This window comes from Apodemus sylvaticus, chromosome 12, assembly GCF_947179515.1.
Source record: "Apodemus sylvaticus chromosome 12, mApoSyl1.1, whole genome shotgun sequence".
NCBI lineage: Eukaryota > Metazoa > Chordata > Mammalia > Rodentia > Muridae > Apodemus > Apodemus sylvaticus.
This window is the reverse complement of record NC_067483.1, coordinates 60,931,468-61,003,556: the sequence shown is the minus strand read 5'-3', so window position 1 is coordinate 61,003,556 and position 72,089 is coordinate 60,931,468. Positions and strand designations below refer to the sequence as shown.

At 47.3% G+C, this 72,089-nt stretch overlaps 1 protein-coding gene across 2 annotated transcripts; it reads right to left on the bottom strand.

The window, feature by feature from the left end:
• Positions 1–30,326: 30,326 nt before the first annotated feature.
• Rgs8 (regulator of G protein signaling 8) lies at positions 30,327–57,196 on the bottom strand. Of its 2 annotated transcripts, none has more exons than XM_052200663.1 (5): positions 57,162–57,196; positions 52,531–52,632; positions 51,595–51,659; positions 32,203–32,369; positions 30,327–30,509 (listed from the first exon to the last, which is right to left on the bottom strand). In XM_052200663.1, exons 1-5 carry the CDS (start codon positions 57,179–57,181, stop codon positions 30,327–30,329), a joined length of 537 nt encoding a protein of 178 aa, XP_052056623.1. In that variant the 5' UTR covers positions 57,182–57,196. The 2 variants fall into 2 exon arrangements, with proteins under 2 accessions (XP_052056623.1, XP_052056622.1); XM_052200662.1 differs by lacking the exon at positions 57,162–57,196 and adding an exon at positions 55,141–55,166.
• Positions 57,197–72,089: the final 14,893 nt, after the last annotated feature.

The window sequence follows — 72,089 nt, the reverse complement described above, 5'->3', positions numbered from 1 at the left end:
CTCTTTACTTGTGGCAGACCCATATTTTATCTTCAGTTTCAGTGATAATAGCCCAGCTTAGGCCTTTTTGAATGTGAGGTCTATTTTTCCACCATCTTCTAGGTCCACCTGGAGAGTTTTTGTACCACTATGTTTCTTCTGTCTTTCGGTTTTTGAGTTTAGAAATATAAAATTCTTCAAAATTAAGCTCATCAAAAATATGTTATGAACTATTTTGATGGAGAATATAAATGGAATCCAATTGAAGTCTATGAAATCTGAAGTCCTCAAACCACTCTAAATCCAATCTTTTTTGACACTTGTGTTTTCAGATAAAACTGCTTGAAGACATTTTTGGAAAGGACTATCAATCAAAACACAATCAAAACAATTAAAACACAGGCACATGAAGCTTCATCGATGAATACATTGATAACAGTATCAGGACTGCTGATAAGGTATTTGTAATAATAAAAACCAGTTCCATGTTTTGGTTTACAAATGCATGAGACAGTCTCATCCCAGGAGATTCAAAAGTGCAGCCCCTAAACTCCACAAACCCTTACTGTGATCACGTGACAGCACTGCCGCCTCCCCCCCCCACACACACACACATCATCCCTCACCACCATCTGACCAGAAACCTATTGATTCCATCAAACTCAGCTGGGTGCCCCAAGGGCTCCGTGCACCAGATTACTAATTCTTAAAAACAAAAAGCAAACAACAAGTATCATGCACCCACCCCTACCTACACTCACCGGGAGTATTCCAGGGTAATACTGGGGAAATCCCACAGAAGTTGAAAGAAGATATAGGTAGATCTCAGATGCTGAGACTGTGTGTGTGTTGGGGGGGGGGGCTTAGCCTCTCTGTCACCTCTCTCCACCGCAGACAGGATACTCACTGTGACCTTCAGAACACAAATGCTACCTGGTTGGAAAGGACAGCAGGATGTCCCTGCTGCCACCACCCACAGCCCAGCCAGCCTGGCTGTGACGTTACACCCTGTCTAGGACCCTCACTTTGCTCCTAGGATAGAGCAGCCCATAACATAGTCACCTCACAGCAGGGTCTTACCCACTAGTCAGGAACCCCTCTCCTTTTAAAGTATGTGAAGTAAGGAATCTCCTCTGTGGGCTATTGAATCTCCTTCCCCAGCTTCTCCCGATGCAGGCAGCCTGAGTTACTAAAGGATAGCTCACCTGAAGTCCACTGCCATGCTTCTCTGTAGAGCATGGAAAGAACTTGACAACAAGGAAGAAGAAAAGTCGACACGGAAGCTTAAGAAGTCACCAGGCAGTTGTGGCACATACATTTAATCCCAGCACTTGGGAGGCAGAGGCAGGCAGATTTCTGAGTTCGAGGCCAGCCTGGTCTACAGAGTGAGTTCCAGGACAGCCAGGGGTATACAGAGAAACCCTGCCTCAGAAAAAGAAAAAAGGCAAAAACAAACATAAAAACAAAAACAAAAAAATTCCAAAACTTAAGTCTCATTTCGAGGGCCAGCAATGGGGTAAAGGAATTTGCCACTTAAGCCTGACAGCCTGAGTTGAACCCAGTGTGAAAGGAGAGAACTGACTCCCAGAAATTGTTGCATGACTCCCGCACATACACCACAGCACTGCCCACACTCACAAACACATCCTGAGCACACACAATAATGCTGAGAAGTGGGGGAAAAAATAGAGCAGCAGACATTATCAAAGAGATAAAGCAGAAAATATCAGTCTGAAGTGCAAATAAATCACCAGACAAGGCCTATCAGATGCACATACTGAATGCAGAAATCCAATGTCATTGCACAGTATAGAGTCCTGGGATCCAGAGGGGATCCTGAAGGTTTAGAAGCCAGTAGAGACATGGAAGGTGGGGAAACAGACCCCAGAGAAGGCTGGGAGTCGGCATGGCATCAAGAATAATATTGAAAGCAGATGACAAGGCAGAGTAACATTCCAAACTCCCAGTGAGGATTATAAACCAACCACGGCAAGAACAAGCAGAGGATGAAGAGGTTTTTGGTTTGTTGGTTGGTTGGTTGGTTGGCAGGGTGCGGGTGTTTGTTGTCATTGTTATTTCTGTTTATCAGAGTTTTAACAAGCTGTGATGTAGCTGCACTGGTGGTGTCTCTTGTGCATGAAGCTCTGGGTTAGATCACCAACCCCATATAAACCTGGCCTCAGGATGCTCACCTCTCAGAGCTGGAGACATGGCTTAGCGGCTAAGAACACTGACTGCTCTTCTAAAGGTCCTGAGTTCAAATCCCAGCAACACATGGTGGCTCGCAACCATCCATAATGATCTGATGTCCTCTTCTGGTGTGTCTAAATACAGCTACAGTGTACTTACATATAAATAAATCTATAAATATATCAAATAAATCTATAAATATATCTATATTAATTAATTAATTAATAAGGATGCTCACCTCTCAGTATTGGAGAGCTGGAGGCAGAAGGACCGGAAGTTCCTTGGCTACTCAGTGAAGCGCATGAGATTCCGCCTCAAAAAAACAAAAAGAATCTCAGAAGCAATTATCTCTCATGCATCCATGCATCCCTTCTCAGAAACTACCCTGGAAATCATGCGCTCTGGTGAAATACGGCAACAAAACAAGGCGCAGAGTGAGATGCAATCAGAGACGGGAGAGATAAGATTTCTCAGGAACTCGGCAAAGGAAACCAGGCAGCTGACCAAAAGACCGGCCAACTCTGTATATGGGGTCAGAGGACCCAAGAGTGATGTCTAATCTGGAAAACACACTCAACGGGCTGGCAGCTATCAGCGGGGCAAAAGCTCTGAGCGGTGTTTCAGAGCTCTGGAGACATGGGAGAGAGTTTGACTGTTACTAGACTAACAAAAGTCCCCAAAAGAGGCAAAAAGAGCTCCAGGAAAGACAAGAAAAATTCTATTAAGTGTAAGAATTAATGTGTAATTAGAGTGTACCACTCTGCTCAGTAGCAAACAGTATTTATGTAACCATTGCTTCAGAAAACTATAGTTAAGAAAATGGGCTGCCAAAGGCAGAGGCATCAGGACTGTGTTGTATCAAATGCAATTTATTAGTTAGGACTGAGGTGTGTTTTGAGAAGCAACAAAACAATATCCCCACAGCCCAAGGTAGGAGAAGGGGGACTCTCCAATGAGCAAGACAGAGTAGTGTAGAACCAACTGAAATACACTCGGGCTTCTCGTCAGACATCAGTTGAGAAATCATCGGCATAACCAAGCTTGGTGGTGCACACCTGTGATCCCAGGTCTTAAGAGGCCAAGACAGAAAATTATGAGTTTGCAGCCAGCCTAGGCTACGTAGTGGGTTCCAGCTAATTGTCGGCTATAGATGGAGGGCTTGTCTCCAAGAAAGAAAGAGACACCAAATAAGGTAGTGAACACAGTTAGTCCTGGTACTCGGGGAGGAAGAGAGAGGGGCGGGGACAAAGAGAGATGTGGAGAAAGAGATGCCAGGTGTCATAGTGCACTTGAGAGTTAGGGGGAGGGTGACGTGCACAGACAAAGTGACTGGGACAGAGAGACAGACAGAAGAAAAGAAAAGGTAGAGAAGGAAGAGTCCGGTCTTGGTCATCTGTGTCCAGAACACTTTGTCCTATAGAGCTTCGAGTGTGTCCTAAGGCCAGCTGGTGGGTGAGAAAGTGCTCACAGTCAGGATGACAGTAGCTAGGTCCGACTGGATCCCTAGAAGTCGTTAAAACTAGAGCTTCATTAGCCAAGCGTAGGAGGGGCAGGGGCCCAGAAAAGCAGACTGGAATGTGTGAGTGTAAAATTCTCGTTCCTGGAAATGGACCTCAGTAACCGATGTTAACAGCTGATGAAGCAACAGGGAGCTGCCCCTCCTGCGAACTGGGCACACACTGGAGGGCAAGAGAGATGGTGTGGTGGGCAAAACACTTGCCATTCTAGCATAAGGCCTGAGTTCAGAACCCTAGCACCCACACAAAAAGCCAGGCAGTCGGTGCCTGTGACTCAATTCTGAGGGACAGAGAGGAGAAATCTGGGGGCTCAAAGGAAAAATCAACCACAAACAGCAAGGACCAGATTCAATGACAGACACTATCTCAGAAACATAAGGAGAAAGCAGTGGGGGAAGGTGCCTTAAAGCCAATACAGATTTACACAGGAGCATGCAAACACACACATACACACAGATATACACACATACACACAGATATACACACACACACAGATATACACACACATATACACACATACACACACAGATATACACACATGCACACACAAATACACATACACACATATACACACAGATATACACACATACACACACATATACACAGACATACACATATACACATAGACACACTCACACATACACACACACAGTGGGGGAATCACAGATGATTTGCTTGACTTAGATGTGAAAGGGATTTTCTCTGGAGAAAGGTTAAAACAGAAGGGAAGGGTGAGATAGAGTTTGTTGTATTCTGTTTTATTAACACATCTATAATTTAAAACCAGTTGCTTAGCAACTTTTCTATTAAAAATAAATTAAATATTTTTAAAAGAATACTCTTGTTATGTACACACACAAACACAATCAATGAGCAAAAAGGACCACCTGGACATAGGCAAGTTCAGAGGCAGAGACAACAGCCAGTTCTGCTAGGAAAGAGGCACCAAGGGGTCCATGGTTCCTTCTCCCTCATTCTCCAGACCACAGCTGCACACAAACACACACACACACACACACACACACACACACACACGCGCGCGCGCGCGCGCGCGCGCGCACGCACACACTCGCATGTGCACATACAGACCTGTAGCTCTCTTGAAGCACAGTCTGCAGGACAAGGCGGGAACTCACCAGCCATGGACAGAGGAGTGGCATAGATGGTCCCGTGTCCAGAAGGCCTATCTTGAGTCCCAGCTGTATCAGCCACTAGACAATTCTGGAGAAGTTATGAACTTACCTTGGTCTCCTCAGATGTTCCTGCCTTGCAGGGTCATTGAGAGACTGAACGAGTTGGTGTGTAAAAGGCTCAAAACCATGGGTAAGTGTTATAGTCTTTCCACAGACACTAAACGACCCTAGGCACCGGATAAGCACTGGGAATAAGAATGGCTAAGCAGGCCCTGCCCTAGAGAAAGGAATAGAAGATGCGCCAATTAATAAGCATGCATTTATTAGATTCATTGTACTATACCAACAGTAATGAACAAGTGAATGGATGCAAACTGGGGGCGGGGCGCTGTTTCTTAAAAGAGGATCTGAGAACTTAGAAAGATGCTGCCCAAGATGGGTAGCATTTACACACGTGAATGCCAACCTTGGTTTGGCACAGTGGCACTTACCTGTCACCCTAGCCCTGAAGATGCTAAGGCCAGAAGTTCACGAGTTTCCACCCACAGTTTGGATTGTGTCTCTAGGAATGTCCCTAGTCCCCTCTCGCCATCCACATGTTGTCACAGAAGGGGCCATCACTGATGGTGTGTCCCCCTTCTCCTTGACCGAGTGAGCCATCCACAGGAAGCCGTGCCCCTCAGATGAGTAGTCTCAGTCGCCTGAGCCCGAGAGAATGGTCTTCCTCCCAATGTCTTTGTATTAAGACTGACAAGTAACATGGGTGCTATTGGCTAATTTTTATCATATGAATGAAAATAGAGAGATGAGCCCATGAGTGGACAGTGTGTACAGAGAACCCTGCTGAGAAGAAGCAGGGCTCTGGATTCGCTAGGCCTCTCATCTATTTCTAACCCAGCTGGGCTGCTTCTCTGTCCAGTGTCCATGATGTATGGCATTCTAGCCAAAATCCCCTTCTGCCAATGCTAATTTGACTTGGATCTATGTCCATATCAAAATTTCCCTAATAATACCCAACATCTCCATTTAAACCCCCCATTTAAAGCATCAGGAGAAAAGATCTGTTCATGTTCCCGAGTATGGCGAGACATTTGGTAAGACTGAGCCTGGAAAAACCCAAAGGAGTCCCTAGGGTTGCATCAAAATATAATCTGGCTGTGGACCTGGGGTAGAGCAGTGTCATCTGTTCCGGCGATGAATGGGACTGTGGGACATTGGGAGAATGATAGCAGTGGCTGAGGTCCTAGGTTTCAGTCAGGTCGGTGAGGGCATCCAGAGCTGAAGTTCATTCCAGTTTGCAGTGCAGAGCCTGCAGCAAGAAGAAAGGATGAGGCCGCTTAGGAGGACCTGTAGTCATGGCAACAAGTAGGTCCTTCTTTGCCACTGAGGCAAAGGAGATGTAGACATGGGAGAAACTAGACAAGGCACAAGACCAGTCGAACAACGGGTAGCATCTGCTACCCGCTGATTTTTGTAATTTTCTGTGTATTTTATATTAGGCAGCAGCATCTTGAGTGAGGGAAGGTAAGATTTGCTTTTCAGGGACCTAGATATGTAGGTGAATCCCAGAATTATGGAGTCTTTCCTCACCACTCCTATAGGTGGGCATGGCTCGGAAGCCTCTGCGCCTTTCAAAACTACAACTCCACTTCTCCAGCAGACAGTAACAGGGACCATCGCTGGATTGGGAACTTGAGAAGGTTCTGCAGATGAGGAGAACCTTGCCAGATAAGCAGCATTTAGACACATGAAGACCAACCTTTGCTGGACATGATGGCCATGTCTGTCATCCAGACACCCAAGAGGCTAAAGCAAGAGTATCGTGAGTTGCAGGCCAGCCTGGGCTATATAAAGAGACTCTGTCTCAAAATATAAACTTAAACAAAGAGCAGGTTTTCCAACGCCCAGTAGCTAGACACAACTCTTCAGTGCAGCTCTGCCTCTCAGTCCTAACTCAGCAGGTAGACAAGCATTGTGGTTTAATTGAATCAGAGTTCACGAATTTGGAATAAGTAAAGGCGAGGGATGAGAAACAGATGTGTGGTATATGGACAGGGGTTGGGGGTAGAAAAGCTATTCGTGCAGCAGGCAGGGTGGACAGCTGGCTCAGCAGTTACAAGTGCTGACTGCTCTTCCACAGGATCTGAGTTCTTTTCCCAGCACCCTTATCAAGTGGCTTCCAGTTGCGCATAACTCCAGCTCCAAAGGATCCAATACCCATATCTGGTCTCCAAGACCATCTGTGAATCTCTCTCTCTCTCTCTCTCTCTCTCTCTCTCTCTCACACACACACACACACACACACACACACACACACAAATAGAAATAGAAACAAATCTTTGAAAGGTAGAAGAAACCATGAAATACATGTTGAGGAAGAAATCAAAGCCAGAACTTTAATGCACAGCTACTGTGTGTGGAATTCCCTGAAGACAGGGCGATGCCTTCATCTTAGCTTTTCTGGTGATAGGCTCAGGGCTTGAGGCAAAGTAGGAGTGTGAATGTGTCCAGTGAATAAAAGAGTACTCTAAACTATTACATTAAGTGGTGAAGAATCCACTGCTGAGTTCCCTTAAATAGAACATTCCTTAATCCATTAATTTAGGACTCAATGCATAGAAATTATATTCGCCAAAGAACTTTTAAAATGAAGTTGTCTTCCTTGCTTTTCCTACTGCTGTTATGGAATGCTCTGACAACATTGACTTAAGGGAGGAAGGGTTTGTTTGGGTTCGTCGTCCATCATGGTGGGGAAGTCATGCTGGCAGGTCTTTGCAACCGCTGGCCGCACTGCAGAAGGAGAGAGCAATGGACGCCCATGCTCATGTAGGTTCCTTTGTATGCAGTTCACAGCCCAAGCCTAGGGAATGCTACCACCCCACGTAGTCAGTCTTTCTACCTCAATTAGCCCCAAAACAATAATCCCTTACAGGCTTGGCCAGAGGGTGGATAATCCCTTACAAGTGTGTGTGGATGCTTGTCTCTTGACGATTCTAGGTCTTGTCAAGGTGACGATGTTAAGCACCATAGAAGCTCACTGATATGCTACATCCTTTGGTAGTAAACCTAGCTCTGACCCTAGCATGGTGGTTAAGGGGAACACTTCTTTCTGGTTCTTCTGTTTCCGTATTAAAGGACTGCCCTAAAGTAACACCTGAACTTTTCCCTAATTTAGTCAGCCCTATCCATGCCCAGGAAGCCACACTCCTTAGTGTCCTATAAGGTTAGTGGAACTTCAGGGGAAGCCTGCAATTTGAGCATCTCATTCAATTCAGGAGAATTAGCAGATCCATTAGGCATTATTTAACTCTGAGCCAAGCCTTCTGCAAAGCTTCTATTAGTAATCAGCTGACATTTTCATCACCATCTGTCTGATTCCAGTGTCAAAGGTTTAAAAGTCACAGGGTATCGGGTGTTGGTCCTTGGCTCCTTCAGACACCAACTCTTATTGGCCTGAAATTTTCTTACAATGAAATGGCTATGATGACAGTATCTGCCACATAGACACACAAAAGATACTGTGTTAGAGTCCCACCATGTGCAGGTTGACCTGCATCTTGACCTCCGTCTCTGATGTCCTCTTCTTTCAGCACATCTGCAGGAAGACAGGCTCTGTATCTAGCCTAATGCATGAGTCTTCCAAAAACATTTAAAAGGTGGAAATAATTATAGCAATTCTCAGTAACTTGTTTATATCTGTGAATATTTTAAAACAGATTTATTAAAGGACAACAAAAATACAATAATTTGTAAATCAGTAAAGTAGATATTTGATAGATTATGACTTAAGTAAATGGCAAGGAAATCAGAATAATCAAAACAGTGAATATGTACAGTATTCCAAAGGTTTTCTCTCCCTCTCTCCCCCACCTCCACCCCCTGCCTACCCACATCGTTTTATAAGTTAAGGTTTTACTGCTGTGAACATACACCATGACCAAAGCAACTCTTATAAGGACAACATTTAATTGGGGCTGGCTTACAGGTTCAGAGGTTTAGTCCATTATCCTCAAGGTAGGAACATGGCAGCATTCAGCCAGGGATGGTACAGGAGGAGCTTCATCTAAATGCTGCTAGCAGAACACTGACTTCCAGTTAGCTAGAACAAGGATATTAAATACCACACCCACAGTGACACACCTACTCCAACCTAATTGTGCCATTTCCTGGGCCAAGCATATACAAACCATCATAGCGAGGGATGATATCACATTACGGAAGAGGAGAAGAATACTAGAAGGACCAAGGCCATTGTGCTGGTCAGCAAGTAACATGTGACCTTGAACAGGCCATGTGAACTTTGTGTGGTTCAATTTTCCTTATAAGCAAAATAGAAACTTTGTAGAGTAGCCCACACACTCAGTTACAGTAGAGCTGATGCAGGTGATACAGTTCTATGGAATGTGTAGTATCTGGAAGTAGCTAACGGATGTTTGGTAATAGTAACCTGCTTTCTTCCTACTTAAGATTTTGCTTCTCCTTTCATTTGAGCAAACAGCTGAGGATGTGCCTTATTCGGTCAAGAAAGTGCTAGAAACAAGCACCATGCAGAACTTCCTGGCTTTAGCCTTCCCAGACCCTATGGTTTCAAAGGGTTCCATTTTTTTCAGAATGCAAACTGAGGCTGGGAGACAAGGAAGCCCTCCCAACAGATTCCCTAACAATCCTGTGTCCACAGTCTTCGCCCCCACCCAGCTCATCCCTCTGGGACCCGAGCTGCTCAGGGATTCGCTGAACTTGCCTTCTGTCACCTGAACTTGCCTTCTGTCAATCAGTCAGTCCTTTTTCTCAGTTTCCTCACTGATACCCTCTGCTCTGGGTCAGGCACTAACTTTTCTGGTTATTAGTAAGAGAGAGTTTACCTGACTAGCATTTCACCTCAGCAGAATCACACAGACTCTGGTCTTCTGGGTCTTCCCTTTCTTTCACTCAGAGAGAGTTTTAGACTCATGTGTGTTGAGCCGTCTGTCGGTCACGCATTCCTGTCTGCTGTACCGCCATATTCTGTGCATGAATAATTTGCCTACTGCTGTCTTGCTTATTGCATTGTTTTGAGTTTTACTTATGGTGAATAAAGCTAATGTAAACATTTTCATATGCCTCTTTTTAACATTAATTAAAGATAGCTTGTAAAACAACAGGTTTCACTGGGACAGTGCACACATATACACATGCTCATATTTGCCTAATCCCCTACTCTCCCTCCTCCCTGGCAGCCATAATTCCCCTTCTGTTTTCATGTCACATATATATGCTTATATTTATATCTACTTAAATCTGTATTCTACCTGTGAGAGAAAACATGCAATGTTTCACTTCCTCTCCCACACTGCTCTTTGCTGCCCCCTGCTCCCCCAGACTTTCCTTTTCTAATCACCGTCTACCTTATGTTATATACGCGTTTAAATATAGATTCTACATATGAGAGAAAAGATGATATTTGTCTTTTTTAAATCTGGCTTATTTCGCTTAACACGGTGATTATATTATACAATTATACGATTCTATTCTTTTTGATGCTAAATAAAAGCTCTGTATACACTTTACATTTTCTCTCCCCATTCCTTGGTTGTGTGCATCCAGTATAGTTCTATATGTGGGCTGCTATGAGGAATAGAGCAGTAGACACTGCATAGACTTTTGATAGACATATTTTTTCCAAGTAACTGGGCGGTAATGTAAGTATACATTTAGCATTCTGTGAAATGCCCAAGTCTCTTTCTGAAGTGCTTTGGCCGGCTTTGCCTTCACACCACCACTGTGTAAGAATTTTACGTGGCCACACTCTTGCCGTCCCTTTGTGTAGTCTGGTGAATTTGCAGAGCAATCTCACTGAGGGACTTGGATGATTTTTCCAAAAATCCTCCAGTCCCTAAGAGAGCTTCCTGGAGCTCCAGTGGGGTTGGCTCATCTTAGGGGTATCATTTGTACTTCATAAATATGGCTGTTTATGGGCAGAAGAGACTCGTCATGGCGCTAGGCTGATAGTAATGATGGTTTGCAGGCTTGCAGAACAGAGTAACCACAGCCCATTTGGACAGTGCTCCCTGGCAAAGAGGAACAGTAATACATCATTTGCGAACTTGGAAAAGAGGTTTGTAAAGCTATACATAAAAATCACATAGCCATTGACATCTGTGGAAATCTGGCTGTATCCCTGTGGCTTTAGTGCTATAGTTTAAAATAATTTGGAGGAAGAAAAAAGAACTATGAGAAAAGGGGGGGTTAGCCAAAGATAGAAAAAAATGTATTTGGAGCTTGCTGTAGTTAGAATCAATGTCCTCAGAAGGGCTGTGTGTCAAAGGCTTGGTCCCTGAATGCTCCTTTTGGAGGTTTGGGGGTCACTAATAATGTGTCCTGAGTGGAACCTGGCCTCTCAGTCTCTTCTCTTCCTTTTCTTTTCTGGTTTGTGATGTAAGTGGGGTTTCCCCCTACTCTCCTGCTGTGAGGGGTTGTCCTCAACCAAGGCCCAAAGACTGAGACCAGCTGGTCGTGAACATGACTATCTAAGGTCATAAGGCAAAATAAACCTCTCTCTCTCTCTCTCTCTCTCTCTCTCTCACACACACACACACACACACACACACACATGCATATTAGAAAAAAAGTTGACTAATACAGGGACCCTCGGAACTGGCAAGGACACAGACTGTTTCCAGTTCCAGCATCAATATCTACAAAACAAAGAGGTGGTAAACTATTTGATCTGCACTTCCCTGATGAGTATGAACTAATTTTTCAATGTGGTTTATTGGCCACTTAGATGCATGATTTTATAAAGGGTCTCTGTTTATATCTTTTGGTCAAGGTTATAAGTTGTTTTTTTGATCGGTTTTTCTGTTGGGTTGTAAGAGTTCTAGATACAAGCATGTTGGCAAATGTTGTGTGCTGAAAAAAATAATTCCCTGACTAGGCTATCCTATCTATTTCGATGTGGTCACTGGGCAAGCAGAGGTTTTAAATTTTGATGTAGTCTACGACTCTTTCCTCTTCTCCCTGCTGCTTTTATGTCCTAAGACTCTTTGTCCATCCCTAAACTATGCAAGTATTTTCTCCTGCATCCTTCTGTAAGCGGTATGGAAACTGATGCCTTTTAAACTGGGCTCTTTGAATCCTAGAAGGGCCTAGGAGGAAAGGTAAGGTCTGCCAAAAGGAACCCTTGACTTCAGCCTCCTCCCCTCTTCCCCTCCTCCCCTCCTCCCCTCTTCCCCCCTTCCTCCTCTCCCCCCTCCCCTCCTTCCCTCCTCCCCTCCTCCCCCTCCTCTCCCCCTCCCCTCCTCCCCTCCTCTCCCCCTCCCCTCCTTCCCTCCTCCCCTCCTCCCCTCCTGCCCTCCTCCCCTCCTCCCCTCCTCCCCTCCTCCCCTCCTCCTCTCCTCCCCTCCTCCCCCCTCCCCTCCTCCCCTCCTCCCCTCCTCCCCTCCTCCCCTCTTTTCTACCTCTAACTCAGCTGACACTGCCTCTTCTGCCTTCTATGTATTGAGGATGTAACTAAAATTTCACTGAACCGGAAGATTTCCACTCTCCTCTTAGCCATTCCACTGAGCTGTCCAGTCATCAAAGACAGGCATGGGTCATATTGTTTTCCTTTACATCATCATCAATGTGCATTGTCTAGGAGAAAACACTGTAAAAAAATTAGTTGAAAAACCAAACCAAATATGGACTGAGAAGAGGGGCTGTTTTCAAGTCTTCTACGTGTTATATAAGATGCCAGCCTGAGCATCCCTTCTGGGTTGGCCCCATGAAGGGAGACAGGCCCCAAGTCAGATGAGCTCAGAGACCTTCACTCATGCTCCATGGGCAGCAGGAATGAAAACCCTCACTTCTACTTACATAACCTTTCTATTTATAATCTACTTTCATATATTGCATCTTTTAAAAAGGAGCTTCAATAGTAAAAGACCTTTCCCTACTCACAAAGACAAGCAAAAATACCCACAAGAATTTCAAATATATGGAACAATAGGGAAAGGTGGTGGTGTCAGGTCACAGTTTCAACTGAAAAAGAATTCTACCACGCAAAGGGATGACGGGCCTGTGCCCGAGGGCCTCCCTTTAGCCAAATCCCAACCCATGCACGAGAGCTCTCAGTCTCATCTCTTCTGGGTTAAACACCAATCAGATAACGTCCCCTTTTCCCAGGACAGCAGTGTGGCCGTTCACTAAGGGCAGGAATATTACACGTAAGTCTCATAGTCACTGCCTATTCAGAATTCACAGACACCACCCCCACCTCTGAGTGAGACAGGCAAGCGTGACCCTAGACAGGACGTGGCACTTCCTGTCTGTGGCGGTCTGCAACTCCTACTTCCATCAGTCACCCCACCCCCACTCCTGGTTTCTTCACCCACATTTTCACTGTTTGTCTCTATTTAACTACAGCTGACCTAAGCTGAGCTGTCATGATTATGTTTCTTGCCTGGAAAATGAGTATTTGGAGACATTCAATGGTTGAATAATGAGTTGTGCTTAGGTATACAGAAACATATCCCTGTGCCTAGCACATAGTATGTGCTCAGTGTCTATCTCTATGAGGAAATAACCAGCCCTGTTCCCTCAGGCTTCTTGTCTGACTGCAGGTTTTTATTTCTGGGCTGGAGAGATGGCTCAGCAGTTATTAGCACTGACTGCTCTTCCAAAGGTCCCGAGTTCAAATCCCAGCAACCACATGGTGGCTCACAGCCATCCGTAATGAGATCTGATGCCCTCTTCTGGTGTGTCTGAAGACAGCTACCGTGCACTTACATATAATAAATAATAAATAAATCTTTAAAAAAAGAAGAAGAAAAAGATAGCATGAAAGATTTTATTCCTGCTGCCAATGGACCTGATCTCAGTCTTGCTACTGGGCCAGACCAAGTTCTTTCTTTAGTAAAAAGCAGGTAATTTTCTGAAGCCACTACTAACAGCTTGTTTCTGGTATTTGGGGCAAGGTCTCACTGATAAGGCAGGATGGCCTGGAACTTGTTATGTTACCTAGGCTGTCCTTGAACTCAAAACCCTTGTGCCCATCTCCCAAGTTCCAGGCCTACAGGTGGGCTCTGTGCCTAGACTAAAGCCTATCTTAGTGAGGATTTCATTGCTGTGAAGAGACACCATGACCATGGCAACTTTTACAAAGGAAAACATTTCATCTGGAGCTGGCTCATAGTTTTCAGAGGTTTAGTCCACTACCATCATGAAGCATGACGGCACACAGCCAGACATGGTGCAGGAGAAGGAACTGAAAGTTCTGCATCTCAGATTCTCAGATAGCGGGAAGAGACTGCCACCATGGAGTGTAGCCTGAGCGTCTGAAAACTCAAAACCCACCCCCAGTGACACACCCACTCCAACAAGGCCACACCTCCTCCAACAAGGCACACCCACTCCAACAAGGCCACACCTCCTCCAACAAGGCACACCCACTCCAACAAGGCCACACCTCCTAATAGCGCCACTCCCTATCAATCTATGGGGGCGTTTTCGTCCAAACTACCACAGAGCCTAAAACTTTTATTTTATTTTATTTTTTGTTTTTTGGATTTGGTTTTTTCGAGACAGGGTTTCTCTGTATAGCCCTGGCTGTCCTGGAACTCACTCTCTAGACCAGGCTGGCCTCGAACTCAGAAATCTGCCTGCCTCTACCTCCCAGAGTGCTGGGATTACAGGCGTGCGCCACCACTGCCCGGCTGCCTAACACTTTTTAAAAGCCCCTCCTTCCACTTCATGACCATTTGTGTTCCCAAAGCTGCTCTCTACTGAACTCCTTTTTCTTCTTTAGCCTGAAACTAAAACAGGAATCTGTTTTTGATGTCTCTTCCCCTTCATTCCGTCTAACACTCGGTGGGAATCAGCAGGCCCAGTATGGTCCTGTCTGAATTGTGCACAGCTCAGGGTGGCATGGATGGGTTCTAGGGACTTCCTCCACCCACCCAAGGCAGAGCCTCGCCCTTCATATCTTTTATCCCTTTGTGACTGGCTGAAACCATGACACCAAAATAATTTTCTTTTTGTCCCCATACGTTGTTTCTTAAAGTATTTTAGTCACTGTGACAAAAGAACTCACCAGTACCCCAGGCTTTTCCACTCAAGTCTAAAGCTTTTTTCTGTTAGGCCATAGGTAGCACTCAGATGCAACCTCAGGACACCTCTTCTGTCACCCTCCTAGACAGTAGAGATCACAGCAGCTGAGCTCCCTTCTGCACAGGGACATCATGGTCCCTGTGAGTGGACCTCCAAAAGTCAAGGATCTCCATGGTCAAGAACTATGTTTTCTTCCCATTTCCTGGCTGAATGCAGGGAAAAATAGAAAACAAATTTCTATAGGGACATGCCTATAGAATGCATCTGAACACATCTGTCAGCTGCCATTACACTCTAATTCTCTGATGCAGGATAAGGAAGCTTTGGTCTCAGGAGGCAGAAGGGGAACACAAGACAAAGGAAATGGAAGGGAGTGAGTGACTTGGGAGTCTGCCAGGAATAATGGAAGAACTAAGTTACATAGAGATATTGACAAGTATCAGGATTCCAGGAGGTTCTGAAAGGGTTCTAAGTTCTTGGGCCCAGGAACAAGGAATTGAACAGAGATGGGTGGATAGCCATATAAATAGGCATAGTTTATTTTTTAAAAAATGTACATTTCAAAGAGTGAAAGGAAGCCAGAAAGGTTAGTGGCTCTAACATCCCCTGCTGCATGCAGGGTAAGGTAGTTATATGACTAGCTGAGTCATTTTAAAAGCACAACACTTTCCTGTGTGTGCTCTGTGCCATGAAGTTCTAGGGACCACGGCATGAGCCACAGAGCTCATTAGCATCTTAAATCTCCACCCACGAGCATACATTTTAATATTATAATGAGTTCAGTCACCCTCAGATTCTCTGGCCTGTCTCTGCACTTGTGCTGGTGGCTTCCTCCATCAGCTTGGCCTTTAGGCCAAGGGATTCCTGTCTTTCACCTTTGCCAACTAACTTTGGTTCGTTTTGTTTTGTTTGACGATGATTTATAAGGCGTTGTACAAGGCCATTCACCCTTCACTTTCCAACCTCCTCTCCTTGGTGGAGACTAAGATAAAGTTCCTACTTACCAGGAGAGCTATTTCTTGAACTCTTGGTGAATGGTGGACCTCAGGAGGATGGGATGTACTTTCTCTTGTGCAAAGCAATCCTGCAGTCCCTACAACTGTATCTGTTAATAGACCACAGTAAATACACAAAATCGAGTGACTTTTTAAAACCTTGGCTTATTTTATACTATTCTTATTTTTGACCCATACTTGAGTCTTCTTATTTCTTCTTTCTCTTGCCCACATGTTTAACGATGTAGGAAAGAAGCTGGAACCTATACCCAAGAATTAGAACATGGGTGTGAATTCCATTCTCCTGTGCTCCTTGCCTGCCCTCTCCTGTTTCCCATCACCAGGTCAAACCCATCCCCTACCATTTTCTTGCAATCTTTAGGTTAACTGCACACAGATCAAGACCTTAAAATATATCGTTGCTGGGCATATAACTTTTAATTCCATCACTCCAGAGGTAGGTGGATCTCTGTAAGTTTGCAGCCAATGTGGTCTATATAGTGAGTTCTAGGCCACATTGTGACACTCTGTCTCAAAGCAAACAAATCAAATATATATTTATGTGTGTATAGTTTCATTGTGTTTAAATTTTAAGAAAGAAATCAAAGCATTCTATGGCTTTCCAAATCCAAAGTCCCAAAATCCACATTAATCCAAACAAAAACATGGTCAGGTGTATCACCCACAGTCCCGCACTCCTGGTACCAACTTCTGTCTTAGTTAGGGTTTTACTTCAGTGAGCAGACACCATGAACAAGACAACTCTTATACGGGCAACATTTAATTGGAGCTGGCTTCAGATTACAGGTCCAGAGGTTCAATCTATTGTCATCAAGGCAGGAGTATGACAGCTTCTAGGCAGGCATGGTGCAGGAGGAGCTGAGAGTTCTATAGCCTTATCTGAAGACCACTAGGAGAAGGCTGGCTTTCATGTAATTAGGAGGAAGGTCTCATTGTCCACCCCCACACTTCCTCCAACAAGGCCACACCTCCTAATAGTGCTACTCCCTGGGCCAAGCATATTCAAACCAACATACACACATATCTAGAAATGTTTAGAGTATCGCTATTATACTTTTTTTTTTACAGCTGCATGATATTCCTCTAAAGGTATCACTTGTTCTGATAAGCAGTCTGTTTAAAATGTCCAGGCCTTTATTACCAACAGTACTGCTGATGTTTGGTGGCAAGCATATACTGGAGCACTTCTGGAATTACCAGGTCCATTTAGCAAATGAGGAAATGGAGTCTCAGAAAGATTCCAGAAAGCTCTCAGTAAGACACAGCAAGCAAGCAGCCAGAATCAGGACGGCCATGCAGAATAGAATCAGGAAGGCCATGCAGAATAGAATCAGGAAGGCCATGCAGAATAGAAACAGGATGGCCATGCAGAATAGAGCTGAGAACAAGTAGAGGGCGGGGCTTGGGCGCAACAAGAAGACCTTATTATCCAGCACAGTCTTATCTTGAAAAGAATTCCTATTTGCTGGCATCGATGAGCTCGTTGTACGTGTGCTTAATGCGCCTTGCTCTGTACTGGTCTGGAAGCCCCGCCTTGGTCCAGATGAAGAGCCCTGTGGCCCTTTAATCTGCAGGGCAGAGCTCTGCACTGCAAAGCAACCCTTTCTGAGTTTCACAAGCAATCAACTCTCAGGGTACTGCCTCCTTCCCTCAGAGCACATGAGAAGCTCCCATGCGTTGCTGGCAGGTGCCCCTCCCCCAGGGTAGGCTGATCCAGAGTCAGAGCCTCCCTAGCTGCTCCTGCTTTGGTTACACCCACACCCAACCAATGCACAGGCTAATCAGGGTGAGGCCACCCACAGAGCCGTTTAACTGCCCAGGAGTGAGTGCAAGACCATGCCCTGGGCGCATGCAACAGGAAGGGAAAACAAGACCACAGCTGCCCTGTGATGTCAGGGATGGGGCAGATGGGCATTCAAATAAAAATTAGAATCACCAGGCAAATGTGCCCTAGGCAGAGCAGCTGTTGCTGCCGCTGTGGCCTGACAGACTTCCTGCAGAGTCTATGCAGGCCCTGAGACTCAGGCAGGAGCCTCACAGTTTCCCTAGGCCACTGATAAGTGCTTGTAGGCTAGATCTTCCAGGGGAGTTTCCTAAGGCAGAGTTTTCAACCTTCCTAAAGCTGAAAACCCCTTTAATGCAGTTCCTCACGGCTCCTGGTGACCTCCAACCAGACAATTATTTTCGTTGCTACTTTTATAACTGTAATCTTGCTACTGTTATGAATGGTGATGTAAATATGTTTTGACCTAGAGGTTTGTCAGAGGGCTCACAGCCCACAGGTTGAAGAACCACTGTGCTGAAGGTTCAAATTGGGATTGGAGGGAAGAGGGCAGGGGTCAGTTTGGAAAACCTAGTGCTGAAAGCCCACAGGTGGAGAGAGAGATCTCATCTTTGTGCAGGAAAGGCTGCCCTGGGTTACTTATCATAATCATACTAGGATGGGGATCACGTGACTTCTCAGGGACCTGGGCAGCAGGACTGCCAGCCAAGAGGTATCAGCTTCGACTCATGCCCTCTGAGACTTCAGACTCCAGGTGAAGAAGGAGCTACACAGCTGAAGAGTTCTGTAAGAGCTTAGTGCCCTCACCCAGGAGGTGCTCTAGAGAGGCCTGGGCCTTTTCCTCAGGAAGGCAAAGCACAGGCAGCTCCTGGGCTGAGAGCCAGGGCACCACAGAGACAGACAAAGTCTGCCACCCCAGCTGCTACCATCAGCAAACTCGGTTAACCCTTCAGAGCCAGGGAATCATCACACACTGCAGTGAAGATGTGACTCACAGCATCCCTACATGAGGAACTGAATGTGCGCCCCTTCCCCGCTCTCATTGACTGCTCTATGGGATTTATAGCGAGTGCTACTTCTGTGCTTCTAATCTAGTCCTTCCTTCTCTGGATGGATGGCCAATGTATATGAAATTTCTTCTATAGCTTTAGAGAACACTCCACACTCTTCCAACCGCCCCCAACTTATGCTCACCAGCAGGCACCTGAAGGTCCTTGGCTTTGCTAACCACCTATAGATAGGCTGTTTTGTCCTATAAATGGGAAGGGATGGCAATCTAATGGTCTGAGGTCCCTTCAAAGAGGCCAAGTTTCTTTGGCTTCTGTCCAGTCTGGGATGCTTCGTTCTGGCCCTGGACCCTGAAGAGAACAGGGGCAAGTGCCAGGGAGACAAAAAGGCCCTCAGGGACGGACAGCTGTCAAGATGCTGACTGGGGGTGGGGTGGGAGGGGAGCGGTGCGAGGACTTTAGAGGAGGTGAGCAGGGAACATACCAAAATCAGCACACTGGGCTCACCTCGAGAAGCTAAGGCACTGAACATGACAGCAGGCACTGAACACGTTGTGGTGCTTCTCCTGTTTCCTTTATTTTAGAATCCAGGCTTCCAGCTCCCACTCAAAAGAGGGATTAGCCCAAGCCAGGAAGCAAGTGGCCAACAGCTGCTCCCTCAACAAAGCGAGCCTGTCTCTGTCGCTGCAGATGCTGTCCCTCTGTGTGAGGACAGCTTCTGCCCGCCTGAGTCAATCCCTCTGCAGAGCTGCCTGCTGAAAAGGCCATTTACCAGGGTCCGACGGGTGTCCTGTACCCCCACACACTCCCCTGTTCTTTCAGGTTGCTTTAGCTCAGCCATGGCATCCCTGAGTCAGGCGTGCAAGGCTATTATTCCCTCCTGATTGTTTCAGGGTTGGGTCCTCTCTGAGCCTGCCCCTCTTCCTTTTTCACCCGGGCCAAGGCCACAGAGAAAGCAGATGGGCTGCTGAGTAATTGCCCGAGGTCACCTCCCCAGGGGTCATTCCCCCACCTCACAGAAAGAGTTTCCCATGATCCACGTGGACCAGGATGTGATCATGATACACGAGCTCCCGGAAGCCTAGCTGGATACCCACATCCCAGCCCCTCACCCCACTTCCATGCCATCTCCTGGGAGACTCTGTCAATCGTCACTCCTTGAGGAGCTGCTGGATTTCAATGATCCTTGCACTGTAGCTGCAACTGGCCTAACAATACCCTCACTGGGAAAACCCCAACACGTTCATTTTTAGAACATGCGATGGAAGTCATTTCCCTTCGCATCCCAGCAAGCCTACACATCGCTATTGTGACTTGGAAGCGACTCCATTCCCATTCATTCCTGAGCAGTTCACACCGGGTGCTCAGAGTGTGAACATCCATCCACCTGTGCTTTCCCCAGAGCCTACAAGTCAAGAGTCTAGCTCTCCCACCCAGATACAGTAGGTAAGAGCATGCTGTCAGTGCCTGATCAGACCTGATACAAGGAGGTTGTTTTGAGTCTGTTTTGTTTTGTTTGTTTAACTCTGCCAACTCAAACATCCAGTTAATCTGTTTGCATTAGGGGTGGCAATTTGAGGAGCTAAGTGACAAGGAGCTAGTCCTGGCATATCTAACTTGCATTTAGCACAGCACCCTCTTAGGTGAGAAGCCTTGTTTAGAAGCTAACAGAGGTCCTGTTTTTCTGCAAGCGTAGTTTACATTCACCCACCTCAGCTGATTGCCAACTGATCACAGATAATGTTAAGGGACTGAATATTAAGATGGCCTCACACCAAGGCCAGGATTTCCAACGCTTAGAGCTACATTTTTTTAAGCACCTCTCCAGTACCCAGTCCTACTCCATGTGGTTTCAATAAATTACCCACAATCCTTGTGGCTACTCTGCCAGGAAATGTACTGACTGGGCCTCTTTTGCTAATAAGAAAAACAAGGCCAGGAGAGGGCCTTCTCCAGGGTCCTAGACAACATCAGTGTCCAGGTTCCTGCCTCTGGATAAGAATCCTCTGTGCTCTCCCATCACTGACCTCTGGGACAAGCCAGCCCCCGTTCATGCCCACGATGCTAGTGTTAGTGCCTGCGGGATGGAGATGCATTGATGTCTGGAACACTGGGGATGTGCCTTCCCTTGGCAGATGAGAGAGATGGAGCCACATGTCCTCAGTCTGGGGCTATGACCCGGCAACCCTAAAAAGAACAGTGTGCCCTTCATGTGCTGTGGAGGACAGACTGAAAGACCAGGGAAGACAGCGCAAAGGTCAGGACGGACACAAATCAAACTCGGTGACTGCATCTGTACTCATTGCCAGGGAACAGCCTGGTGTATAACTGGCCCATCTAACCCCAGGCAGGCTTTGCAGGGTACCTTTCAACCATGTTTGTTTTCTATCAGGAGACCAGACTTCTGAGCGAGCAAAGGTCAGAAATGTCCCCCATCTCTACTCTAGTCAGTGTACACTTGTTGGTCCCACCCCGTGAACAATTTAGTTCTAGTACTCCAAGTTCCTTCCGGTACCAGCCCCACCCACTTCATCCCCTGGGAACCTCCTGTCCACGGCACCATAGACATTGGGCTATTGACTCTGGATTTAGAGTGCCAGGATTCTAAACTCCACTTCTCCCAGCCTCGCCCCGTGTGACCTTGGGGATATCATATAACCCATCTGTGCTCCCGTGTCCTCTTGTGTTCTTGGTGATAACAACAGCATCTACTTTATAATGGGCTGGATTGCTTTCTCCTAAATTTACAATGTTGATACCTAACCCTTAGTACCTCAGAAGTTGGGGGCAGGATTTTAAAGAGGATGACACTGAGTTGTGTGAGAAGAACACATCTGTCCTTAGGAGACGGGAAGAGACTCTAGGAGTCCCTTGGGCTTTCTACATCACAAGCATCAGCACCTACCAAACGAACATAAGTGGCTCCATACTTCAAGCAGGAAAAATAGAATCCAGCGCTTGGAAGACAAGAGGCCTTCAGAGGGTGCTGTGCAGAGTCAGCACTGAGTCTCTGGCCTGTCTAGATGTGATTCCCCTGCGTTTCCCCCATCAGCTATCGCTGCAGAGAGCCATCCCCTGCAGATGCTCACACGGCTGGCATCAGTGCCTGAGGGAGCACTAGAGACATAACTTGCTGAAGCCTGCAGTTCAGGGATCTACCTCTCCTCAGCAGCAAGCAACGAGCCACCACCAAGTCCAGGGGAGATGGTTCGGTGGGAACCAGCCCAGAAGGGCCTTGATCTTGGACGTTTAGCTCCAGAGTCATGGGAGAATAGAGGTCTGTTGTCTTGGTCGTGCGTGTGGAACCGGTTTCCTCCTTCCACCTTTACGTGGGTTCTGGGGATAGAACTCGGGCCGCCTGGCTTGCACGCCAGTCACCTTTACTCCCTGTGCTCTCTCACTGGTCACGGTTCTCTCTCATAGTCATGCAAGGAACAAATGAGTTACCTAAGGAGGAGAGTACTGGCTTGTTTGGACAGTCCTAGCAAAAACTAATGCACCATCTCACAGGACTGCCGCAGGGATCCGGCTACATGAAGGACCTCAGCTGCTCAGCTAAGCTTCCTGACTCCAACTGTTTAATTTCTAACTGCTCGTAAGTGCACAGCTGCCCACATTCACCTGACAGGTGCCAATGCTTGTTAACCAAGAAAAAGTCATTGTAAGAGCCAAGGAAGTTCACAAGGTTCCAGGTTTTAGAGTTCTTACCTCCACCCCTAAATTATATTAGTGTCTCAGCTGTAAACTGTGCCTCCCCCAAAGCACTTATGGGTTCAACATTCTTTCAGTAAATATTTAGGGAGCAGAGCAAGGAACGAGGAAGACACAGTTTCTTCCCTCGGGAATTTACTGTACCAAAGAAGAGAAGGCATACTCATTTTATGATAGCATTGGCTTTCTGTGGTTTTCTTTTATTACTATTTATTTCTGCAGCATCGTGGGCACATCTGCCATGACGTGCCTTTGGAAGCCAAAGGACAACTTTGTGGAAGTGGTTTCCTCCTTCCATCTTTACCTGGGTTCTGGGGATAGAACTCGGGTCACCTGGCTTGCACGCCAGTCGCCTTCACCTCCTCCACTCTCTCGCTGGTCCACGGTTCATCGTTCACAGTCATGCAAGAAGCAAATGAGTTACAAAAGGAGAAACATTTCAGAGAAAACTCCACTTAATACACACTGTATTTGCACTCATGGGTGCAGCAAGCCTCAGATACAAAAGCCAGTTCCACACCAAGTAACCATTAAAGGAAGGAATGGGAAGCCAGGCAGAGGACCGTGTGGCCCAGTCCAAAGAGCAGAAGACCACAGGTAGGGGAGTTTGTGAAGCTTTATACAGGAATTTGTTGGTAACCAGAAGTCCTATCACACCCCAGAAGGAATCAAAGGAAGAGGAGGGAGAGAAATCTGTGCTAACTACTTGTTGATCGTAGCAAACCCAAGTACTGGATGGGTTAAGATTTCAGTTTTACAGAGGGGAATTCCCCAGGCTCATTTACCTTACAAGAGTTAAAACTGGAATCCCAACCCAGATGTTTTTAGTGTCAGATTCTAAACCCTTTAGAATCAGTAGCTGTGACCCTATCCAAAACAGCTGTTTGTGGAGGCCCTGTGGCCTTTCCTATCTAGCTACTGTGACCTGGGCCACGGGGTGAGGTTGGACTGGTGGGATTTGTATCCTTTTATAAAAAAGACTAAGAGTTCCTTGATTTCATTCTATCATTACGGCTCAGAAGTATGACCTAGAGTTTAGGCAGACAGGAGGTGTAGGACAACAGAAATACAGGTCTATTGTCCATAAGCAGTCCTGTCTATGGTGTTTTGTTATAGCAGCTCTATGGTAAAGACAGGCCCAGGCTAACAACTTCCTACAGGAGCCTTTGCCTCTGGCAATGACTCTTACTTAGTAGATGTAGGACTTATTTTTTTTCCCTTAGACACCATGAATTAGGAAACTCTGGGTATAGCCCCCAAGTCTCTTACATCTGCCAGAGCTTCTCTCGGAGTTCAGGAGAGCACTCAGACACAAAAGCCAGTCACACACTGTCTTAGTCAGGGTTTCTATTCCTGCACAAACATCATGACCAAGAAGCAAGTTGGACAGGAAAGGGTTTATTTAGCATTTCCACATTGCTGTTCATCACCAAGGGAAGTCAGAACTGGAACTCAAGCAGGTCAGGGAGCAGGAGCTGATGCAGAGGCCATGGAGGGATGTTACTTACTGGCTTGCTCAGCCTGCTCTCTTATAGAACCCAAGAATACCATCCCAGAGGTGGTACCACCCACAAGGGGCCCTCCCGCCCTTGATCACGAATTGAGAAAATGCCCCACTGATGGATCTCATGGAGGCACTTCCCCACCTGAAGCTCCTTTCTCTGTGATAACTCCAGCTTGTGTCAAGTTGGCACACAAAAGCAGCCAGCTTCACACCACATAACCATTAAGGGAAGAAGTGGAAAGCCAGGCAGAGGGTTCGTGACCCCATCCGAAGAGCAGAAGGCAGGGGAGATTGTGAAGCTCTACAGAAACGTTGTTGGGAACTGGGAGCCCTAGCACACCCCATCCCTGGAAGGAAGAAATGGAAGAGGAGGAAGAGAAGAAGAATGTGCCTGACTCTCGCCTCATCCCTGGAGGGAACTGGTCCCACAGTCCATTGGAGAGCTTGGCATATACCGGATTCCTGCAGCCCAGAGATGGGGGTCTGACTTCAGCTCAGAGAAAACAGTGATACATTAGGCTGGTTAAGGAGCCCTGGCTGACACACAAAGCCCACTTTCTGCTTTATCAGGCCTCAGTATCCCCCATGGATCAGTTGTGAGCATCCTAAGTGAAGGGTAGCACAGGGTCCCCCTGTGACCCGTGGCAATGCAGACTTCAGGGGTCACCACACCACAGGGCATAGTCTGTGGAAAAGCAGGCACAGCCAGAATGGAGGTCACTCTCATTGAGGGTGTTACAGGGGTGATTCCTGAGATACCGGGTCACCAGTAAACGAGAAGTGTACCAGAGTCCACTCAAGTTTGGAGCTCACAGCCCAGGCTGGATAGCACCCACACCAGGCATGATCACTGGGTCCTTTGACTCTCTTTTCTGCCCTCTCCACTCTCTCCTGGTCATAGGAGATGGCCTCTGTTGGTAATAAAAGAAGCAGCAGAAAGGCAAAGCTGGAAAAAGAGAAAGCCAGCACATGTATCCTCCAGGGAGGGCTGTAGCCTGCAGTCCTCCTGCCGGGCCACCATTCCCAGTCTGCAAAACTGGGATTTGAGGGTTATCATTTGCATACTAACCCTTTCTACATATAACCCAAAGGTTTTACCTTGGAAGAAAACTCAGCTTTCCCCTAAATCCAGACCTTCTCTGGTTTGATTTTAATTTAATTCCAATTTATTTGGATTATAAAGGTTCAGTGTCCCTCCATCTTTTCACCCCACCTGAAGGATAAGCCTTCAGCAGCAGAGTCAGTCGCTCTCTCTCCTCTCCTTCTGTCCCCTCAGCAGGACCTGAGCACCAGGCACAAAGATTTGATGACTAATGCCGCACCTTTCAGGGGCAGCCATTGCACAAAGCAATCGACAGCGATCAGCAATGTGAACCCACTGCGTCTCAGATGGCCCCAGCTGAACAAACTTCCAAGCCGTCGCCAGCCTTTTCTCTCCCAGCATTTTCAAGCCGTAGGTGGCACAAATAAAAATACCACCTGGCATTTGTATGGCACTTCACAATGCCACTCTTATAACCACCCCCTACGCTCAGCCCCAGACCATTCTCAATCAACCCGTGTCTATCCACACCCCTACTCTTCCTGGTGGCCAGCCCCGTGCCAGACACTGCAGGGCCGGGCCACACGCTCCCCCCCACCCCCGCCCCCGGGGAGTCCACGTGTTGTGTGAAGAGTTTCCTCATAGAGAGTCAGACAGCCAGAAATGTGGGCAGAGAGCGAAGGGCAGCTTGTTCAGGCTTTGTTTATTATATTCTCACAGCCTGTGTATAGTAAAGGTGAATGTATTTCACTTCACATGGTAATGAAAGAACTCAATGAGGACTCGGTCAGCCAAGCGGTTTATACGGCAGATGAGTTGCTATAACTGTTGTGCTCCGTGAGTGACCAGCTAAGGCTACTGTGGTCGGGGCGCGTGTGGGGCCTACTCGCCTTGTCCTAACCTGGCAGAGGGGAAGGTGCAGAGGGATTAAGTTCATGGACAGTTTATTGAGAGGACCCTGAAACCCACGCCTGGCAAGGCCCGTAGTCCCATTCTGACGTATCCCACTGTGTCCCATAGCATCCTGTAGAGTCCTTGAGAAGCCACGGGGACAGGAAGCCATCTCTCCTCTTGGCTTCTCCCTCCTTGTCCTGTGCCAAGTGACATGGTGGCACAGATGCCCAGTGCCAGGAGTATCGTCCCACCTCCTCTCCTGTTTTAACTGGAAGGGGATGGATCTCAGGAAAGCTGACACTTGACAGAATGAAGGCAAGGGTAGAAAGTCACAGTTTCTCTGCTGGGTCCATGGAGTTCTGGGGTTCTTGCTAGAAGACCATCCTGCCTATGACTGTGTCCCCCTTCACCTTTCTCTCTGGGACACGATGCAACCACCTTGCTGGCAGTTGGGGGGCTCTCCTGCCTTTCCCCTTCCTCCTCCAGCTTCCCCCACCTTGCCCACCCTCCCTCTGGTCTCATGCCTTCCCCTCCCAGCAGAGAGAGCTTCTCTATTGCCCAGGGCGTGTGGACCTGTCCAGGACAAGCGCCCGGGCAGAGCATTCACAGCTTTGGTTTCTCAGAGCAGCAAGTTCTGGGGAAAGCACCAGAAAATAGAGCCAGCTTGCAGCTTCCTTGCTGCCTATCCAACACAGAGCCAAAGAAAATAGTGAGGACTTGAAGCAGGGGTCCATGTCGCACTGTAGTCTTGGAAAAGCCTCCCAGATTTGATCTAGGAAGGGGCACGCTCCACAGAGAAATTTGGAAGCTTGTTGTATCACGATCGTCACTTCAGAGACACTCTTCACTCCCTAGCCGTGTTCCAGCCACCCTACTTCGTGACCTTGGGTACAGAGGCATAGCCTGACACACAATGGCCAAACACAAAGGTATATGAAGACAGACGGAGACAGTGTCCATGATGCAGGCTGGGAGGAAGCACTGTGGTAAAGGTTGGGGAAGCACGGCAGAACAGTTCTCAGTCAAAGTGCCCCTGATGTTCCCCAGTCTTGGCGTACCTACTGCCAACTACTGCATTTAGCCTGAACCCAAACATGACCTCGCAGGAGCCAGTCAGAGAGAGAGGCACGAAGCAACCACCGTGCGCGTGTCCGCTGCAGAGTGGGCAGGGCATCCTGGCTACTGTGTTTTGGCATCCAGGTGGGCTGCTGGGCCCTGTTTTACTCGGTTCCATTCCTCCTTGTTGCTTAGGCTGCTGCTTCCTGTCCACATCTGCACATTGAAGCCACTAGTGGGACATTAAATACTACTGCCACCTGTCTCCCTCCGAGTCTCTCCGATTTTGCTACTGTATGGTAGAAACTGGACAGCTGAGTTTTGTTGTTGTTGTTGTTAATGATGATGACGGTGCTCCCTGGTAAGCCTAGTGAGCAGCGAGGTTGAGAATCACTGTCTTGGGCCATCTTTGTCCAGTGCCTGCAGGTCATTACATCTCCAGGAAGCTTCTTTCTTTTGTTCAATGTTGCTTTATGAGTCCCTTGCCTAGGTCTCTAGAGTCAGCACCTCCTCCGGCTGTGGAAGCTGGGAATTAGCATTTGTGAGAGGCTCATGCTTAATAATAAATACTACTTCAGGGTATCACTCCCCCTTCAACCCAATGCTCCAGTGGCCAGTGACTGAGATCTAGTTAGTCCACAAGAGCAACAGCAAACCACACACCAGACCCAAAGCAAGTCAGCGCTCCAGTGGGACCAATAGGCCTCTCAATGATGGAAAGCCACAGCACTGTGTCCTGCTGCCCGGGCTGGCCTGAGTCATCAGCACACTTGCAAAGGAAGACATCAAATGGAAATGATGGCATCTGTGATGACAACTGATGAGGCAGATGAGGCTCATAGAGGAAGAAATGAGGGGAGGGGACTGGGAAATGTGGAAGCTCGGAGATGAGGTATGCTTGGATATTGCTCTAGATGTTGTAAACATGTCTCTGTTTCATCACAGGCCAAAATCTGGGCTAGCATGACCAAAGTGCCTAAGAGGAGGTATCAGGGCTAGAAGCTCTGTGCCTTCTAGAAGCAGGAGAGATGGGAGATGTGAAAAGCTACTCACATACGAAGATCATGTCTGCAGTGTACTGCCCAAGACTCACGACTCACAACCAAACAGACACACACACACACACACACACACACACAATGCTCCATAGGAGAGCCATACATAGTTATTTGCTCCTTGACACAGACACCAGCTCACGTGTCCTTGTCTAGCTACAAAATTCAGGATACTCAAGACTTGGTCCTTCATACCACCTATGTGGAAAGGAATCACCAGGGTGCATGGCATCACCATCTGCAGCCTTCATCCAACCAATAGCTTGCAAGAACTCTAGGCCCCAAACGAGGGTGCCACACCACACACGGGGAGCCATTTTGCATCAGGATGGGGCCAGTGGTGAGAAGGCCTATCTACCACGATTCCATCACGGCAGGTCCAGTGTGTGTATATGCACCTCATTTTGGACAGTAGCATTGGCAGAAGATGCACATCTCATATGTAAACAATGTTTAAAATACCCTGTGAGCGAATTTAATTGTTACATTAATTCTGGCAGCTTTAGCTAAGAATATTTGTATATCAGGGTGGGGAAATCTATGTGCTCCAACTAGGAACATCATTTGAAGCTTCAGAGTTCTTATTAAATGTGACTGCTACAGATCCCTTCAGTGTGAGGCCTAGAAAGTAGATGTTCTCTCTCTTTGGGGTTCACCCCTAGACACTAACGCCCACTCACAGATGACAGCGTACCACTTGGAGGACAGTTGGCACTAACATGGTAGGACTCAAGGGCCTTCTTGGTCTTATCTGGCTACAACCAAGGAAGGAACAGATTCTCCAAGACCAGAATATAAACCCTAGGATAACTCAGAAGGGCTAGTACCCCACAAAAAGGAGTGTCATCCCAGCCTTCTACTACCTGCTTTCTAGGGCAACCTGCCCACAGACTATTTCATTCACTCAAGCCGGAAAGTTTATGGCTCTTCAATGAACCCAAGTTGACTGGTTGTGAATTACCACAGCAATGCCTTCATCACATCCTGAATTCACCCAGAGACCAGCAGCTTCAAGTTTAGTCTTCCATCTTCTGCTCTCTATGCTGAAGATTCATCTCCCTGTCCCTGCAGGAGATGGCAGGGCCAACTTTCTCCTGGGTAACTTCAGAGACTCCATGATGTTCATGCCTCCTCCAAGAAAGAGTATCCTGGTGCATTTCCAGGGCACCACAACATTGCAGGAGAGCTTCTGCAGTCACTGGTAGTCACAGTGATCTTCCCAGGTCAGTCCCAAAGGCTAGAGACCAAGAAGGCAGCTATTTCTCAACAGCCAATAGTGGACCCTTTCTGAGAAAGCATGTCCAGGAGACAAGCTACAATGAGAGTTTCAGGCTAGGTTCCCAGTCTCCCCCATCAGAGTTACATGGCGGCCCCCATGGAAGGAGGTGGTGAAGAGACAGGGGAAGCAACAGGCACTAGGAAAGCTGTCATGCTATGGGAATTTACCTCCCTTTGCCAAGCCGTCTTTCATCCTAAGATATCAGTGCTATGTGATGCCTGGGAGGTTGAGGATATGGACTACATTAGACAACAGAGAGGTCACATGGAGCCTCACTGCACAAAAGTCTACTGATGCTACAGCCCCTGGTCACTCAGCTTCTAGAAAAGTTCTTAACAGAACTGAAGAAGATTCACGAACTGTTATCTTTCAAAAGGACATCTCCACTCAGAAGTCATGGAAGAGAGCTCCCAAGATCCTTTCTGGACTTACAAGTGTAAGGAAGTTCAGTGGATTCCTTAGATTGAAAAGGGACGTCAGACTCCCTATTGGTCCCGTGGAAATGGAAGACACAACCAACTCCAGGGAATATGTCCTTTGTCAGAGGTCGCCCGTCAATGGTGCTAGGGAGCTGGAATTCCAAAGAGGCCTCTCTTCTGAACTGTGAGGTCCAGTCACTCAGGTTGGGCCACTGGGATATGACAGTGCATCATAACTGAGAACCCAAGGCATCTACTTAATCCTCCCTCGGATAAAGGACAAAGTGAAGACCAGGAATCCTACTGAAGAGGGTGTGGTGTGGAGGTGATGGGAACTGCATTTGCATTATTTACAGATTAGCCCGGCACAGTGAATCTGCCTTCTCAGTAGCAATGACTGAAGGCATTATGAAGGGCCAGTTACTGGCCCACCCAGAGAAGGGTGCTAGCAGCAGTGCTGCCTCTAACCAAAACATAAATCTGGGTAGAAGGAAGAGAGCCCCAGCTCCATCGGCTGGGTCATACTTTGGAAAAGCCCTTCATTCCCTTGTCACCCCCCAGCCTTCCACCCCAAACCCCAGCGCCTTTGGACATCTATGACTTTTCACATTAGAATATGGTCTTGGCAGCAAGGGGAAAGGAAAGCCAGTGACTTCCAAGAGTCCCCGTCCGAGGTCTAGCTGAGCCTCCTCTGGCTTTGGGACAGCAGATCTAAGTACATTTTGGACCTCAGGAACCTAGGGTAAGAGTCTTTCTCCATGAGGCTGTGGACTTTGCCCTGAGCTTGATCAAAACAAGTCAGGGATGGCTCTTGCATGTTCTTCCTCGTGGCCTCTCGGGTCTGGAAATCGATATTCACCTGGAGATGCAAACAGAGAGCAAGGTCACAGGTCCTCAGAGGTCAAGGCACCTACTGGGCAATGAGCCCATCAACAGCAGCACCTCATTCTTTAGGTTCACTAAACTGCTCGCATGGGATTTGTTCCTTGGGATTCCAGAAGAAATGTTGTGGAGGCTGAAGTCCAGATAGGCTTAGTTTCATGATGTAAATAAGGTGAGTGAGGAAACTAGAGATTAGCTGGGGTTGGCGGCCTACGCCTTAAGCCCAGCACTCAAGAGGCAAAGGCATCTGGGTCTCTGTAAATTACAGGCCAGTCTGGTCAACATAGTGAATTCTAGGAAGGCAGAGTTTTGTAAAGAGAGGAAGGAGCAGGAGGAGGAGGAGGAAGAGGAGGAAGAGGAGGAGGAGGAAGGGGAGGAGGAGGAGGAAGGGGAAGGGGAAAGGGAAAGGGAAGAAGAAAAGGAAGGGAGAGAGGGGAAGGAAAAGAAAAGAGAGGGAGAGGGGAAGACAGAAAAGGAGAGAGAGAGAGAGAGAGAGAGAGAGAGAGAGAGAGAGAGAGAGGAGAAAGAGAGGAGAGAGAGAAAGGAGAGACTACAAAGCTTGTCTTTAAAAGGAGGGGTAGGAAAGAGAACTGTGGCAAGAATCCTCAAATCTACAAAGCCTAATGAGGAATATTGATACCAGACTAATGTCTCAAGCCAGTCATTAACGAAGGTCCCCTAAACATTCCCTCTTATTCTTTCTTAACTAACTAGGCCAACAGATGCCCAATATAGACAGACCCTGGTAAACAAATGTACATCTCTGTATATATGTCACTATTGGAGGCTAATAGCATTCTACCTAACCAGTAAAGACCTTACACCCAAGTCAACGCTGCCAAAATACAGAGAGCAAACTGTTCAATTAAACCCTCCCAAGGGGCATGCTGTATTAAAATTCCGAACAGCTATACATAATTCTAATCCAGCAATGAAAATGCCTATAATTATTCATTCAAGAGCAGTGGCAAATGCTCAGGAGGTGCTTTATCCCTAACACTTGGAGTGACAGTATCCTCTCTTATACTGGGGAAAACAAGGTTCAGAGTGGTTGAACGAATTGAGGATGGTCCCACATCTCAGCAGAACTGAGGCTGCAAACAAAATCCTTTAAAAAGAGGGTACTTGTTCCCTTAACCTCTGCTGTCCTTAAAAGATGTTTATCGCATGTTTGTTCATTTGTTTAGTGGTGTAGTGTGTGTATGTGTGTGTGTGTGTATGTGTGTGTGTGTGTATGTGGGGGGGGGGGTGGAGGATCAGAGGACAATTTTCAGGAGTCAGTTCTCTCCTTGCATCATGTGGGTCTTAGAGTTCAAACTCAGGTTGCCAGGTTTGGCAGCAGCAGGTACCTTTACCCAATGAGTCACCTCAGAGGCCCCAGTGCTGCCTTCAACAGGAAAACAGACATGCACTCCCTGGCACTTACTCTTGCAAAATCACTGGGGCAAAAACACATCCTGGGCAACACGTGTCAGGCAAACAGCAAAACCACTCCTAGAATAATAGGGCCTTTTGTACAAACTCTGGGCTTCCACTCCTTAAATGCTACCCTCCTCCCATCCCAATCCAACTCATCAGAGTTAAGCAGCCCATTGGAAGGAGGCAATCCCAGAACATGGCTCAACCCCACGCCCCATGACCTCAGGAGATAACTGTCTTGACAAACTCACCTCCCGTGGAGCCTGCACATCCACAAACTCCTCAAAGATCCTGTGGGCCTTGGTGACTAGCTTTGCCGTTGACCTGGTCTTCTTGAATTCCTCGCAGGCCAGCCAGAACTCCAGGTTCTCCTCGCTGAATTCTGTCTTCAGGAAGGCACGGAAGGCTGCCACCCCATCTGTGGATGCAGAAAGAGGTGAGAAAAAGGACAAATAGGAAGAATCTTAAGACCAAAGATTGCAGATGAAGGAGACACAATACCAATTTGCCAGCATCTTCACTAGCCAAGCCAAGCCTGTCACTTCTCCACATCCCCTGATGACACACAGCCGCCCTAGGAGCAAGCCTTGCTTCTTGTCCATGGGCCAGTGTGCAGTATCTGGGGGAAATGTTAAATCCCGGTAGTGACAACAGAGGTCACTTCTGATTAAGCCCTCAGAGTTTACTGCCCTTCCACTAATGCGGAGTTGGCTGAACCCCGAGTCTGCTGGTAAGCCGAGGTAATAGGCACTATCTATTCTATACCCTAAGTTGAGTCCACACCAGAGAGAAGACACACTGGATGGAAACACGAATGTCTCAGGGCCAAGCCTTTTCCACTATCAGAGAACTATCCAACAGAAATCCAGTCTGTATTACATTCGGCTGCAGTGTTCTCCATCCCTTTCAGAAAACCTTTGAAGGCATGCATTTGGTGTTTTAGTCTGTTCTTATCTTACTTGGAAATTTGCTTAAGGACAATTTGCACATGGAAATCAATTTGCACAATTTGAACATGGAAGTCAAAGGACTTGTGGTCAGCCTTGGTGGCAAACACTTTTTACCTGCTGAGCCATTTTTCTGACCTAATATGAACACACACACACACACACACACACACACACACACACACACCACCACCACCACCACCTCCACCTCCACCAAACAACAACTAGGTGTGGATCCTGAACACCACCTTCAAGCCATCAAGCTTTGCAACTTTTGCATTTACTTGCTAAATCATCTCACTGACCCAAGTTGTATGCTTTAATTGAGTTTAATTATAACTTTTCTGCCATATAACTTTTCGGTATCTAAGGGCTGACCCAAGCTTTTGTCTTATTAATGAATGTTGTATGCACTGCCAAGCAGCGCTTCCAGTCGCCACACAAGGAGAATCACCACATTGGCTCAGGAGGAAATAACAGCTATTTATAGCCTAGATTTCCAGTAGTTGCTTTTATTTGAAAAAGTCTTTAATCAACTGTCTTAACTCTGGAATAACAGTGACAACCTTCTGGAAAGGTCTTCAAAATGAAGGTCAGCCTAGAATAAGGTGCCAACCTGGTTAAAAAAAAATGACTCAAGGACCCTTTTTATTTCTTTCATAAACTAATATAAGGACAAAATGTTACCATTTTTGGGTACTGGGCATTGAACCCAAACCCTCCGGTATACCATGCAAGTGCTTTGCCACTGAGGTATGTCCCCACCTCTCCACCTTAGTAGTCTGCTGCTGGCCTATAAGCAGGGCTCAAATTTGTACCTTCTTGCGTGTGTGTGTGTGTGTGTGTGTGTGTGTGTGTGTGTGTGTGTGTGTTTGCTGCATAAACATGGTTGTGCAGTTGTACACACATATGAATGGGCATGCTGGGGCCAGAACGAGATACTGTACACCTTGTTGTCTTGAGAGAGGGTCTCCCACTGAAGCTCACTTTTGCTCTATGTAAGTTGATTCCTAAAGCCAGCAAGCTCTCAGGAATCAACTGTTTCTCCCCACCAATGCTGAGGTTACAGGCATGTGCAGCCACATTCCAAGCCTGGAGCATGTATGTTGGGGATTTGAACTCAGGTTATCACCCTTACAAAGAAAGCACCTACTAACCCAGGCTCCAGCACTTTTTAATTCCATGTCATCAATGACCTGGGCATCTGATAACCACTGCTATATGCCAGGAGAGGGCCCTAGCCAAGACAACTCAGGGCATTGGTGAGGGACATGAGATTTTAAACATTTATTTTTAATGTAGTTATTATTGTTGTTGTTACTGTTACTGTCTGCATTTGTATCATGTGTGTGGAAAGTAACGTGTCATGTGTCATGTGGTCATCAGAGGACAACTTTGTGGAGACAGTTCTCTCCAGGCATTTTTATATGGGTTCTGGGACTTGAACTCAGGTCATTAGGCTTGCACAGCAAACCTTTACAACCTTTACAACCACTGAGGCTTCTCACTGGCCCTAAAATGTTTATTCTAGGATGTATTTATTTCTCCTGATAGAAAAAATCATTTTACATGTTTGCCTTCTTTTTGTTTATTTACATTTATTTATTTAGAGAGACTGACCATATTGTAATTGAGGCTTTCCTGTAGCTTGCCATGCCCCTGTGCCTCCTGAGCGCCGGGGTCTCCATCACACATTACCCAGAGTAGGTATTTCAGTGTCCACACTAGAATAACAATCCTATAAGTTACAACCCTTTATGGCAAGAGACAAGGACTTGAGAAAGAGAAGTGTTTTCTGTTATTTTAAATAATTTATTACTTATCTTTACTTTATGTACATTGGTGCCTGCTGGCATGCATGTCTATGTGGAGGTGACAGATCCCCCTGGAACTGGAGTTACAGACAGTTGTAAGCTGCCGTGTAGTTGCTGAGAATCGCAGAGGTCCTTTGGAAGAACAGCCAGTGCTCTTAACTGCTGAACCCTCTCCCCAGCCCAATAAGAGCATTTTCATGGGGCTCCCAGAGATTGAAGCTTTGGGGGGCGTGTTTTAAAAATGACTAAGTAGGGTGGTTGTGTGATTTATCATCCCATCCTGGGAAGGGACATCTGCATGGAAGGGGCATCGTTGTTCACTGCATTGGATAACCAGCTTAAGTCACAGCACCACACGCAAGGCCTAGGACAAATCCAGGATGGGGAAATCAGAATATCACACAAGGCTCCCTCCCACTGGACAGGATGGAAATTAAAACCCTCCTTGCCAGGGGGAGGAAGAAAAGACTGATATGATCTAGGTTCAAGAGAGAGAGAGAGGGATGTCCAGGTACCTTCCACACCCACCTCTACACAGTTCAAAGCCCTAGGAAAGAAAACAATAGAAACACTATAAATTAAGAAACCAAGTGACAAACGATGAGCCACAGGGTTCAGGCCTGAGAGTTACTCACTCCATCTGATATGGATTTCAGACCAGGGGTCTACACAGTTCTGATGCTGCCCATGACACAGGCTCCAGGCAAACACTGGGTGAAATACACCAGAGAACAAATCGTAAAATGACTGCCCCTTAGCATCCCGTGGACGCCCTCTTTGGGACCCTCCCACATTCTATGCCCTCAAAGTTCCCCGTGGAGGACATACAGACATTTCTACATGCTCTGGAGTAAACTCAGATGTGCTTACAAGCACACATGCCAGGAGACAGTCACTGCTTGCAGACAGGCCTCTGAAGTTGGAGCTACAAGCAGAGGTTAGATGGGAAGACAAAAGCCCCAGAAGAGGCTGGGTCAGCAAGGGAGGACTCTGAGCAGTGATCTCCAGGAGACACAGGGAAACCCAAGGACTCTCCCCACATCCTGCCTTCTTTTTCTCTGCAGTGGTTAATTTTCATAATAAAATTATTTTAATTGATGTATACAAACATAGAAATCATGCATAATAATGAGGTAAATATATGTTCAATACAGTGTGTAATATTTAAATCTAACACTTAAACACCCTTTCTTGGTGTTAATTTTTTTCAAAATACTTTTAACTTTCAGAGATGTATAACACATTTGGTTTGGTTTGGTTTGATTCACTTTTTAGCCCAGGCTGACCTTGAACCAACTATGTCCCCATATCAGCTTCATAGCAAGTCAAAGCAATCCTTCTGCCTCAGCGTCCTAAGTGTTGGATTACAGGTATGAGCCATTATGTCTGGCTTGTATGATACATTGGTATACACTATATAGTCACCCTCCTGTATACCCCAGACATTCTTGCTCCTTTCTAACTATACCTTATGAACAACCTTTCCAGGTCCCTCTCTCCTGCCTTCCCTCCCTATTCTCCACAGCCCCTAAACCACTCTAAACCTCAAGAAGATCTGCTCCTAGGTGCTATGAATAGACAAGGTCATGTGGTACTTGCCCCATCTTCACACACTTTCCACTGCAGTCAGAGAGAGAGTTGGAAAAGCACGAGCGACCCTCAGACTGTGTATTTATCTAGACCAGTGCTTCTCAACCCTCCTAACTCTGCCACCCTTTAATACCAGCCCTCATGTTGTAGTGATCACAACCAAAAAATTATTTTTGTTACTTCATTGTTGGGTGCTATCTGTTATGGTGAGTTAGTTAAACCGCTTTGGCTACTGGCAGGTCACATGTGCACACCTGCCCAAGAGCTCTCTGGATTCGTGAATGAAAGGCACACACATAAAAGTCAGATTAATTTTGATATATCTTGACTAGCTCAGTGGCTGGGCATTTCTAAAACTCCCTTCCAGCATTCTTGACTTAGCACCTCCTAAATCTATATTTTATCCTTGTTGCCCTGGTTCCTTCTGGGTGACTCCCTATCTTTGCTGCCCAAGACACTTCCGGGCAACCTTTCTGGGGGCTGCTTTCCTTCTTGCACCTACATTTTGGCCGTTCCTCCCTCCTGTTCCATCCCAGAGTGTTCTGTCCTATCCCTTCTCATGGCGGATCCTCTCCTCCTTCTTTCTTCCTCCACGAGCCTAAAAGTCTTGTTTCTATCATCCTGACCAGCCATTGACCAACCAAAAACCAATTGGAGACAGAAATCTCATTAGCATCAATTCCTAACACTTCGTAACTGTAATTCTTGCTACATTTGTGAAGTGTAAGTAAATAGCCATTTTCTGGTGGTCTTAGGCAACCCCTGTAAAAGGGTCAGTTTACCTCTAAGAGGCCATGGTCCACAGGTTGAGAGCTACTGGTCTAGAAGGCCTGGGAAGTGACTCAGACATGTTCTGGCAGTTTTTAAGCTAGAGGGAACTAAATTTCTTAAATGGGAGAGTTCAAGCTCTCTGTTTTGTTTCCCTCTAAACAGAAACAGATGCTTGAGAATACACTAAATGGAGCCGTAGATAAAGAACATTGCATTTCTGCTTCCCTCTACTGTATTAGTAAGCAGCTCTTTACGGAGAGCCTCGATGGCCCCAGCTCTCTAAGGCACAGACCTTATCTCTCTTCACCTAGATCCTAGCTTTGGTAGGTCTTGGTGGGGATTAGAAGAGCTTATACCTGCACTGTACTCCCTGAGGTGGCTCTCCTTCTCCCCAGCTTACAGAGAAGGTTATGGAAGCTGAGAAAGAACATGCCTGACCTCATAGCTGACAGCACGCCGCATTAGAGATTACGGGTTATTAACTGGAATAACAGCTCCATTTTTATGGATCCGTGCACTCACCCTGTTAGGTGACCCAGCCATTCTAACAGGTGCAGAGAACAGACACACACACCGTGGCCTGAGCACCAACACTTAATTTCTTTTCGTATCTGGAATGTGGACGCAATATGACCAGCTACCTCACACCTCTGACACCATGACTTCCCTGCATCGCTAGGCTATGCCCTCCAACCGTAAGCCAAAAGACCCTTCTTTAAGTCGATTTTGCCAGATACTTTGTCACAGCGATAAGAAAATTAACCAATATACCAGCAAAAGGTAGGTGGAAGCAAAAAGGAAGAAAACATGATCAGGATGATTATGATGTGGTGGGTAAGTTCGACAGCAGGGAAGGACAAGGTTCCCTGAAGGAACCCCAAGTCCCCTCAATTAAGTCTGGAATTAAAGATCTGAAGGAAGGAGCTCCTCAACTGCTGGGGGAAGTAATGGAGAAGGGAAGCAACAAGCAAGATGGAAGGGCGAAGGGCGTGCTAGAGAAGATGATTTCAGAAGAGAGAACCGCACGTACAGAGGTGAGAACTTTAAAACACTCGTTAGTGTAATGTGATACACTTTAGAAAGATCGGTAGTTAACAAGCTCAAATTCGCTGGGCCTCTCTTTCAGACAGGGAAAGAGCCAGGAAGATGGAGGTGGGTGCACTGCCCTGCAGAAGACCAGGGGAGAGACCTCTGAATGAAGGAGGAAGTGGCCTCTGTGTGGGGGCCTCCTAAATGTGGAGACTGTTGGTCTGAACAGTGACCAGAGGTGTGAGCGGCCCTGGAGGCCCCTGGCTGCACCTCGGTAGGTACAGGAGGGAGGAGAAGAGGAAATGTGAAGGAAGTGTAGCAGTGATGGTGTTGAGGGGAAGGAGGAGGTGGGGTATCTGATGAGGCTAGGTCTACAACAGAGCAGTAACTCTACATGGAAAAGGTCTTCGAATCTATTCCCTCCTTCTACAGTGAGGATCCTGAGACCAGTAAGGGTGAATGTGTTGGGCAAGGTCACACGTAAGTGCGGGCTTGGCTGTGCTCTAATTGGTGCTCTCAAGTGAGGCCTCTGCTGCTTCCACTTGTGGGTAGACTTGGTTATCGTTGGTAGGCTGTCTGCGAACCCAGGGGTACTGTCGAGTTGCCTAAGAGCTTACCACACACATCCCTTCAAACTTCCAACCTGTGCAGTTAGTTCCTTTAGTTTCTTGCAGTGCAATTCATCAAACTCTGAGGCCCACACCCATCTTTGTGTCTATGCAGTGTTCTTTAAACTAGATCCTTCTCTACCTAAGTGGCTTTCTTCATTTTTTTTTTCTCCATCCTACCGGCTACTGCTGTCACTCAGCCAGGAAAGCCACCAACACATATGCTAATGTTGACATCTTCCTTATTTTAGATTTATTTATTTTATGTGTATGAATGTTTCGTCTTCATATACGTATGTTCACTACATGTGTGTCCCGTCTCCCAAGAGGTGTGAAGAGGGAGTCTGATCTGCAGAACAGATGGTTACAGATGGTTGTGAGCCACCATTTAGTCGATGGGAATCAAACCTATGTCCTCCGCAAGAGCAACAAGTGCTCTAGACAGCTAAGCCACCTTTGCATCCCCCTAAGCTAATGCTTGCTTCTTAACTTGGCTTTCCTGCCACTAATGGATCACGTGACCAAGGCAAGTCATTTGCCTTCCCTCAGGTTTGTTTTTCTCTCTTCTCAAATGGTGAAACCATCAAGATCTGTTCTATGGCTCTGCCACGAGGTTCAGAAAGCACTTGGTGTGGGCAAAGTAAGTGCTCTGTAAATGCTTGTGGGGAGTGTTTCAAGGAGTGCATTTTGACTTCAGCGTTGTTTTAAAGTTCCTTCTGTTTTTCTGCCTTTCTTTGTTCTAACTTCCAGTTCCCAAATGGCTGTTCTCTAGGGTCAAGGACTCTTTAAAGATGGCTATATCCCCAAATAAGAAGTTTCTGTTCCCTTCTTTGGACATGGAAGCTCTCTCCAGGAATCAAAGTCTAAGCTATCAAGATTGCTTTCTGTTCCCTGCTGCATGCACTTAGGTTCCTTTCCCCCACATTAGCTGGCCGCCTGACTCTTTGCTACTCTCCCAGGTGTCTCTCCATAGCACATTCGGCACTCATGAGGACACCATCCATTATTTTATATTGTTCTTTCACGCTCATTACCTTAGAGAGGCTGGAAAGTGAGGCGGTGATTGTGCATGACTTCTTGGTGCGGCCTCATTCCCAGCAACCTCACCCCCAAAGAATAAAGGTCCAGGCTGTCCAATAAGATGCATCTCAAATATGTCCCCGCCCCTGACTGACTCTGTCTTTACCACCGGTTCCTTTGCTTACTCTTACTCCTTAAGGAGGGCAGGCTCCAGGCCATTGTCATCTTAACTTTATAACCCAACGCATCATGGCATCAATGTGATTAAGAGAAAGGTTCTGGAGCTAGAGAGATGGCTCTGCCAATAAGTGCTCACTGAATAAGCCCAGGGACCTGAGTTCAGGTCCTCAGAGTCTGCGTAAAACAAAACAAAAAGCAGCCCAGCCAGCCCAGCCTGTGTCAGTGAGAGATTCTGTTTAAAACAAAAACAAACAAACAAAAAAAACCAAAAAAAGCAAAAAACAAAACAAAAACACAAGGTGGGTGGCTCCTGACAAAAGACACCTGCATTTGCACACATGTGCTTGTATATCTGCACACGTATGTACACATACAGAAAGAGACAAAGACATGGGCTCTGGTTTTGAATCCCATATGACCTTGGGAGAGTACTCTTAGCATCTTGAAGCCCAAGATGGAAATCTTCCCTGTAAAATGGAGACCGTGCTGGAACCCAGTGCACTGCACAGATCAAATGAAGCAATCTATGCAAAAATTGCCTGGTACCTACTATGAGCAGTCAATAGTGCCAGTCCTTAGGCTTGGTTTACAAAAGGAATGTGAGATCTGAGTATAAAACTGCCTGTGGTTGCTAAGCCAGTAAAAGGAGCAAGGTAGATTTGCCTACACATCTGGGTGACATCAGCGCATGCCTTTCCTCTCTCCAATGGCCGCTTTCTTCAAAGATAGGATAAGTGGTAACCCGGGTCAGGCCAACATACTGAGCACAGCCCTGCAAAGGTGCCATTTGGCTCACTGACTTGGGGCTTGTCCAGCTGGAGGGCACCTCCCGTCACCTTTTCTATGGTGAGAACTGAGGCTATTAGGAATCACCAAGAGCCTGGAGTCTACCTAAATTCTTTCCATCCTGCAACCCCGACAGTCAGTGGTTCTTTCATTGAGAGAGCGCTAGCTTGCCCTTCTCAAGCGTCCCGTTGTACCTTCCCGAGCATCCTTTCTAGCCTTTAGTCAGGGACCACAAGTGTCCTTAGAAATACACTGCGCTCTTCCAGGCATCAAATCCATTGGTTGCCTGCAGTTCAGAATGGGATGGGGGGTTAAGCAAGAACTAAACCCAAGCATTCACACCACTGTGGAGTTATCAGAGATTTCAAGAGAGTTCGAGGGGCCAGATAAAGAGAGGAACAACCCTGTTGCCATGGACTCTCCTGGTGTCTGGACCTGAGAAGCAACAAGAACAGATGGCAGCAAGGACACAGCCATCGCAAAGGCCCGCAGATGCAGATGTACCTGCCCTCGGCTTCTCAACTCACACATCTTCCCTAGCCAATCGCTCTCAGCCACAACCTCCTCCCCCTACCCTTTTTATACCCCCAGAGCAAGTGTCACTGCAGATGGGCCATGAAGGGTCACTGAGCAAAGAGAAGTTCCACCCTGGAACAATGGAAGTGAGTTGTGGGGGGTGGGGAGTTCTGAGGGGTTCAGGGAGCTCCACTGCTTCAGGAGCCCCACCTCCTCCTCCCAGGAGCCCCGCCTCCTCCTGCCAGGAGCCCTGCCTCCTTCTCCCAGGAGCCCCGCCTCCTCCTGCCAGGAGCCCTGCCTCCTTCTCCCAGGAGCCCTGCCTCCTCCTGCCAGTAGCAGATGGCAGGAGGCAACAACAGCCTCTGGACAGACCACTTGCTCCTGGTCCACATGCATCTCTTGCTGATGTGACCCAGCAAGTGAATACTGGGGACAGGAGCGGTGAATGGTTTTCTTCTCATTCACTCCTTTTCTCCCCACCCTCCGCCCAGCAAGCTTTGCATGGGTTCCTCCACATCCTTCCCCACCCCTCGTTCTATTTCTTGTCTGTTACCATTTTTCTCCCCTGTCCTTCCACCATTCACTTTCCCTCCGCAGGACCCTCCTCCTTGCCTTCTGTTTGTCTACAAACCATAATCGGTTCCAAATGCAGAGTGTTGATTTATCGCTAAACAGTTCAGTGGCATCTGCTGTTATCTCTAGGGGCGGCCAGGTTTGCGTTAGCAGTCTGCCGAAGCTAGAGACCTGTGTTGTCTGCATACTAGCTGGGGAAGACTAGAGCTCTGATCCAGAACCCCACTCTAGAACCTTACTCCTGAGCTCCCACACATTTTGGGCAACCCCTGAAGCTGTGCTCTGGCTCTGACACACAGTAGTTGGTGTGAGCTAGTGAGTAGAGAGGTATGGCCTCTCTGGTCTTTGGTTCTCATGGCTGGCTATAAAATGCAGATACCATTTACACAATGGAGTACTACTCAGCTATTAAAGACAATTCACGAAATTCTTAGGCAAATGGATTGAACTAGAAAATATCATCCTGAGTGAGGTAACCCAATCACAAAAGAACACACACAGTATGCACTCGCTGATAAGCGGATATTAGCCCAGAAGCTCAGAATACCCAAGATACAATTCACAGACCACATGAAGCTCAAGAAGAAGGAAAACCTAAGTGTGGATACTTTGATCCTTCTTAGAAGGGGGATCAAAATACCCATGGCTCACAGCCAACCAATGGACTGAGCACAGGGTTTCCAATGGAGCAGCTCAAGAAAGGACCCAAGGAGCTGAAGAGGTTTGCAGCCCCATAGGAGGAACAATAATATGTACCAACCTGTACCCCCAGAGCTCCCAGGGACTAAACCACCAACCAAAAACTACACATGGAGGGACCCATGGCTCCAGCTACATATGTAGCAGAGAATGACCATTTCAGACATCAATGAGAGGAGAGGCCATTGGTCCTGTGAAGGCTCGATGCACCAGTGTAGGAGAATGCTAGGTCAGGAAAGTGGGAGGGGTGGGGCTGGTAAGCAGGGGAAGGGGGAGAGTATAAGGAGGTTTCTGAGGGGTAACAAGGAAAGGGGATATCATCTGAAATGTAAATAAAGCAAATATCTAATAAAAAATGCATTCCAGCATTTTTTACTAGATACCAGCAGCATCTCCTCCACAGGGTTATGGGGACTACATTGGGTTTACACATACAAGAGACAGGCAGAGCCTGACTTATAAGCAGGGAATGTTTGATGCTTGCTGGTGACTATTATTCCCATGTTCTAAGGGAATTATGATCCAGAACTGAATGTATAAGGCTAAATGCAGTCCTGGCCAATAAGGCAGTGGACAGACAGTGAACAGTTCAGAAAAACAGGAGAGGAGGAGGAGGGAGGTGGAGGCCCTCTTCTAGTTATTTTATTAGCATTGCACTTGAGCTTTCTTTGAATAACCCTCCTAGGAGTCAAGGCTCTGGAAACAGCACAAAGTTTCTGAGATTGGTGCCTTGCCAGCAGCAGGAAGGGACAGGCATGTGTTCAGGATTCCTGGAACAGTGGGCAGGATATTGGCGTCCTTTCGAACAGCCACAGAACCTCCAAGAACATGCCGTGGCCGCACATGCTGCCGGCTGCTGCCTCTCTCTCCCTCTGGTTCTTTCCTGCGGGGTGCTTACATAAGGGGAGAAATTGGGTCACTATGAATGAGCAGTGCAGCTGGTACAGCAGGGAGGGCGGCTTAGGTAACAGTTCAAGGTCCAGCAGTCCCGATTTAGCTGGCATCAGGGGCGGACTTGAGCCTCGATCAGTTCCCAGGCTTGGGAAAACACAAAACAAACAAGGAAAAAAATTATTTTTAAACACTGTGTTTACCGAAGTACTCTCTCAAAAACCAGCGTCCTCTTGCATTCCTGATCAATGGGAGAAAAGAGTCCATTGAATAGAATCCAAAGTCAAGCTGAGGATGGGAAGAGGAAAACGTGTTTATACAAGCTAAGGTGCATTAGCTACTGGAGAAGACAAACCCTGCTGGACTCGGAACCAAGCTACTGATTTGAATTTTGCAGTGAGAATCACATCAGGGTCAGAATCCTCCTCTGTGTCATTGGTGAGGCAAAGGTTTTGAAGTAAATTGCTGCAGCTAATCAAGATTTATGTATGGATTTTACTTAGAGAACAAACTATTGCCAGTTATATTTGCTGGCAAATGTTAATTATAATATCATACTTATGACTACTGGTTTTCTTAAATGATCTCTACTTTACTGGTATATATCGTGTGTGTGTGTGTGTGTGTGTGTGTGTGTGTGTGTGTGTGTGTGCGCGTGTGTGTGTGTGTGTGTTAGAATAACAATAGACTTCCTATTCCTAAGATACAGGAGCAGAAGAAAAGCCATGCAGAGCTTATACCTGCTATCCCAGAGATCATATTAACCCAATAAAGAATATAAAGCCAGGTGGTGGTTGCATACACCTTTAATCCCAGCACTCGAGACACAGAAGCAGGCAGATCTCTTGTGAGTTCAAGGCCAGAGTGAGTTAGAGGACAGCATAGTGGAGCCTTGTCTCAAAAAGAAAAAAAAAAAAAACACAACAACAACAAAGTACTATAAAGCCTCACAGACAGTAGTCCCTAGCCTAAAAGATTCAGTATGAAAGAATATTTCTCAGATGCATTATATGCAAGAATACAGTTGGGACCCTTTCATCCCATAGGCTTGTAAAAAAAAAACTCCACTTGCAACAGGGTTGTCCTACATTCATTAAGGAAGGTGGGTGGTAAGACAAGAGGGAGTCCCAAAAGTTTGGGAATGCTAAGTAAGAAGAAACATCAAGTTGCACTGGGAACTCTCCCTCTCCCCCTCCCCCTCCCTCTCCCCTGCTGCCTCAAGCTGTCCACAGGATCAGTAAGTTTAACATTAGCTCAGGCACATGGAATTCACAAAATGCATATTTTCTCAGTAATTCAATGTGTTATAGCAAAAATAATCAGACAGCTATCCTTCATCCAGTCCAGTACTTCCACGTACCAGTCACCTCGTTTAGCATTTGGGGAACAGCAACTGTACTGAATTCTTACCCCATACAAGCCTTCATTCCCCTTTCGCAGATGAGGAAAACCAAGGTTCCTTGACATTAGGTGATTGGCAGGCATGAGGTCACAGAGCTGATGGAGGACAGGAGGGAGATTAGGAACTTGCACAGCTACTTCTGTTCAGACCTTTTACAGGCATTGAAGAGCTGCCCATAGCCCTGGCCCTCCTCCCAGCAAAGGTACAGAAGCTTACAGCGGTGCTGACAGCGTGACAGAGGAGCTGAGAAGCTTCTTTCCACCTATCTCCACTCCACGTAGCTAACTCAGCTTCTGCCCATTTATTTTATTCTGTCTGTCTGTCCGTCTCTTCCTCTCTTTCCTTCCTTCATTCTTTTTCTTACCTATGGGATCTCCCACACCACATACACACACACACACACACACACACACACACACACACACACACGGGACCTGTGATACCCAGATGCCCCATTACAGGCAGATGCTGACCGAGGCCTCAAGGCCCTCTATACAATACAAAATTTCCCCAAAAGCCTGGGCTACCCCAAAAGACAGGGCACTGTCCTTTCCTGTTTTGCATACCTGTGATTGAAAGCTGAGTTTCTAAAGTGTCCAGGGGACTTGCATTTCTGAAAGACCCCTGGGAAAACCATACCCCAGTCTCCAGTCCGCAGGGATTCCGGCTCCCACAGGTCTGAGATAAGATCTAAAAATGTTCGTTTCTTACAAGCTCCTGCAGGTGCTGCTGCAGACGCCTCGGTTCACACTTTGAATAAGACTTCTCTAGAATTGTCTGTCTTAAACAGGGTGGGGAGAGTCGCATGGGAAGTGGAAACCTGCCTATTTGCCCTGGAGCTAAGGATTGCCCAGATGAACGAAGCAAAGCGACCCCAGGAGCTCATCATTCAGTTTTTATCTGATCATTGGTTTCAGGTCTTCTACGTAAGTAACTGTGTGAACAGCTTAACTTACTTTCTGTTTTTATATCTCGACTGCTCCCTGAAGGGGCTGAGCTTTATGCTGCACAGTCTTCTCCATTGGCCTTGTTTGACAGACAGACAATGCTGTGACTGTGAAAGGGCTCTCTCTCTGTGGTCCTGCTTCCACCAACTTATCATTCCCCGGGACCAGTCAGGCCCAGTGAAGAGAAGCCGTCCATCAGATTCCAGGCAAACTGTTAAACAAAATGGCCTTCCACATCCGTCCCCGAGGGAGGCACTGGGCAGTCCCAGTGGAGTCAGGTATAAACCTGCAGGGTTACTTACAATTTAACTCAAATTTTATGTCCAGGAAGAAAGGAAGGAAGGAAGGAAGGAAGGAAGGAAGGAAGGAAGGAAGGAAGGAAGGAAGGAAGGAAGGAAGGAAGGAAGGAAGGTGGATACAGGAGCAAGGCAAAGGCAAGAGGAGAAAGAAAGATGAGAAAGAGAAAGGTAGTGGAGGAAGAGGAGAGAGGGAAGGAAAGAAGAAAGAAAAGGGGAGAAAGCAGAGACTATTTCTTCGGAGTTCAGTGCTAAATATCCCTCTACAAACAGGACAAAGAAGCAAATGCCTAAACTTCACGAAAAATAAAAGCAAAAGGTAAACACACTGTTTTTTTCCTGTCTTCAAGTTGCCTGACAGAATAGATCTCCCACAAATTCAGAGGTTTGGTTCTGTTGGGTATTAGCTTCAGAGCAGAAAGACTTCTAGGCACGTGCACACACACACACAGAGCCCACCCCAAACACTCACACATTCATACTCAAGCACACCACACCACACACACACACACACACAGAGCCCACCCCAAACACTCACACTCATACTCAAGCACACCACACACACACACACACACACACAGACCACCCCAAACACTCACACATTCATACTCAAGCACACCACACCACACACACACACACACACACACAGAGCCCACCCCAAACACTCACACATTCATACTCAAGCACACCACACCACACACACATACACACACACATACAGAGCCCACCCCAAACACTCACACACACACACACACAGAGCCCACCCCACACACACATTCATACTCAAGCACACCACACCACACACACACACACACACACACACACACAGAGCCCACCCCAAACACTCACACATTCATACTCAAGCACACCACACCACACACACACACACACACACAGAGCCCACCCCAAACACTCACACATTCATACTCAAGCACACCACACACACACACACACACAGAGCCCACCCCAAACACTCACACATTCATACTCAAGCACACCACACCACACACACATACACACACACATACAGAGCCCACCCCAAACACTCACACACACACACACACAGAGCCCACCCCACACACACATTCATACTCAAGCACACCACACCACCCACCCACACACACACACACACACATCCCCCTTCAGGGCAGACTATATGCACGATTCAGACATCAAGTCTAACTATAATTGGATGAACAGGGAAAAGCTTCCAAATTAGCACATATTAGAAACCCATCTAGTTAATGAAGCCATCAGCAATGCCAATTTCAGTTGCATTTGTTGGTTTTAAGAAAAGCACTTAGCAAGTGATGACCTCTTAGACTCCATGAGCGCTTTTCCTCTGTGCTCATCTGTAAACAAATACGATGAAAATAAGACGACTCTAAGTATTTTCCTCCCACATTTTTTTTAACTCTAAGGTTTTGAAAATAGTAAAGTGGCCTTTTTCCTCCCTGAGATGTGAGCCTATGCAGTGCTTGGAAGGAAGAAGAGCACAGGTACTCGGGTCCCCTTTCGGGTTGCTGGAACCATTTTCAGGTAAAAGCACGCTTATGTAACCATAGAGGCAGTGCTTAGTCAAGCACCTGCCACAGATGATTGGTTATCCCCCAGCCTCACGTCTGCCCAAGAGAACACCCTGGGAATGCTTTGAGTTCAGAGCAGAACTAAACTCAGCCTCTGAGTTCCAGCTCCTTTGTCGGACAAGTGAGAAATCTGATTTCCTAAATAGCCAAGGTTTCTATTAGGGCCACCTCAATCTCCAGGAGTAAATGGGACACACACACACACACACGCACACGCACACGCACACGCACACGCACACGCACACACAATCAGGATCATAGATCTGACAGTAGTTCCTATTCCTCACTTAAATGTCTGAAAGCCTGGTCCCTGACTACTGGAAACCATTGTCCCAGACAAGTAGGATTTCCGGCACTTAGAAAGCCAGATTTAAGAGCAGTGCTGTAAGTCAAGGTTCTGTTTGCAATCCCAAGGCCACCGGGCCTGTGTTGAGAACACTGGTTCTTTTCCTTGCCTTATCGTGAGCATTGAGAACCTGAGTTCTCAAAGACCTTCATTCTCCATCAGAGATAGACCATGGCCTCTTCCTCCTGCATTACCTCCCTGCTGCGCAGACCGTGCACACAACGAACAGGCACGCCTTTAAGAAATAACTAAACAACATCGGAACAAGGGAAGCAAAGATGCTCCAGAGGTTGAGAAGGGATGGGGGTGGGACAGATAATTATCTGATTCCACAAAATAGAAACCTCTAGGAAGGAGAAATACCTCGGTGTGAAGAATGACAGAGAAAGTGGGTTCTAGACTAACCCCCACTGTTCTGGGTCCCAGCCACGCAGGAATTCTGTACTCTTTGCTCCTTAAGTGTCTTCATTTGGAAGCTCTGCACACGTCCCATTAGTGCTGTTGGGGACAGGCACATGTGAAATCCCGTTGGAGAAGTTTCATCAGCACCGACTGAGTCACGATACCAGTCCAAATTCATGAGAGTTTTAGAAAGCTGTCAGCACCTTTTTAGGTGACCTGGGCTCTGATTGCCTCATAGCTTTCTGGGCTAATAAACATCCAAACCCTAAAAGCTTAGAGTTCTTCTGCCAGTGACCCTAAGTACCCCTTTCTTCCTAAGAACTCTCATATCGTTGGCTTTGTATTTCTGTATTCAGCAGAAATAAAAAACAGAACCTTGGATTCCAAGAAGAATTAAAGAACTTTCATTCAAAAAAGCTGTTTTTGTTTTTGTTTTGTTTTGGGTTTTGTTTTGTTTTGTTTTTCCTACTTTGGCAAAGCTGTGACCCGGTAACAGGATCCCCATCACAGCGTTCCTGGGAACCAAAGGGGCCCTTGACAGGAGGAGCACACATCTGCAGCTCTAAGAGTCACTGAATCTCTAGGTCTCACACTGGCTTAATATTAATAATTGGACACAAAGTTTACTCTCAAGCTGTATGTTTTACACTTAATAAATAAATGTATCATCAAGAAAAAACAGCCACGGTATCACTGCATCACATCTTGAGGATGAAAGAGGCCACCGTTCTGACCGTTGTTTAGCTTCCTGTCTGCTGATGGTGGCACACACACAGGCATCTCTAACCCCATTTTAGAATTGAGGGAACAGCCTGGGGGACCTGAGCTGAGGCTGAAATAGAAACGGAACTTGAAGACGACCTTGAATCAAAGCCAGCCCGAAAAGAAGACATAGCGTGGTGGTGACATTTCCTCTGCAGAACAAGACTCCAGGAAAATAATCAATAACCTCCTTTTTAGAAATGCATTACTACCTAATTCTAACTATCACCACGCGTGTGCCGCTACCTTGGCAGATTCACCCTGCGAGCTTGCTGTCGAGGCACGGTGGCTGTTTGTCACGTATGCTGCACACTCCACGCTGAATTATTTTCCTGCCTAAGTATATCCCGTGGAATACCAAACTCACGAGTGTTTTATAATGTGCGCTTACTCTGAGATCTTGCCGCTTATTTTTAAATCTACTCAGATGTAAAATGCTTGTGGTGCTGGCGTGAGGGTCTGGATTCAGACCCCCCCCCCCAGCACCTACATAAAAATGTAAGTGTGAAAGAAGAGTCTGGACGGTTCCTGGATCTCAGTGGCCAGCTAATGTTGCCTAACTGGTACAACAACAACAACAATAATAACAATAACAACAACAACAATGTAGACAGCTAGCAAGTTGGCTGAGCAGGTAAGGGCATCTGCAACCAAGCCTGGCACCAAAATTCAATCCCCAGGACCCTCAGGATGGAAGCAAAGAACCGACTTCTAGAAGTTATCTGCTAAACACAATAAGTGCACTGGGGCAGGCATAACCCCACAAGCCTACACACCTACACACCCACACACCCATATGTACACACATACACACAAATAAACCAATTATAAATAAAGTGGAGAGTGATAGAAGAAGATACAGCAACTTCTGGCCTCTACACACACACACTCCCACTCACACGCATGCGCACACACAAAATATTTCTCAATTTGTTTATTAAGAACAAGAAGCAAAGTCAGAGGACATAACTTCATCAAATTAAGAGCAAAATCACTTGATTTTGTATTATGGTGATGATGACGATGATGACGACGACCATGATGATGAAGATGCAATGCCGAGGATTGAACCTGGACAAGCCAAGTCACTTTTAATGACATCTGCTAAAAAGCGAAGAGCTCCACTATGACCACCCCAGCATCCAGTAACCTAGCCAGGTCAACCACTGAGGTCACAGATCTGAATCCCAACCACAACATTCAGTTTAACTGTCCAGAAGCGCATTCCCCAATGTAGGAGCAATGCAGCAAAAGTGCAGGCAGCCCTTCTGCTCCCAGATCTCATGCTGCCGTGACAAACCGAGGAGGAGCACTGAATGTCTGTCTGCACCCTTCCTGTCTCCTCAGAACACCCCCTCTCTCCTTTCCCGCCCCTGCTTCGCCACTCTCATGCCGTTTAATGCCAGAGGGATTTCAGAGCCCAAGGGATTTCGACTTGCTCGTGTTGAGAAGGAAGAGCTGAAAAGTTACCCTTAATGATAACTGCCCTCTGCATACTGCAGTGTGCACAACCCTCCCTGTCTTGCAGGGAACAAAGACACAGCAACTGAACACTAAGGAGAGGAGGAGGAGAGAGGAGGTGGGGCAAGCGGAGTGTCGTTCTAGCCAGGGATGGGGGTTGGGGGGACACATGCAGCTGGGACAGCAGTGGGGTTTTGTCAGTCCAAGGGATGGCTAAAATACTTAGTCAAATGAGCACTCTCCAGTGACCTGGGGGAACGGGGTCATTTTCCTTTATGAGACCTAGCCTGGAACCGAGATCCTCTACCCCCAGGCAGCCCTTCACTCTAGTTACCTAAACTGAATCCTCTCTGGTCAAAATTGCTGAACTGCCAGCCATGGTGGGCCATGCCTGTGATCTCAATACTTGGAAGGTGGTGATGAAAGCAGGAAAATCCTGACTTTGAGGCCATCCTAAGCTGAGTTTGGCTAGATAGCAAAGTGAGGCCAGCCTAAGCTATAAGACACCCTGTTTCAAAAGAGGATTGGAGAGGTCTGAATCCTGAGCCTCCCTCACAATAGGCAAGTACTCAACCACTGAACTACCTTCCCAGCCCTAGAAAAGCAAAGTCCCTTTTAATGACATCTGCTAAAAAAACAAAAAACAAAAAACAGGGACTCCACCATGACCACCCAAGTATCCAGTAAACAAGATAGGTCAATAATGAAAGCACAGATCTAATAAATAATATAATTAATGTAATATAATTAAGATAATATAATTAATATATAACGTAACATAATAAAATGACTGAGAACCTGGGGCATCTTGGGACAGAATACAGAATACAGGAAGGACAGGCCTAACCTAACTTCATTTGAAATACCAGTTTTCTCAGCAATGTGCTCTTCCTGCTGTGCACAGGACCACGGAGGACTGGTGTCTCAGCACTAGGTCCCGAGCCTAGGAAGCATTCACGGCACCTCTTGCCACGTGGATGATTCGATTCAATGTGACGCGGCCTGAATTCTACTTACACTTATGAGAGAGCAGCACGTCAAAGGAATCTGCCCACCTTGTTGCTTCTTCTGTGGAGAGTCTCCTAGGAAGCAATAGCATCTCTCTGAGTGTTTCTGACACATCGCCTCTCCCCCAACCATGGCTCCTATCCGCCCAGGACTCCGTGGATTGGTGGAGAGCAAATGCACACCGTACTGGAGTCTTGCAGTCCTGCTGCTGTGAACAGGTACATATTCAAGCAATAACTGGGAAACCTCTAGGTGGGGGTGGGACTGTAGCTTAGAGGTAAAGTGCTGACTGGGCAGAGTGGGGTCCTGGCTTTGCTTCCCCCATACCAGAAAAAAAGAATTGCCTCTGGTGGGTATTCAGAATCCTATATATTACTTTTGGTCTGAACAATAAAGGCATGGAGCTATGTAATTCAAGATGTCAAGGTGATAGTGTGGTGGTGGGCGGGGGGGACTGGTCACAAACTCTACCTCTTCCTGTCACCTCAAAGTCTTCACCTCTTAGAATGGAGACAGCGATGCTCCTTACATAGGTGAGTGGGGGGGGGGTGAATCAAGGTGACATCTGTGACATCATTGAGTACAGAGTCTGCGCAGAGCAGGTGCTGAATCCAGATGATCTGAACCTAAGTATATTTTTAGAATAACTTTGGATGCTTATTTCCAAACTGAGAGCTCAGGTTGACAAGTATGTGGAGTCAAGAAGTGCTCTTCCCCATCCACGACTTCAGGCAAAATGGGCAGGTTGGATTCTTAAGAGAACGAGGTTTCCAACCGGATCTATGCCTGTTTATCACTCACATGCAGGGGTAGAAAAGGAGCTGCCAAGAGACCAGAATTCATGGTCCTATGGTTTGTCAGGTTATCAACTCGCTACAGAACAAGGTCCCAAAGACACCCCAGAGTGTGGGTGCCCAGGAACGCACGGCAAGACATTCTACTCACTTGAGAGCACGGTTGGGTTTGTCAGGAAGGATGGCTGTGAAGTCGCTGCAGGAGTCTGATTTGTGCGATAGGCACCCCAGTCGAGTCCTCATGCCTTTGTTCCTGCAGTGGTGGGGACAGAAGGAAGGGGGTGTCATGACCACAACTGCCAGCTCTAGGAAGGACCCCTGGACCTGCTGCCCTCCCCACTCCAGGTGACCCGGAAGAGTCCATCAGCAAGAACAGAGGCAAAAGCTGTGCTCACACCTTATTTCACTATAGAAATAGTAAGAACAAGTGTGGGGCCCTTCTTCTGCCCTTCCCCTAAAGGCTGAAAGCTTTTTAAAGCTGACATGGCAAGTTGATGGTAAGGCAATGAAGGCCATTAGCTTGGGAGAACTTCTAAATTAGGATTCTCTGAAGGGAGCGGAAACGCAGCAGCAGTTACAAAGTAACAATCCGCACATTTTGCTTTCCAGCTAGCAGGGCAAAGCAACAGGGTTGGTGGCAGAGGCAGCCATGACAGCAGGGCCTGCACACAGAGAAGAGGGGTGACTCAAAATGCAGGGATGTACAACAGAGGGTCAGAGCACAGAGTATGGGGCTTCAAGGGGGAAAGGGTCAGTTCCCAAACACTTTCTCTCAGTTCATCCCACCTCATCAGGCTATCTGCACACAAATGACTTCGGACCAACAGGGATCTGAGAACTACGGGTGCCACCCACAGAGGAGAGCCAGTGTCACCTTGGATAGTTTATGCCTGTTTAAACTGACCTATTTACCTTCAACCAGGGGCTGGCAAACTACCATCCCACAAGGGATATGTATATATACATGGTTTTACAGGAACAGAACACCAATGTTTGTTCACATACTGTCTAAAGATGCCTTCAACTTCAAGGGCAAAGTTAGATAGCTGCAACACTGACCATACACTCAGCATGTAGGAAAGCTGAAAATATTTACTCTCAGGCACCTGACAACAGAAGTTTGCTAACCTCTTACCTTTAGCCATAACAATTCCTCACACTGAGGGCAAAAATAAACGGAGGGGGAAAATTGGTACAACCAGACTGGATCTTCAGTCTGACTTGAAAAAGGAATTACCATTTGCATCACGGTAGATATCACCATGGAAACAGCCCTACAACAGGTCATCTTCACATGCCAAAAGCAAGTCCTTCTGGCCTGTCTTCCTTTCCCTCTTTTGCACAAACCCTAAAACCAGATAGGGGAGCTAGGAGTCATCCAATTCATTCTCTTCCATTCACTTCAAATGGATTTCCATCCCCTGGCTTGTTCTTTGTCTTTGTTCACAGAAATCTTATCTGACATGTGTCTACTGAGATGGCATTGTACTTGGCAGGGACGGACATCTGTATTCCACAGCACATCTCTGCAGAGTCCCCTTGGAGCTGGAACATCCAAGTTTCCAGAAATATCCTCTCCCACAGGAAATCTGCCTGCAGGTCTCTGCCCCACCTCTCCTCCCAGGCAGGCTGCACTGTGCTTCTGTCTATTTTGTGGCATTTCAAAAGGGTTGCGACAGCTATTCTCTTTCCTGAAACAGAGAGCATCTTATGTGTCCATTCACTGTTACAAATCACAGGGTACCCTGCACCAGGCCATTCAAGCAACTGATTAAAAGCCCTATGAATCATCACTGCTGTGAATTCAAGCAAAGGTCCAGCTCAGGCTGTACCACAGGTCAGGCCCCAACCTGCAGCTGACTCGGGTGCCTTAGGATCATCAATCATCAAAACAGTCAGGTCACTACCTGAAGAGCAACAAACAGGGCTCTAGGAAAGAGGCAAATCCACACCAGCTTTTACGCGCCAAGGTCAGGAGCAGGAAAGTTTAAAGGGCACTGCTTGCTCCCAAGACCACTCTGAGGAGTTCAAATAGTTCACAAAAGCAAATTTTCTTGAGACCAAATGATTTTCTTGTATTTCTAGTCAAGAGGTGAATTGCAATCTCCTAAGCCAGGTAAGAAATGATGGGAGCAAACACAGGAAAGAGAGGTTAAGAGAAGGCAGGCAGGCAGGCAGGAAGGAAGGAAGGAAGGAAGGAAGGAAGGAAGGAAGGAAGGGAGGGAGGGAGGGAGGGAGGGAGGGAGGGAGGGAGGAAGGAAGGAAGGGAGGAAGGGAAGGAGGAAGGGAAGGAAGGGAGGAAGGAGGAGAAGGGAGGAAGAAAAGAAGAAAGGAAAAAAGGAAGGAAGGAGGGAAGTAAGGGAACAAGTAGGCCGGGACGGAAGGAAGGAAGAGGAGAGGGAAGGAAAAAGGAAGGAAAAGAGGGAAGGATCATTTCCTCATCCTTCTCTACAAACCCCTGTCCCAGGAACTCATAGATTTTCATACAAGTTCATGCACAGCCCCTTCTCCTACCCCAAAAGTCACCACCAAGAGATTCTACCAAATCACCAGAAGGGCATGGAGCTGACGCAGGTCCGACTTGCAAGGCTATAACTTTGTAAGAAGCACAAAGGCAAGAAAAGCGCAGTGCACACACTGGAGGCCCAGCAGAACTAGTGCAAGAGGACCCCGGAGAGCTTTACAGCAGGCGAGCTGAGAGACCAGAGGGTGGGGCAGAGAAGAGAGGGGCAGGGCAGGAAGACAGGTGTCAGTTCATTACCTGCGTGGCATCAGTAAGGCAGCCATACAGGCATCCGCTTATGGTTACCCCTTGGGCTGGTTGGCAGGGACGTCGGGGTAGGATTTAAGACTGCTGGGTTCAGGGATTTACCCTCTCACGGTCTCTCACCTAAAATCAAAGAGTCTGCTGTAAGAGGGTTCACCCCCTCACATCTGTCTGCAAGATACACCCTTCCAATGGTTCTCCCGCCATCGGAGCACTTCGATCCCACAAATGTCAGCTCATTCTTAGCAAGGGCAGTCGGTCCAAGACCAGTGGGAACAAATGCCAGGTGGCTTCACATTGCTGACTGTTGGTCAGAAGTTCCTACTTCCCCAACCACTGTCCATCAGCCAAAATTGGGACGTGTACCCTTAGGGAGGCATGGGCCTGCAACCCAAAAATTACTGTTCTCTTTATCTCACTAGACCGATGCCCAAGTGACCAGCCCGGAAGAGACCAGGGAGGAGAGGTCAGCACTTGCTCCAAAATAATCTGATTGGATGCTGCTCTGGTTCCCACCTCCCTCCGAGGACACCTGTCCCAGGTGGAAATGAGCCAGATTTAGGGAAGCAAGGAGGAGGGTTGAAGGGACTTGGAGGTAAGCCATCAGACACCCTCACCACTGGGCATGCTCTTTGGCAGGGATCCCAGACACAGGCCTAAGAAATGAATATGCAAGTCACTCTAGCTCATAACAGGGTGAGCCTTCCTCAGCCTGGCCCATTCTTGACCTAAAACAGGGAAGATTTGGGGATGGGGGAAGGGGATACAGAGACTGAGGATGATTGGCTTGTAGCCTTTCCTTCCCATGGAAATCATTGGCAGTGTTTCAGACCATTGTTCCCACAAAAGATTGCTGAGAGGAAGAGCTACCTACCTATCCATAAAAGGTTCCCCTGGGGAACCCTGCCACCAAACGTAGAATCCATTTTAAAAGAAACCTAATTTGGATAAATAAGAATCCTGCACGTCTGCACCATTTAAAGGGTTTTGGGATTACCCTGAACATTTCACAAACACTTTTACAAATCACTTTCAGAGTAATTATATCAGTAGCAAAATAGAAGGGTGACTTTATTAACACCCAAAACAGAAAACAACAACAACAACAGAAAAAAAATCAGGCTTTAGGTAAAGGCTTGGCCCACTGGGTCACGTTCTCTAACAACAGGGACATTTTCTTAATCATTGTCCTAACTGGGATTGCACCTGCTTTCCAGAAGTGGGGCCATCGGAGCCCTTTACAGCTCTAAGGGTCTCCAGAAAGCATGTCTGGGCACCTACGCCTCATTTCCTCTTGTTTATAGAATACATCCCCAGGGGACATGAGGGGAGATCTTGCCAGGGGCCTTCATTATTCTGTAGCTGATCAGACCAGAGGTCACAACCGTCATACAGCACATACAGCACAGGCAAGGTCGTTCGGGGCAGGGGACTCCTGGCTCTGTCCCTGCCTGCCTCTCTTCCCTCCCTTTCTTGCTGTCAACCCACACTAGCTCGCTGGTGCTATCCAGTTGTCTCCTCTCCAGCACCCCCTCCAGCACCTCCCAAGTCACCCCTTGTGTGAGGTCAGCTTTGGACTCACAAATCAGACCGAGCTGGACACTCTGCCCAGCTGCCTCGTCTATTCCGGGATCCAGAGCCCTCGGGGAGCTTAGCCCACTTAGCCCTAGACTGACTTATAAGGGACAGACAGATAAGGGGTCCCAGAGACCAGGAAGTTCAAATATGGATGTGTCAACCCCCACCCCCAAATAATGCATGAATCCTTACAAGTGGGCACCAAGTCACAAGTGACTGGAGCAGATAGTGTAGAAAAAGATGATACTCAAGGTGGAGAAGGGGACATAAGGGGGGGGGGGGGGAAGCAAAGATTTATAAAGAAGGGAAAAGAAATTAAGCTCAGCAGGGAGAAAGCAATCAATATTCATGAAGAGGCAGGTTAATTAAATATGTATAATGCAACCAGCTTTCCAACACCCCAGAAAGAAAAGGAGAAAGGCAGAGCCAATACTTACTGTCGTTGCCCGGTCCTCATGGCCTGAGGGTCTTTGCCAAGTGGATAGTCAGAGATGTGTCGGGTGAAGGAGCTCTGAGGAGAGAGTGGATCTTTCTTTTAGCAGTGAAATCGTCGGCAGGTGGAAGGCATGTTTGCAGGGACACCTAGGATCACGCATGCATAGCCGTAGACATAAAAGCATGCACGTACAGCACACCTCCCACCACTTGAGCCAGGCAGCAAGCGGCCCCAAAAGCTCTTCTCTCTGCCTGTCATATCCAGTAAATACTGGAGCAGCCTACACCCAGCAGGCGGCGGCTCAGCTCCCGGGCACAGTCTGCACGCCCATCCTCACTGGCAGGATGCAGGAGATGCCCCCAAGCAGAGCTGACCTGGCGCGCATCCTGCGCCTTCCTCCCCTCCTTCGGCCCCACTAACCTGCAGCTCCTTTGGCTGCAGCTCAGGGAGAAGAAGTCTCTCCCCAGCCCACAGCAGCTGCTCTGCCCCCCAGCCAAGAGTAGGTATTAACTCTTTTCGGGCCACCAAGTAGCTGAAAATCCCGGGAAGGGTACTTTCCTAATGAGCTCTGCCGCTGGCTGTGGGACTGAGAGGCTGGAGGCTGGTGGCTGCGCTGGGGAGCAGGGAGCATAAAGATCTTGCCCCAGACAGCTGCTGACAGCAGGAGCCAAGCCGAATCAAATCTCCTAATGAGCCAGGAGGAGGGGGCCTGTCTTGCTGGGTGTGATGTGATGTGATAAATGCAGAGAGGGAGAAAGCTACGGGGCAGGTCGCACATCTAAATTCCTCCCCCTTTCTCCCAATTCTACTGCACTGCACTCCCAAGCCAAACCACACAGCCCTGAAATTACCCCCTCTCTGCCAAGTCTCAGCTGTCCCCTCACTCGACAGAGAAAGCTCCCCACTAGCTTATTTCCACCCCACCCACCCCACCAGGACCAACCACACTGCTCCCCACTCCTTAACGAAAAAAATTTCCACCTCCTCTCCCTCCTGGAACGTGCAGATTTCCAACTCCACGCTCTGCCTCTCACCTGGTTTTTCCTACAGTAGAAACTCACCTCTCTCCCTCATCTATCACCTAGCAACTTCCCCCACTTGCATCTGTGATGGAGTGAGACTTTTCCCTTTGTTCCACCCGATCTGCTTGTCATCTCTATATTCCTTCCTTCCTTCCTTCCTTCCTTCCTTCCTTTCTTTTTTTCAATTTTATTTCCAAACCTCTATACCCACATAGACCTTCACACTGCCTGCCTCTGTCCCAAGAAAGGAAGATTCCCCTCCCCCTTCATCCTAGTTCTCCGGAAGTGGTACCCAGACCAGAGGTCTGAGCGTCACCTAGGAGCTGTGCCGGGCATGCCAGCGCTCAGACCCCTTGGTGGCCACCCAGCACGCCCAGGGATTCCGATAAAGCCTTCTCTTCCTCATTACAGTCCGAGTCTCTATGGCTGCCCCCATGTCTGTTCAGGAATCAGCTCCAAATACACCTGTCCTTTGTGGCAAATCATTTTTCAAAACAGAAGTTAGACTGCATTTCCATAGAAAGTAGTGGTTTATCATAAAAGTAATCTATTCTGTTTATTGGACTCACTGTTGTTCAATGCTAGGAATTGAACCGAGGACCTTAGAAATTCTAGGTGCTCTACCTAGACTATCTGTACCTCTCTAGTGTGCTCTTCCACTGAGCTATGGTCCCAGACCCTCTTCCTTCTTTTCTTCTTCTTCTTTTCTTCTTCTTCTTCTTCTTCTTCTTCTTCTTCTTCTTCTTCTTCTTCTTCTTCTTCTTCTTCTTCTTCTTCTTCTTCTTCTTCTTCTTCTTTTTTAAAGACAGGATCTCCTTAAATTGCCTGGGCTGGCTTTAAACTCACTCTGTAGCCCAGGCAGGCTTTGAACCTGTTCTCCCTCTGTCTTGGCCCCATGAATAGCTAGGAGTATAGGCCTTGCCATCGGGTCCAGCTTATTTAACCTTTTTAAATAAACTAGGTTGATGGTACAGCACCCAAGAGGCTAAGGAAGTAAGATCAGGAGTTCAAGGACAGCCTGAGCTACACCCACCTTTACAACCAAGTTTAAAATATTTTCATGTATTGTCAGTCAACAATGCCATATACCACACTCAGGATGGTTACTGACCTAAGATGTGATAAAATTCCTTCTTCAACCTGACACAATACATGATTGTAGCACAAAGGTCCAAATTTGTCTTATGGCTCTGACAGGGGAGCTTTTGCTCTCGTGTCGTGCTGGGACATGGTCTCTGGGCACATCTATTGGTGCATGACCCATGTTCTGACAGTGAAATTAATGTGCTGTAATCATTCATTGCCTGATGCTACCATGAAATAGAAATCTGGATGCTGCCCCCACAGTGACTCACTGTCTCTCGCCAATAATGTCCACACCATCCCTCTGTTAGGCAAAATGTTACCAAATGAGATGTCTTGAAACATGGTGCTAGATAGAATTCAAAGTTAAGCTGAAAGATAACTTTTCACTTTCTAGACCCTTTCCTGGTGTTTTATACTATAAGAAAAAAATTCCATGGATAACTAAGATACTTAGGATATATTTACACCCTAAGATGAGTCCACAGAGCTAATATTTAACGGTCGTTTTGTATGTGCTAGACACTGTCCCTGCCACTGCACTTGAGTTAACTAATTCTCCCAACAAATTTGCAAAGCCAACATTTTTATCAGCCCCTTTCACAGGTGGAAAAACAAAGACAAGTCATTTGTAAATAGCAGAGCTGATGTCTGGTGTCTAATGGTGCCTCCGGGCCCCTCCCTCTGACACAAAGGTGATGTCATTAGCTGACTCTTCCCCACCAGGGCTAATATGAGGCAAAGCTTTCTCAGAGTTTCCTGTTGTCTGATACCCAGGAAGGAAAGTCACTGAGGAGATGGGGAGGGGTCGCAGATGGGCCTGGGTCTGAGACAGGAGCTGATCAATACTAACCAGGCATCAGAATCTTCAATTAGCCTTAGAAAAATAATGCAATCAATAAGTCAAATGAACTGGGAAAGATGTCGTAATTAATAAAGTTTAAGGAAAATGGAAAGAAAGGACCGAGGGGAAAGAGAATGGGTCATGGAAAACACGAAGAAAAGAAGAAAATCAAAACTAATCCAAAAGTTTCTACCAACACATTCCTAAGCACTAACGTGGAACCGTAGAATATCCAACCTGAGAAGTTGCTTATGCGGCCTTGTCTACAGGAGGGCTCTACCATAACCTTCTAAAGAGTTAGTGTGTGTGAGGAACTTCCGAGGGGCATGAGCCCTCAGCACTGGGGAGGCTGAGACAGAGCCTCCGAGATTGAGGCCAGTCTGGGTTACAGAGGGACACCCTGTCTCAAGACAGCAAATCCACAAGGTAAACATTAAGCTGGCTCCAAAATTAAGCATGCTACAATGATTTTTCCTGGATGACGGAAGCAGGAAAAAGACAAGACTTTACAGCTCTAAGAGGCCAGAATTCACCCACGTGGACTCTGGGTTCCCCAGGCTTAGAGCCACAGCTGGAAATGTCAAGCTTTTGTGGCTACTACTCCTCCTGACATCCTGGCTGAAGACTGCCACCCCCACCCCCACCCCCACCCCACCCCACCCAAAGTTCTGTTTTTGTTTTTGAGGAAAGCCCTGTTTGTGATGGCCAGCCCTGACCTGGTTCCAGGGGTGACCCAGCATCCCCTCTGCCCTTTTCATTCTACAGCACTGCACCCCGGAACCCCCTTACCTGGCACAGAGCAGCCAGCACCTCTCTGAAATGAGGGCTGCAGGACCAGGGCTGTGCTGCAGGGCCCCATGCACCTCTGGCCCACAAGCTCCAGGGATCCCCGGCCACCTTGCTCTCAGCCCCGGCCTCCTTCCCACAGGGCTCCCTCTGTTTGCCCATGACATCACAGTACCCTCACCCCTGGGGTAACAAGTGCAGATATTTCTGGCATCTCCTTCATTCCTCTTGCTAAAATGGTGTTTCAGTCTGATCACTGTGTTTCTGAGTTATTCCTTAGCTCCATCCCCCCTCCCATCCATCGGCACAGAGGTTATTCAGCTCCCAGCACGAATCTCCCTGCCCGGCTCCTCCCCCGCCCACCCGCAAACCTCAGTTACCCACTGAAAAGACACCATAAGCAGATCATCTGTATAATAATCTTTGATGGGCTCCGTTGCGGCTCCTCTATTTGCCTGACAATAAGCTGGTCTTGCTTCTCGGCTTTTATTGCTCTCTCGGATACATACATACACGCCCATGCACCTGCTCCTCCGCTCCTCGCTCCTCGGTTGCCTACCCGGTATCTGCCTCTCAGCTCGGAGCTCCTTCGCCAATCCCTTTACCTCTGAGATAAAAGCTCCCTTTCTAAGCCTTTCAGAATGATTCCAATTAGAGGAGCCCTCCATCCCAGTGCCACCACCTTGCCGCGCGTCTGACAGCCTGAACCACAGTCTAGTTCATTCATTTCATGGGAGGTTTCCAGTCCTACCAAACTGATACCCACTCCAGGAAGCGAGCCTCTACAGCTGAGTCTCTTTGCGCCCGACTCTCATTGCTTCATACAGTGTAGGTGTTTTTTTAATTCAATGGCTAACTGTCACTTATGAGTTCTTTTAAATTGTATTTTATTCATTTATTGGGGGGAGGGGTGCTGTGTACATATGTGGAGTTCCGAGGGCAATCTGTAGAAGTTCTTTCCTACCTCCATGGCAGTCCCAGAAATCAAACTCGGGATATCGAGGTTGGTGACAAGTGACATCTTGTCAGCCCTTATGATGAATTTTTGAAAAAAAGGAAAATAAATGACGAATCACCAAGCCTTCCTTATGACTGAAGTGTGTTGAGACTTCTGCAGTCTCCTGGTCAGGACTGAAGTCAGCAGAATGCTGAGTGTTTCCGGGGGACCGTAGCGTAGGCTTCCATAAGCTCTCCCAACAGCCCAATCTGTGCAGGATGGAGTTCATCAGGAGCAAAGGGGACACCTGGCATTGCCACACAGGCCCACAAATATAATTAAATTGAAGATAAGAGGAATTAAAATCTGCACTATAATATTTTTTAAAAGCCACAGCAGAAGAAGAGGTTTATTGCCAAATGCCCACTGTGTGTTTATTTAATCAACATGCCACCTAGGACAGCAGCACCGTTTCCAAAGCTTCCAATAAAAGTCATTTGGATATCAGATTTAAATACTGGTCAGCGTGCTCAAGTTCTTCCCACAAATCTTTTAAAAGCAATTTCCACCACTCAGCTTCCTAGTTACAGTAGAAACCTGATCAACATATGCTGCATTGACTTGGGGTTTCCATGGAGATCAAAAGGACACAGGGAAGGGCAGGACAGAAAGCGGACACCTGACCCAAAATTGTGCTTTAAAATAATCATGAAAACGTGCATCTCATGAGCCTCCCCTCTGAGCATTAGCAGCCCCGTTTGCTGTCCATCAGCTCAAGCATCCAGATACTTAATTTGTACCAACCTTCCTGGATTCCCATAAGGGATGTCACGGGGTCAGGGAGAAGGTCAGTAACTAATGCTGAGAAGCCATGAAGCAGGTTTGCAGGAAAGCACAGAGGTACAGAACAAAGGGTCATTGTTTATCACGCTTGTTAACTAGCTCTGCAGCACTAAAGACCTGCGCTAGTACTGCAATCGATCAGTAAGCAACTAACAAGACCAAGAAATCTTGAACTTTGATTTTCTCCCTGAGCTGGCATACTGGTACTTACCCAAAAGACCAGCCCTTGGGACAGAGAGACAAGAGGACCAGGACCTAAGGACATGTTTGTGTCACTGATCACCACACTCCCAAAATTCTTATCAAGACTCAAAAAGAACCACACCCACCCTTTCCAGGGTGAATTAAAAAAAAAAAAGTGAAATATTCTGTGGCTGTTTTGTAAGTTCCAGAGCACGGTCTTCTGTTATTATATTTGAAGGTGAGTGTGGCTTTCCTTTAGATAGAATTTTGCCAGTGAGCAAGTATACCCCCCCCCAAAAAAGAGTATGATTATTAACCCAGTGGAGACTATAGAACTGAGGGAAAGGCCAGTGGGTTTGTCAACCCAGAGCTTCCATCACAGAAATACTACTTTCCAGGCTTATGACTGTGGGCAAGTCATCCATTCTGGATGTCATGATCACTGTGGGAAATAATGAAGACAACAACCACGCGAGTGTCACAGCCTTGTTCCCAGGGCTAGGTGAGGTAATAGCATGGGGTGTTTTCCACAGTGTCTGACAGGTAGCAAGTGGCCCTTCACTGTGAAGCACCTTTGTGTGATCGCCAGCTTTATCAACAGTGCTCCGACGACTGCAAATGGGAATTAGATCCCTGCTACTTCCCTGCTTGACACAGAGGAATTGCCTGGATGATGTCTGCTCAGCAATTTAATAAGCTATTTGGGGAAAGGTGCTATAGAAGGAAAATGTTATTATTTAAAGACTTTTTGTCTTTTTTAGCACTTGCTCATCAAGGCAAAACAAAATGTGTAAGACAATTCGTTCCTGAGGATTTAAGAGCCTCTGGTCTTGGTTGCCTTTCTTGATTCTTTTTGTCCCTCTTGGGCCTCTGTTTGTCTCCTAACTACTCACCACGGGATTTTCTTCTTTCAATCTTTTTTGTCTCTGTACTGCCCTTTCTAAATGTGTCTAGAAAGGAATTTTAAAATTGTCCTACAGAGGCTTTCGTACCTAAGTCTTCAGACACTCCTTGGGGCTCCTAAAAACTTGGAACACTGAGAAAATGACCCAAAATTAGAAGACATGGTTACACAATCAATCCCATCTCTTGTACAATGATTTTTCAATGTCTTTTTTTTAAAATGAAATACACAGACCTTATGTCATGTTCCAATTCCAGACCCAAAAAATGATTAAAATTTGATGAGGCAATTAGAAAAATGTGAACACTGATTAGATATTTAATGATCTGAGGGCAGCCCTTCTCCTTGGCTCTTTGGCTGGCCCCCTCCTCTGCACATCTTATAAATGTTTCCTTTCTAACCTTGATTTTCTGCCCTGCTACTACTGCATGCTCCCAGAGTAATCTCACCTTTGGTGCCTTTGGGTGCACTGACCATTTTTCCAACTCTGATGCCCCTCCCAGTCATGTAGATTCTAACCTATGGATTACCAGACACAGTCCTGTGATAGCCCCTAGGCACAACAAATACAAACATATATCTACAACCCAAGCATGTCACATCCTCTTTCCTGACCTATGTTATCTACCATCCCCTCCCACCCTTGGCCCCCTCTGGCCCCCTCTGGCATTGGTGAGATTTGGTTTTAATACCACCATCTACTGAGTAATTCAAGCCAACACTAGAGAAGCAATTGGAAGCGACTCCTTTTCTCTCAGTCCCCTGCTTTTAACCAATTATCAAATTGTGCTGATTAAATTTCCTCATGGTTTTCAAATCTATCTCCTGTCTCGCGTCCTTACCACCACTACCCTGACTCATGCCTCCCTCATGGTCCCAGATGATCTCCTCACAGCTCTGCAGCCCAGTCTGTGGCCTTAAACTCAGCCATAATCGTATATTTAAGTTCCAAATATGATTAGGCTCCCTTCTCCTCACAGCTTATAAACCTCCACAGCTTAAGCATAAAGTTCAAGCTTAATAAAGACCTTAATAAACAGCCTCCCTCAGACCTGAGTCTTGCCTCCCCTGAGAGCTGATCTCTCACTCCCCTTGGTTGACCCTCGAACTCCAACACCCCCACAATGCTCACTCTCTCAGCCCAGCTCTTGTCCCTAGCCCTTCTTTATTCCAGTCCATCTGCCTAGAATTTTCTTGACTTGCCTAACCCAAGCTCCCCTTACCCATCCCAGTGTAGCAAGTGCCCTCTATACCCCTGAGGCTCCTGGGAATATTCAACTACCTCATTACCAGGCACGGGGGCAGGGCTACCTTCAATTCTCTCCTTCAGGGACACAGAAATTTATTTATTTATTTATTTATTTATTTATTTATTTATTTATTTATCCCTCCATTCAAGTGAACCCTAAGAACTTCTTTATGCCAAGCAATGTGCCATGCGTTGGGCTACCTGTGCCCACTGCATGGGCAAAGGGTATTTCCTGCTGCATGTCCCATACACTTAGCGTGGCGCCTGAAGCCAAGAATATGCTACAGTGTCAAAGTACCTTGAGCCTGTGAAGAGTAGCGCAAGTGAGGCCATGTCTTAGTCTGGAGCAGGGTGCGGGCCAACATGGAGTCATGAAAGTGCCACAGGCTTTCTGGCCTCACTGACGCCAGAAATAAATGTCAGAATAAATGATGGGCTCCAGCTCCAGCTCTACCTATTCACAATAGGCTTGACTTTCCTTAGGATCTTGTTTCCACCCCCACCTCCCTTTTTTTAATCTATGAAATTAAAGTTACTAGGACAAAGCCAACTCCCTATGTCATTGTACAAGAATTCATGGAAATGTCAAAGCAGACATGGCTTGCCAATTATTCCTTCTCAAGAAAGCTTGAAGTCTCACGATAAACATCAATCAGACAAGGCAGAGGCCCAAGACCAAATGAAAATAAAAATGGAGGCTTCTATAGCAGAAAGGGCAGTAGGGCCAGGGGTGAGGAATAGGAGGACCTGGTTTCCAAGGCCTATGGGCAGGAGGAGGCACTGCCACAGTGGACACGTGACTCTGTCCTCCTACCTATCAGTACTGGATTATCAATTTCTTTCCCTTATAGACAGTAACAAAAGCCTCACCATTTTTCATCAGGGTCCATAGCTGTGGGCAGAAGCAGCTTTAACACACACACACACAAATACACACACACTGGGGGCAGGGGGAAAATGAGAGAGAACCTTTCAAACCCCCTATTTTATCTGATTCAGGCAATAGCTTTTTGTCTTCCCTTCAAGCACCATCCTAGGTAACCACTTGGATCAGCAGAAGAGAAATCCTACAGCCGCCAGAGTCTGAACTGCAAAACTAGACTGGAGGTATGCCACAGCCGTAGCCACAGGAAATATTGCTGTGCAGACTAGGGTCCTGCTAACGGTTCACCCTCTTTGTACGCTCTGGCATCCAGAGTCCTCTGGGAAATGAGTCTCACTCTCCCTCAGATGCCTCACTCCAAGATGCATGCCCAGCTCACACTAGCTAGCGATGGCCCTGGGGGTGGGAGGAGGGCTGTGTGGGTGCACCTTGATGTTCAGAGATGTTAGGCAAATTCTCGCTGACACTTTGTCTTGACAGGCAAGGCCTCGGCTAGGCATCTACCTAAAGCAGCTCAGTTTTTCCAAGACACTCTTCCACTTAGAACCTTTTATTGAAAACTTCAGAAGGCTCTTATTGGAAACTGCAGCAGAGAATATGGACAAAGACCCTGAGGAGAGGGCTGGTATTTCTGGAGAGCGGAAACTCTTACCTACAAGTCACAGAGCAGAGTGATGGGAGCTCGTCGGCATCTCCAGGGCTGTAGGTGCTTGGATGAAGAAAGTAAGAAAGGACAGCACACAGGGAGCCTGCGATGGGACTCATGGGGGAAACGTTTCACCTCCAGTGACGTAGCTCACTCAGGTAGAGCATTGGACCAGCGTGAATGAGGTCCTGGCTTCAATCCCAGTAAGTCCGGACAAATATTGGCAGCTGGGAGGTCATGATACTTCACAGATCTTTCACTTGGGCGATACAGTCAAGACTTAGTAAGTGCGTTCATGTGTCAGCCAAACATGATCATGGTTTTTAACCTCACTGAGTCTCCTCTATCTCCCAAGAACTTAGACATGAAAAAGGGAAAGTTTCCCTCATGAAAAAGGGAAAGTTCTGAGCAAAATTTCTTGGGACATCTTCATCACAGGAGGCTATTTTATCTCATTTCCTTTATCGGACTCTCACACAAAAGCCTTCAGAAATAACTGGACATTTGTAACTGTTTCCATTTTCCAGATTACCAAAGCGAGGCTGCTCAGTGACTCTGGGTAAAGAGCCCCGAGAACTTAGCTAGGGGCACTAGGAAGTCAGCAATCCAGGATCACCAGAGCTTTGTCTACCCTTCCAGCACATTCTCTGCACCTCTACCTGTTGCCCCCTCATTGAGATCACAGTTTTAGGAAGAAGGGATTTCAATAAAGCACATTCTGTTTAACCAGCCAGCCACACTCTTGAGCGTCTGTGAAGAGTACCCGGCATTCATAGCATGGCTATGGTGGCTAAGGACCCATCCCAGGGTTCACTGTGCCATGCGAGAAAGACTTTGCCACCATTAGCAGGAGTTTTACTAAACAGAATCTGTATGTGTTTTCAGATTCCTTTTGTGGGGCTGGTCACTGTGATGGACAATATTGTCAAGTTGACAATGATCTAAAACCACCTAGGCGATAAACCTCCGGGCATGTCTGGATCAGGTTAATTGAGGTAGAAAACCCCACTCTGTGGGTGGCAACATTGTATGGGCTGATATCCCAGACAGAATAAAAAAAAGCCAGGGAGCTGACCACCCACATTCATCTCTCTCTACTGCAGACAGAATGTTACCAGAGGCTTCACATTCCTGCTGCCGTGACTTCCTCACCATGATGGCCTGCACCCCCAAACTGTGAGCCAGCACAAACCTTCCTGCAAGTTGCTTCCATCAGGTATTTTATCACGGCAGCAGGAAAGTAGTTCATTCGGGCACTTCATTAAGTAATAAAACTAGGGATAAAATAAAGCTGAAAGGGTCTGATCGCCAGGAGCACGCACACGTTGGCCTGGCAACACTGAGATATAAGCCAAGAAAGCTTATCCCTGGACTCCCATCAGGCCCCAACCCTGACACAAACTTCTTCCAGGAAGCAGAGACAACAGCTAATGAAGACTACACTACTACACTGATAGTCATGGGCTGTGGTGATTTCCAAAAGGATACTAACAGCTGCCTTGGGCACAATCCTACATCGCCTGTTTTCAGAGGTTTAGCTGATCTGACCTCGGAAATTGTGCTCACCCTTCCACTTCCCCCTTGTATCCTCTGGGTTGGGGGGTGGGGGGGCTATAGGTTTCCAAATCTATAAGAACAAGTGGCCTCAACTTACTCCAAATTGCAGTCTAGGTCAAGCTTTCCTGCATTTCTGCAGCTAGAAGCCTCACAGACTCGGAGAGAGCTCATCAGGACCTGAAAGCCCTCTCCTCAGTACAGAGCCAGACAGTAGATGGATGCCAAGTAGTTCTAACACAGCAAGAAAAACTAGCATGTCCCCCAACATGACACCGAGCCCCCACCCCTAAAAAAATCAGCAGCTACCATGCCAGGGACCTACTAGTTCTTGTTGCTGATATATGTGCCCTTAACTTGCCACTTAGGAGCTGGTACCCTCAGATGCATTTTAATCCCCCCCTCCCAGTTCACTGTTATTGTGAGTCCCTTTGCATCGGAATGTGTCACTAAGTGTTACTCACCAGCAGAGCCGACCTGCTTGGCAGACTAGAAACAAGACAGATGCTAGGTGCAGCCAGGCTGCTGTGCAAGCGACCCCCCCCCCCCAAACAACAGCTGAGCTGAATGGAACTAAAAATAAGGAGCCTGTGGCACCATGTAGACATCAACTGACAATATTTTCAGAGACACCCCTTCCCACCCCCCACCCCCACCAAGAAATCTGGGGCCAGAAACAGGATCCTTATCTGACAGAAAGCAGACTTTGGGGGTCCTGAGGAGTTGCGACAGATAGAAAAAGAAAGAAAAGGAAAGAAAGAGAATCCTCTACTAGCTAGAAAGAACAGGCTATTCCTGCATCCTTACTCTGGACCAGGGTGTCAGGGCTTGCCCTCCCTGCTCCTAGCAGCTGAGAGAAAATAAGTGGAGATTATGACAGGAGGACGTGCCTTTCTACTCTCTGTTGTCTGTCCGGCTTCTCCCAGTTAAGACTCAGCTGGCCGGTCCAGGGATCCATCCAGACCGTGCGAGAAACAGGCGCTCTTATCTTACCTGTCTGGCGGTGGGCAGCACAGCTGGAAAGATGTGGCTGGTGTCGGCAACCGCTGTGCATGGCTCGGTGAAGCCCTGAGTGACAGAGTCGGCCCTCTCCTGGTACCTAGGTGAGGGTGGTGGAGCGTGGCCGCCTCACCTCGGGCCCCTAGAAGAGCTCCAGCCACACGCTGCTCCTCTGAGGGGCTCTGTTCCGCGCCAGGCTTTGCATCTCATGAAAAGGGAAAGAGCAAACCAGCAAGCGAGCGCAGGGGAGGGGGCGGGGAGGCAGAGGGAGGGGAGAGGGGCACTCTGACAGATGATGCGCAGCCACGCAGTTGGGGGAGGACCGCCGCCGGCTCCAGCAGGATGGCAATGCCTGTGAAGCTCTCTGCTGATGGCTTGAATACAAGTGCTACCTCCGGAGGGGCTGGTGGCTCTGAGAAGTTCAGGCAGGAACAGAGAGCATGAGGGTGTGACTGAGAGAGCGTAGAGAGAAGGTGGTCTGCTTTCCACTGACCACACCAAGGCAGGCAGAGCATTGGCTTGGTGACATAGGGAAATGGGGAACACAGCCCCACAATCCCGGCCTAGCTTCAAGAGCGTCCCTTTCCCCTTCTGTAACCAGAAAAGCCATTGAGACACAGAATTTAGAATGGCCAGGCAATTAGTGTCAAACACAGCTAAAACTTTCTCAAAGATGAGGAAAATATATTAGACATGGATGGTTATTCGACAGGAAACATTCAGTGTCCTTTGTCACCCTGCAGAGGCAAACCACACTGCTCCCTCTACCACAGGCACGGCATGGTAGGTTACTAGGGGCTTGTGTTGTCAAGCACAGGCTCAAAAAAAAGATGTTCAGAAGAGTAGAGAGAATATGCCATTTGATGCTGCTGTCTGTAAAGGTCCACTGGGGTGGTCAGAAGCACAGCCTTCTGGCTAGCCTGGGCCAGTGCCCAGAGCTGCTTTTGAACAGCAGGGAGGACCCTTCGCAGGATTCTAGAGTGTGTACATGCATTCGATGGGTCCAGCGCACCAGCCCCAGGCTGACAGTCACTGGCTCTGTTTACAACCATAGCCACACAGAGAGGGTAACAAGGAACTCACAAACAGCGGAAGAGAGAAGAGACCAAAGGGAGCTGTGGCTGAGGAATGCACCATCAAGCACAGCTAATGAAAGGTAGAGAGACCCCAAAACCCCAAACAGAGGCCTTCTTGCGGGGGAGATGGTGGGCTGCAGAGGGCAAAACTGTGACTGATTCGGAGGTCCAGGGAATCATCCTTCCCTCCCTCAAGCTAATATTCCTCAGTCAAGCCTCTTGCCAGGATGCGACTAGCAGTGACTCTAGAGACCAGGCCCCATGACCTGTCAGACTCCTGTCTCCAATAGATGCTCATATGGTCATTTTGCTGCTGCCTCCAATGCTGCTCCATCTCAGCACAGTCAGGTCAATATAACAAGCTTCTGTTGAGAGACTATTATGTGTTACAGGTGATTCTGAGGGAATAGATACCCTTGTCGTGCCAGATGACAGGAGAAAGGGACAGAGATTCAGGCAGCCAGTGCACACATAAATGAGCAAGGTGTTCAAATCACCAACAGAGGGAGGAGAGGAAGAGGAATTCCAACTGGGAGGTCAAGGAGAGAGGAGGTGCCTTCTTCCTGGATACTGATGTCTGCAGGTAGATTTTGATCATCAAAGGATGATTGAGATGGAAAATTCAAGGCTAAGGAAGGACCTGGGTGACAGAACAGAGCCTGGAGATGCCGTAGTTGTCTGATAAGCAGTGAGTGATGTCTCTAAGAACCTGGAAGTCACGTGGATCCTCAGATCTTTGTTCTGAGAAGATACTGAGTTGGAAGGGATTGGAGGAAGGTAAAGGCAGTTATAAGATACCAGAAATCCAAAGGTAAGAGAGGATGAGAAGCCAGGTAAGATGACAGACTCGAGGGGACTGGACCAAGTAGGGATTTGTGGGGGCTGGACCAACAGGACTTGATTTGGGAGGGGCTGAATTCAGAGTAGCAGAGTGCAGGAGACGGTGAGAATGACTGTAGTCTGTCGTTTGAGAACCAGTTGTAAATGCTGAGAGACCCAGCCAGAAGAGCAGCTTTGGGCTGGTAAAACCTATACTGTGTTGGGTTGGGGATGGTTTGGTTGAGCTCCACCAAGGCATAAAGAGAAGATGGAAAGGCAGGCTCTCTCTACTTGAAAACAAGAGTTGCTGGCAACAGATGGAATCCCTCAACAATGGTGAGAAGAGAGGGGCTCAGGGAGATCCTGGAGAAGTTACCACATTTAAAGGAAGAAGAGCCAAATAAAGATTGAGAGGGGAAAAAAAACCTGTCAGGCAGAGAGAAAGTGGGAGAAGCGTCCAGAAGTCAGAAAAGATGAACCCTAACAGGAGCCAAACGCTGACAAGAAATCGGGGTGGGGGCAGGGGGATTGAGGAGAGAAGGGCACACCCACATAACTAACTCTGAATGGTAGCTATCTGGACCTTGCACCTGGACCTAAGCACCTGGACCTTGGCTTAGAGCAAGAGATCCCAAGCTTAAGATAAAATAAATCCTCTAAAGCCCGACACCCCAGGTTTCCAACTCACTAGGGTTGGCTCCAAGAATTTGCATCTCCGGTGCTGAATATATCCAGCAGAAATGGCAGCCTCATAAGGGTAAGAAATGAGCATGCTCATTAGAACTTCACCCACAGGGACAAGGTAAATGTGCTTCTCCTTTTTTTTTGAGGGACCAGCTAGAAGGTCCATGACACCTCACCTGAACCCCAGGATCATGTGACACTCCCTCTGTTCTCTGTGCATGCCCTCTAAAAATCTTCTTGGATTGAGAGTAAAGACCAAGCTTTTTAGAGCGACTGACTTCCCTCCTTTCTCTATTGGTCCAGCAGGGTCCAGACAGTGCTATTGCTTTACTCAATTCAGGAGGAAATATCCCCCATCCCAGACATTCCTGATACATTTTTATTACTTATGTGAAAAATATTGCATCTTAAGCAGAT

Excerpts from the sequence above, each read along its gene's own strand:
- Rgs8 (XM_052200662.1), bottom strand. The coding sequence starts at position 55,166 with ATGGCTGCCTTACTGATGCCACGCAG. Across the intron at positions 51,660-52,530 it reads AAACCCAACCGTGCTCTCAA|GAGACTCTCCACAGAAGAAG; the intron begins GTGAGTAGAATG and ends ATTGCTTCCTAG. Across the intron at positions 32,370-51,594 it reads CGTGCTGCTCTCTCATAAGT|ATGGGGTGGCAGCCTTCCGT; the intron begins GTAAGTAGAATT and ends CTGCATCCACAG.